At 33.3% G+C, this 71,501-nt stretch overlaps 3 protein-coding genes and 1 non-coding gene across 4 annotated transcripts; 3 read left to right on the top strand and 1 right to left on the bottom strand.

The window, feature by feature from the left end:
• Window positions 1-7,803: 7,803 nt before the first annotated feature.
• LOC149421207 (odorant receptor Or1-like) lies at window positions 7,804-15,199 on the top strand. Its single transcript, XM_089635174.1, has 8 exons — window positions 7,804-8,153; window positions 8,372-8,512; window positions 8,974-9,142; window positions 10,509-10,717; window positions 11,058-11,157; window positions 13,323-13,427; window positions 14,170-14,325; window positions 15,140-15,199. Exons 1-8 carry the CDS (start codon window positions 7,804-7,806, stop codon window positions 15,197-15,199), a joined length of 1,290 nt encoding a protein of 429 aa, XP_089491300.1.
• A 6,253-nt stretch (window positions 15,200-21,452) lies between these two features.
• LOC149421206 (odorant receptor Or1-like) lies at window positions 21,453-33,690 on the top strand. The gene is made up of 8 exons (XM_089635173.1): window positions 21,453-21,766; window positions 22,277-22,417; window positions 28,866-29,034; window positions 30,121-30,320; window positions 30,411-30,510; window positions 31,142-31,246; window positions 32,179-32,334; window positions 33,631-33,690. Exons 1-8 carry the CDS (start codon window positions 21,471-21,473, stop codon window positions 33,688-33,690), a joined length of 1,227 nt encoding a protein of 408 aa, XP_089491299.1. The 5' UTR covers window positions 21,453-21,470.
• Window positions 33,691-35,617: 1,927 nt separating this feature from the next.
• LOC149421205 (U4 spliceosomal RNA) lies at window positions 35,618-35,753 on the top strand. Its single transcript, XR_016302652.1, has one exon. It is a non-coding gene; the product is annotated as a U4 spliceosomal RNA (small nuclear RNA).
• A 6,234-nt stretch (window positions 35,754-41,987) lies between these two features.
• LOC149421204 (uncharacterized) lies at window positions 41,988-55,501 on the bottom strand. The gene is made up of 2 exons (XM_089635895.1): window positions 48,094-55,501; window positions 41,988-42,383 (listed from the first exon to the last, which is right to left on the bottom strand). The coding sequence occupies exon 1, from the start codon at window positions 55,473-55,475 to the stop codon at window positions 48,375-48,377; it is 7,101 nt and encodes a 2,366-aa protein (XP_089492021.1). The 5' UTR covers window positions 55,476-55,501; the 3' UTR covers window positions 41,988-42,383; window positions 48,094-48,374.
• Between the last annotated feature and the right edge of the window lie 16,000 nt (window positions 55,502-71,501).

The following is a 71,501-nucleotide window of genomic DNA, read 5'->3' as shown; positions in this document are numbered from 1 at the left end:
GCCGAACGTTCCCACTACGTTTAGGCACGATTCTAACAATCGTGCCCGAATTAAATGTCATTATGATGTTATTTCCCCAGCTCTCACACTCTATACTTCTCTGCCCGTATTCCTCTAGCCAAGCTCCGACGTTTCATTTATTATATCATTTACATTTACTACATTTTCATTTACATATTTCTACATTTTATTCAACTTTAAAACAGATTTAAATAGGGGGCGACCGCGGCTGAGCCCGGAGCAGTACGTCCGTTACAGTAAGTTCGCTTTCGACTCTCCTTAAGTCCAGAAGCCAATTGTTAACCAATTTACGCAGAATCTACATATATATCTGCATATACTATATCTATATACAGTATGAATAGTCTCGTGTATATATCAATATTTCAACAACATGCGTCTAAAATAGTATTTATTCCGGCCCTTTTAAATTAAATTGAAACAAAACAGCAATCGACAGTTTGTCAGCTAACCTCCCCCGGTCCACCAGCTTAAATTACAATTGTAATTTATATATATTTAACTATTTTTTTTTTACTTAAAAATGTATCTGACATACTGCGAAAGTAAATCGTTATGAATGTTTCTTGTTTTTGACCCGATGCACTCACCAAAAGTGCTCGCGGGCCGCACCAAAGAGCCACGCGTGCCGCAGTTTCCCCACCCCTGAACTAAAGAGTGCAAACACATAATCAGCAATTAATTTATTTATGGATTCTTAGGAAAAATATTTCGGTGTATTTTAATTTATTTCATTTAGTGATATCGTCATTAACAATGCGTTGGTTTTCCCGCAACTTGCTCTATACACATTACTGATAAAGGAAGCAGCACGCGTAATTTTCCCTGTTCACATACTTTCAGAATAAAAGTATTTGATTGTGTGTAATTTCAATTACTATAGGCTCCTTATCTCGGGCCCAGAGGTCAGAGAGATCGCTGATATTAAACCGTACTTAGGAAAAAACAATTAAATGGAATTTGTTGATAAATAGAAATCGAAATTTCCTCCGAAAAATTTTGTAAGTAAGTGCTTAATTTTGAATTTCAAAAAAGGAATTATACAATTTGTCCTTAGAAATAACATCTCTCAAAGACAGGTAGGTATCATAATATTTAAAAATGCGAATAAGAAAGTCACAATGAACCTTTACTTTACCAGTCGAACGGCAACCACCTCGAAACGGAAACGGAACATACAAACAAATTTACAGGCAGACGGAATGCAAAACGGTCGAGTTAAAACAGAACTTCATATCATGAATTTAATGTGGTATTTTTTACTGGGATTTTCAGTCTAGTAACCACGTACATCATGCCTTCTTTGATTTTTGGTGAGTTGTTTATGATGTTGATCCAATGAATTATCCAAGTTTCGCCCGAACATTGCCAAAAATCCAAAAACTCTCGAAATTCTACCTTTCTTAATTTTTGACGATTTTAACCGTGAATGGCTAGTTTTCGACTATAACTACGTCGAAAAGTAGTCCTTCGACATAGTTATAGTCGAAAATGTATACCCTGCTTTGTGCATGACAAGCAAGAAAATATTCTTCCAGCGTTGCAATGTTCATGCGTTTAACCTTTAATAATTTAAAGTTATCTAAATGTGTCTAGAATGAATTTAAAAGTGTACTGTGTAAGGTAAAAAAAATTATAATTTTTCTAGCATGAGACTAAAAATTAAATAGATAAAGATAATCTCAGAGCATGACTAATCTCTACGAAGAATTAGTGGGTTGGTATTTTTTTAATTAAAAGGAAACCAGTCATGGTGATTTTATGTAAAGCTAAGTTGTAGGTAATCATACATGATGTTTAGTATTGCAAATTATTTTGAAAATACTAAATGGGCGCCAGTTTAATACAGATTAACGATGGTTATAATTGAATACTTTTAAAATTGTCAGCATAGGTAAAAACTATGTATAATGATTCAACTGGTGATTTTTTATTTTTTCATTTATACTGAGTTTTACAGATGATTTAAATTATACAGTTATGAAAACTCAGAGAATACACAAATAGGTAGGTGAAATCTACTCAGAAGTAGGATACGTTCATTAGCATATATCTAAAAAGATTAAAAAACTGACACAAAACAAATAAAATAATAAATATAAAATTATATACAAATAGCTCAATCAAATGACAAATAATACAAAGAGAGGCAAGAGACAAACGATACTCAAATATAGACATAAGACACACAAATACTACAAAACAAATTACTTACTATATAGTCGACACATTTGGGTCAGAGGGCTAAAAAAGGCGAAATTATTTTTAAATATATTCTGGTGAAACATTGGCGTCTCTTAAACAGTGGAAATTGGGAATATTTATTTCAATATTGCCAGACATAATGCAGTATCAAGAAAGCCGAGAATTATTTTGTGTAAACATAATATTAGATCATGTCACGAATAATCATGTGATATAGAAAAATATCAAATATAACGAGAGCATGAAGCAAATTAAACTCAGCATTCGTGGATCAAGTCGATACTGTTTTCAGTCAGAAGGGCGAGGATTTCATTTTCTTGATTAATGAATTCTAAAAATTAGAACAAATAATAATATATAAAATTCTAAACTACCAATATATTTGGCATATAAAACCAGGGCGAGAGAAAATTAAAAGAATTTACAAACGCATGTTCTTCTGGTTGAATTTAGCATTCTCTTCCAGGCGTGTTCTTCTGGAACAAGGTCCATTCCTCGTTTCCGGGAATCAAGCGGCAATCTGTTTCCGATCTTTTCTCAGCCAACATATAAGCGTGATGATGATAGCGTGGCTCTCGGCATGATTTCAAGGGCTTGTTTTCATCTCCGATCGGGCACTAAACAAAGAAGACGCCCGCACCAACCATGGCAGCCATTTTCATCATTTCGGTAGAAAACGAACGCAGCAGATCACACCGTCAATGGGAGGAACGAAGAACTCGTTTGAAAACTCCTCTAATTACCAATTACTAGGTAGAAATAACACACTAATTTTAAAATTCGGTGATATTCAATGCGAAATCTGGTCTCCGTGTAGCAAAAAGCAAGAGCCATCTCCGACAAACAAATCCACGTCCCCCGCAGTGGCGTAGCTAGGTAACCAAGGGCCCTGGGGCAAATTAAAAAAAGGGGCCCCACTGCTATGTAAACTGACTAGGTTTTATCAAATAAAAATATGAAATATACAAACACTTTAAAAATGCTAACTACTTAGCTCTTTTTTGTGCACTGCAGACTGCAGGGCAGGTAATAAAAATATTAAACAGTAACAACATAAATTACAATTAATACTAGGTGTAGGTTTGGCTAATAAAACGAAATAGAGAAGATTCAAGGGTTTATTATATGAAGGTCGGGCCTACCAACTGACTAAATAACAATTATATTTACAATTTTTTCCTAGCTTTAGTTTTCGCAAAAGTATCAATGACGTTTAAATAAAATGATTTTTTCATTTCATTTTCAAGTTCCTTGTAATATCGTTTTTTTTTCAATAATTCATACACAGCACATGCTTCCGAATGGCCACTCGAACAACTGTGTTGTTTTCTTTCTGATAAATGCTTCCAATCTCGAATTCCCGTACACCAAACATTATTCCTATGTGAAGCAAATAACCAGCAGAGTTGACAATAGGCAGCGTCTAGTATTTTGGAATAACACAACCAAAAACGATTAACTGGCCCATATTTAGAACACGAAAAGTAGTACGATTTTGAAAAACACCTATTGTTCTGGTTGATGTCTGTTGGAAAAGGTCCTGAAGGCTGTAAAGGCCCCATATTAAGAATTTGACGTTTTTTGTTATCACTTAATATTTTGTTCGTGAAGTTTCCCAAGTCATAAGAAGATTTGTCGTACACATTTTCGAAAAATGTAGAGGTCTGTGGTTCCTCCAAACCCTCCGCTCTTATGTGTGTCATGCAAACATCATCCACGTTCACATGATCGGCGATCATGTGAACAGGATGGAACATCCACGTTCACAGATGTACTTGCAGAAGGCTGACTAAAAAACTTGTCAATTTTAGGCATTTTTGTTTACTATCTTCTCTTTCTTGGCGTTGTTTGCGTTTAAATGCACCACTGGGTTTCTTCTTTTTAAAATTACAACACTGCCAACCTACAGAAAGAATTTATGGGAATTCCCTAGGCATAACTTTTGAATTTCTCTCAACTGAGTTGTCATGATTAAAGTGGGGTTGCAAGTTGCAATCTGTCAAATTTATTTTGAAAATGGGAGAAATTTCCAAAAGTTCAGTTCGATCGAGATTTCTGGTAAGGATTCGAGGGCCCCCTGAGCTTGAGGGCCCCGGGGCACTGCCCCGCGTAGCCCCTAGGTAGCTACGCCGCTGGTCCCCCGCCATGTTACTTCTCTAGCCACCTCTCGCTTCCGCTGTCACCACTTTCGCCAGGCTCACATTGTCCACCCACATTTCTTTATAATCAGTCAATTGCCTTCTAATTTTAAGTTTATTAATGTTGAAAGAAAGATGAAGAAAACAGTAAAGAAAGCTATTTCTGCTAATAAATACATTTAAATACTAAAAAACAAGTTGCTCTAGCCGTCAAATCTGCAGCTTGCCCAGGCGCCATTGAATCACAAATGTTCAAATATACAAGCTGACGAATGATGTACCATATAGATATATGGTTTGGAGCAGAGATCTTTTATCTCTTTGGATTCATTTGAGATTAAAAAAAATAAATAAATGGAGTTGAATATTCCAATCTCGTAGAATTTCTATTCATTGAAATCTGTCAATATCTTGGAATTTGATTATTTAAAAATGTCATATTATTAATATAATAATAAACATTTAGGTTCTTGATTCACATTAGAAGAGTCCGAAAGAATTTTTAGTAATTTAAAAATTATCAACACTAGAAGATAACATTACAAATAAATATGTGAATTTAATAAAATTGTCGCATCCCTGTTACGCTTTCTCCCCTTTCAATTTTATCGAAAGAATAAATTATTGAATGTAGAAAATAGAATTGATTTGGTCAGATATTATTTTAGTTTTGAAATTGATATTATTTGTTTACTTAGTACCTAATTTAAATGTTTTTATAGTAAAAAAAATCGGTCATTTCCAAATGAACAAATATTTATGTACACTTAATTCTGTTTTTACCCGGTGATATGTTGCACAGAACCCCGTGTAAGATATAGGAAAATGGGAGATAGGTTTTGTTGCTATTGTGTGAAATTGTCTTTAGGAGGTTAAAAATAAAACACATCATTGTTTATCCCTTTACTTTTTTGGGTAATGTGTGCACCGGAATGGGAAAAATGAATAATTCTAATAATAACGTAGATTACCAATTCGCCTTGTTGGCCGTTATTTTATAAACGTAAAAAAATATCACGTTAAAACAGATTTCACTGTTTCACAAAAGGTATCGAATTATTTAAAGATTTCTAAAAAATCATTAATTATTGAATTCATCAGTGGTCAAATTACGATTAATTGAGTTTTGATATAATTGACTCAAATCTACCTAAACAACTGTAATTTGGTCGATGTTTGATGGAATTCTTAGTCCAAATAGACTTTTAATTATACCGTTGATAAATTAATTGAGAATAAACAAAATATTTGTGCCGCCTGATTTTCATCTAGGGCGGCGAACGAATATTGTGATTTACAATAAAATATAGAAAAAAAAACTATTCAGATTTTTTACCATTGTTATCAGCAACCCTTGGTGACTTTGAGTCATATTCACTCGATTTCCTGCTGCCCCCTTTTAGTCCCGTTTCCCAAGGATGCGGCAATGGCCTCCGATATGACCAGATTGTCCAGCTATCTAACTTTTATTGACATACTTTTACCCAAAAACGCCCTCGTCTACTTGTAGTTGGGCTCTGTGTTTAAATTGATATACCTATCCTAGGTACGACTAATAACCAAGAAGTTCACATTAAAAAAAAACCACATAAATCTGCAAAGTATAACATGCATAAATAATGATGAATGAACATTTAACAAAATTATTATAATGTCGGCTTATTTTTAAACGCTAAATAATTTAATAAATACTAGTATTTTATTAAACAAATGTTGCTTATTTGCTTTTTAACCTGAAAAAACCAACTTTATTTTTGTAGGAAAGGCATTGTTGAATACAAAATTTATTAGTTCACCTGACTGGTGCAATATAAGTAGTAATCCAGCGTTGCAGCGACAGTGCAGTATTACAGGCCCCGTGTCCGTGCAATACACGATGGGTGGCAGTGCAATAATACAGTGTGATGTACGTAGGATTTAGAATGTAGTCGATCGACATAGTTGTCATCAGGGTCTATGTCCTTGATGCATTACCTCGAACTAGCTCTACAAAGGCATGATGTCGATTCTTACTCAAAGCGTGGGGTCATCTATCATCTTCTGGTACATCATTCAGAGCGAGACAGGGGTTCAGTAAAGACAAAAGAGTCGGGGTTTCAACGTTGCATTATAGCAAGGACTACGTTATACGAATAGGGGTCATTACAAGGAATACATATGGTACATGGTTAACATTACAAGCACAAATTATAATCATATCTAATTTTGATCTATCTCTCTGAATTTAAGTTACGAAATCGGCACTGAGTTTACGAAAGCACATGAATAGGGAGGTAAAAAGGTCAAGCTTACATAGTTTTTCTATTGGTGATGAAATGTGAGGCGGCCATTGCCCACGCACAAGCTTCGCGTCGGAACATGAATGAACAAGGTTAGGTTCGCTGAGAAATCCTTTCAGGAGTTTATACTATATTCCTTGTCCAAAGGTATTGATTTTAGGGTGATTATCCAGACGTTATCCAGAGTCACGAGAGCGGGAGGGAACGGCTGCCGGCGAGCGTTAGCCGACACCGTGGGCCGTTGTTTTGCCGCGAAGATGCTGATGGCAGGAATTTATTTATATTCGACGGCCGGCATAGTCCAGTGGTAACGCATTGGACTGCCATTCCGAAGGTCGCGGGTTCGAACCCGGCGTGCGCAAATAAATTTTATTTGATTAATTTGTGTTATTTCACAATTAATTAATTAAAATAATATATAGTATATTTGCGGCACGTTCCAGAGTGGAAGATACTACCAGTATCGCCCTGGTGTAAGACCACCATTCAGAATTGAAACGTTGCTCCAAATGGCTTTAGCCGTGTTTAGTGACTAGATCTGAATAGCCAGGTACTTCCCCACCTTCCTCTTTCCCTTCCCCACTTACCTTCAGCCTCACAACATCCCCCAATTGGGGATGCCATAGTCTCACTGGCTCCAGACGGGAGCAGTTGGGACTCTTGTGAGGTATTCACTATAAAAAAAAAAAAAAATTTATGGCCAGCGGGTGCTGCTCTTTCACGACGATCGCAAGAACTAGTATGTGGCAGCTTTGATTGTAATTATTATTTCCTACGATTCAAACCGCTACTAACACCGGCAGTCAGAAGTGTATTTGTATCGGCGGCATTTTTTTTTCAGAAGTATTTTTAAATTTATATTTGATAATAATAATTTGTTATCCTTTGTGCTTTGCATAAAAACCTTGTCTTGTTAACAAAAGTTTATCTTAAAAAAAAACTAATTTTAAACTTGGAAATTAATAATTGGTAGGCTAAAATATAATTCAGCAAGTATGGCTAAGCAAATTTTTACAAAAAAAAATTACCGCCTCACGTACCCTCCATGAGCGGGACTCACCAAATGATTGAGGTAATTAGGGTGACTTAGTTGTCGATTAGCCGAAGATATTAACCAATTACCAATAGATCACTAGGCATTGCTTTTAAACCAACGAAGGATGGAGCACCTCAAGCCAGTAAACCTGGTTGAAAAGTTCCTAAGATTTCCTTTAATTGTATTGAATATATTTGGTCTTTGGAGAAAGGAAAACAACCCCATAATATATTTCATTTATTCGTTCATCTTATTAATTTCTACGCAATACTTGTATGCCATTTTTCAAGTAATCTACATGGTCAATGTTTGGGGGGACATAGAAAAAATCGCAGAGGCCTCTTTTCTTCTCTTGACGCAAGCAACTCTTTGCGTCAAAATGATATTTTTCATAGCAAAGAAAGACAAAGCTATTTTTCTGACCAAAGCTATGAATTCTGATGTGTTTGCGCCGATTCGAGCAGAACACTTGCGGTATGAAAATATGTTTTTGTAATAAGAATGATTATTCATATCATTCAATATCTAATAAATAAATAATATTCTAAGTGAATTAATGGAAACGCATAATAAAATTATGTAAGACACTGTAGATTGTAGAAAAGTTTATGAAAGCCTCACTAATATTGTAATAGTATTACTGTTTTTGGATGATAACTTACTAATGAGATGTTTTTTCAAACGTTTTTTAGGATTATCAACGACACTGCTGCAATACAAGTCGCGGAGTTTTTTATTTTTATTTTTATTACTTCGTCTACGATCTCTCTTTGGGCTTTTATCCCGCTGATTGATGCAGCGCCAGGAGAAACAGTTCTCCCCTTCAAAGCTTGGTAATTAGACATACTAATTTCGGTCGTACCTCTGTATGTAACTCCTGCTCAATGAACTCTAGAACTTTCGTTTTGAATTTAAGTTACATTTAAAACATGGAAAGTGTTTGTTTGGAGAATTCAGACAAGCGATGAAATACTGATCTCTCACACAATATTTTTCAAAGCCATTTTTGGACTATCCCATTGGTGTATAATATTGAGGATGATACACGAAGCGAAAAAATTGGTTCCACTTTTTTAGCTCCAACGCTCTAACGAAATCCGGTACCCGCGCACTGTGGAACACGATCTGACAGGATATTAGTACGCAATAGCGCCTCTATGTCTAACTACAAAATTGAATTAAAAAGTTATCATTCAGTGTTAAAGTTGCAATAGTATTATTCATTTTTTGTAATGGTGAATTTATGCCCTATTTCAGCGAATATTATTATTTTTACTAAAACAGTATTTTCCAGGTATCCCTTGCCAAATGAGGTTACGCCCTACTATGAGCTGTTATATTTCTACCAGATAGCCGGGATCTGGTTTAGTGCATTAATTAACGTCAGCATAGATAGACTCTCAACCAGCATGACAGCTCTTGGATGCGCCCAGCTTCAGATACTGAAGGACAACCTCGTCAATGTAAGTAAGATCATTTATATCAATAAATACGTCATGGAAGGGTGGAACCCTCGCTACTCTTTATAAAAAAGGTTGTAGGTGACGTTTTGACATTGGATTTCCTCAAAATAAAATGTCAAATTATCAAACGCACACCCGAAATTTACAATATCCAACAGTAATATATATTCACTACCAGTAATGAATACATATTGTAGTTAATACTATGAATTGAATAAAATCCAAGATTTTCACGTAATACAGTTATGTAAAACAGTGATAGGTGGCAGACGTCAAATAATGTCCGCCATCTTAAAATTTACGAAAATCAGTAATACCAACACACGTCTCTCAGGGTACCAACTACCAAAACAGAACACATCCCTTTTTTCATACCGATTAGACAAACTGGATAAAAAAGGTGTCATGTAAAATGGCCAATACACATACAAGATACTGGTGGAAATTTCAGAGGCAAGACGTAAGGCATCTGGCCGGCCCAGACTAAGCTGGAAAAAACAGCTGCAGCTACAGAAGTGCGAGGAGAGACTGGGCATGCAAGGAATATGGTCGCTGAAGTAACGCAGGACAGGAATGTCCGAAGGCGCCTCGTTGAAAAGATTAATCCCCGACACACCCAGAGCCGGCCCTGTGCGGGCACAATTGGAGCAGTCCGTTTTGCCAAGGCGCCAAGGATCCAAGGCGCTGATAATACCTAATACAGCGCCTTTGAGGTTTTTACTAGCGCCGTTTGATTCAAGGACGGTCCTGGATATACCAGCTAACACCCAAAAAATTCTCGTATTTATTCAAAATGCTTCATTGCTGCTTTTATGTTCCAAACTTGTTGTCGTCGTGCAATTGTTTTCAGATTTAAATAAAATTATGTCTTTTACGTTATGGGAGAAAAGTAGGAGATTCTGAATCACTGCATATTGTAATTATTGTAGGATTTATGAAGCTGAAAGTATTTCTAGAGTATTTGCGCTGGGATCATTGCCTTTCGAAAATAAATATTTTCAATTTTCTTTACAGAGAATTACTGAGACGAACAGAAATTTACCTTTCGAATGAACACTGTTGGTTTAAACTTGAAAAATTACGAAAATAAACAGAAATACCTACACGTTTCAAACATGGACTAATGAATTGATTAATTAATACAATAAAAATAAAATTTGTGATTTATAAGTAAATTTGAGTTCATTGTAGTTATTTTCTTTGGAATTAGTATGGTTGATGATATTTTTAATAATTAAAAACCTTGTTATGACACAATCTCTTTATTAAAAAGTTAATAAGTGTAGTTTTTCACATTGTCTAAAAATGTTTTATTGTTTACGATAGTAAGAAGTAAAAGAGTAATATGAATTGTATATTTTATCAGATTGAAGTCTACGCACAAGAAAATTTAAAAATTATCGAAAAAATACGCTCCGGGGAAAAGGGCAATTCGCTGATCGGAGGAAAATTGAGTTTTGCAAGAGAGATGAATTTGTTCCAAGAAAAAGACTTTTCGCGTAGGAACCCTGATATTGACGATCTGATCCAAATTGGTCTCGTCAAAAGCATTTTGCATCACCAAAATATTGTCAAGTAGGAAAAAATCTATAGTATTTTTAATATACTTCACGGTGTCTGGAAACTTGTAGTATAAGCGGAAAACTAATTAATCTACATGTAGTAAACCAAAATATATTTTTTCAGATTTTTTAATATATTTTTTTCAGCAGCTAAAGGGTTAAATAAACTTTTGGAGCCCGATCTATGCTTCAAAGCATTAAAAAGCTGATAGTAACTCCCTAGCGATGAACAATGACCTAAAAAACAACACCACAAAATTGTCTTCAAATGTGATGTAGATTCATCAGTATCCCGCTTGTACTATGAGTTTCCAGATACCGTGTATAACAGGACCTAATTTTATTATTTTTAGGTTTATTTACCAAATGGAAGAATGTTTCCACTGGGGAATATTGGCGCAGTTCGCTGCCAGCGTAGGGGTAATTTGCATCACTGGATTACAAATAACGCTGGTAAGATATTGAATAAAATTAAGAAAGGTGCACTTTAATGGGTTGGACGTACAGAGCGGATGGACGAATAAAGTAATGGGAGTATGCGAGAATTTATGATGCAAAATTAATATAAGATGAAGACGGAACGCCCGAAATGATATGGCATGATCAAGCAAACAGGGTACAAAACAGAGAACACTGTAACAGCAGAGTATGAATAAGTATTAATGTGGCAGTCAATCCACTCAGTGAATAAAGAGCATTTAAAAGAAGCTAAACTAAATTTTGATTTTGAGGTTATCATCCCACCAGACTGAATAATATTTTTATCAAATAGCAAATATCAAGGGCTGTTTTATTCATTTGTGTTTAAAATCTCTAAATATTATAAAACAAAATCACTTTATGCGTCTGTCTGTTTGTGCGCTTAGTTCTTCTAAATTACGCAACGAATTTTGATATGGTTTTTACTATCATTTAGAGAATTTCTCCCGGAATGGTTGTTTTTTTAATCAAGTTATAAAAAATATATCTGACGCTGGCTAAACCTTACGAGATACATCAAAAGAATGTACTACGGAATTGTATGTCTAAACACTATAATATGGTCGGGCATTTTCCGCAAAATATTCATATCTTATGATCTATTTGATATTTTTCGATGAAACTTTCAGTGATTTACTTTTAAAAGATGTCTCTATTTATTTATTTAGCAACGTATGTGTAATTCCTTTTTTAATTAACAAAAACTTTCTACTTTCTTGGGAATCATAGAAAAAACAGTATTTCACAATCGAAATAATATATCGTAATTTATTCATACAAAATTACAAGATTATTTAGAAATTATCAATACATATAAAAAAAACTTTAACCTAATAGTGATTCAATGTGTGATAGCGTTCGAAACACTTTCCTTTATGCAGGGGCACATTGCAAAACTTGCACATGTACCTACCGCGTTTCACTGCGTAGTTTGTGAGCGGAACATACACGACAACGATTTTATTATTTTTATTTTTTTGTTGTGTTTCAAACTCATTGTATTGACAGGTAGATAGATCGGGTACCGCCTACAATAGGAAACACATGACCCCGCACCCATTTAGAACCCCTTGTAAGTTTCCCGCTCCTTACCTCTTTGCGCAACAAAACGAGTAAACTCGTCTCCCGCGTCTTACTGTAAAAAGCCGTATGACGAGTTTTCTCGTCCCGCAAAGAATGTGTTAAAAAGGTCTACAGAAAAGCCCAAGATGCTATATGTCAATCTCCTAGGGATAACCCCTAACAACGTCCGGTACACATTAGCTAGTTATAAAGTATACGCCATTAAAAAATTCATTTTTCATGATTTTAGAGTAAACTTAATTAATGTGATTTGTTTTTGGGGTGTTAGAACACATCTGCCCTGATGATGGACACTGCAATGCTGTCCGAAACGTTGGCTAAAGAAGGAGTTAGCGCAACACGGCATAACACCCCAAAAACAAATCACAAAAATACTTTTGGCCGTGAAAATCTTAAATTAAACTTAATTAAAGCTATTTTACTAATAATACTTTGTTTTAAAAAAAATTGCTTTATCTACGATGTAAATATGATGAAATATAAAATAAAAAAAAAATGATTTAAAAAGAGCATTTTGAGGAACGTAAAATTTAAATTACGAACGACCTATATATGTTGGAATTGGAACGCAACGTCGTCGTAGGTATATATATTCAAATATGTACCTAAAAAAAGCTCCTTTTACGATGTTTTATTCTATATTTCATTATGTGAACAGAGCAGGTAAGGCAAGATTTTTTTAAATGCCGAAGTTGCATCTAAAATCAGGAAAAAAGAGTTATTTAACAGCCTTTATTTTAAAATTTGAAACACAAATAAACAAAATAGCTCACATCTGTGCTAGATGTTATACCTTTTGGTTAAAAAAATACTATTCAGTTTGGTTGGGTATTTTGGCTTCAAATCCAAAATTAAGTTGTGTATCAAAAATGGTTCCATGGTAACTCAACCCAGTGACTATTCTACATACCTTTAAAAAGTGATATAAAGTCATTAAAAAAGGTGAAAAAAAAATTAAACCTAACCTAACCTACTTAACCCAGTTAATAAAGTTTTTGTTTCATCACTTTCCAAACTTGTCTTGTATTACGCTATAAAACATGTATTTTTTCTAGATAAACCCGTCAAGTTTAAAATTTGTGACAAAGTTGACGTACTTGACGGCGATGTTGGCACAAATATTTTTTATTTGCAGGATTGGTAACGACATTTCAGTTATAGTAAGTAAAAACTTTTATTTAAAATATCTACCTACATGTTACCATAATAACATAAAAAAAGTAGGACACGGTCGGGGCCCTATGCGGGCGCAATTGGAGAAGTCCGCTCCTGGCGCCGAAGTGCCAAGGCGTGAAAAATACAAATCATCCGAATATTATTGACTACAGTACACCTACCTAGGAATCTACTGGTTTTTAAAAGGGGCGCCATAATTTTATTCGCGCCCGGCGCCGTTTAGCTCAGTGCCTGCCATGGACACGCTTAATGCACATTTTATTAGTAAAAAACTATTTGTCCCCGGTAGGTAATAATGAGAAACAACTATTTATCTATCTAAAAATACTGATAATTTCACGTTTTTCTTCACGCCATGTTTTGACATAATGTTAGACTACTTACTAAAAGTTATTTTTTTAATTAAACCCAAAATAAGAACATTTTTTACGTTCTTAGTTTGGGTTAAATAAGAGAAGAAAAAAACAAAACCCAAAACATTCACATCAATAAAAATGGCCGCCAAGTCAACAATCAATTTTAATTTTACCGGAATAATTACTTTATTAACTGAAACATTTGTTTATCATTATTATCAAACCGATTCTAATTGTTTTTAAAATAATATGTGCAACAATGTCTTATATTATACATATACCACGTATTTTACTCTGTTTGTTATTATAAATTTGAATAAAAATCTCTCTACCTTTTCACAAATTAAAAATAATTCTTTTATTTAAATAGAGTGGCGAAGTAATTGAGGCTGCTTACCATTCCCCATGGATTGAACGTAAAAAAAGATTCAACACGACCCTTCTAATTTTCATGGAGAGACTGAAACAGCCAATCGTCACCAGAGCAGGCTACTTTTTCCCACTGTCTTTGCATACTTTTGTATCGGTGAGAAAATATTAATACTAATATTCAGGGCCATATTAAGGTTCCGCAGACCCTAAGTCTCAACCCGTGGTGCGGTCCTGCCGGGCAGGGGAGGGGGGTCTGAAAATATTTTTGCACCCCTTTGTGGTGCGGGCCCACGAGCTGCAGCCTTTGCAACCTGTGCTTAAATACGACCCTGAGAATATCAATTTGCTTGGATTCACTTGAAACATTTAAAAATGTTTAAAGTCGGATTCTGAATATTATGTTGACAAATTACAAGTATACCCGTGCCCGGGATGATGGAATATGATATTTAAGATAGTTAAAATACTATCTTTTAGGGAGGTACCTACTTTATCACTTGTCTGAATTCTTCACATAATCAATTCCAATTTTGAAAATTCAAGGCAAACTGAGATAATTTAACCAGATTTCACGCACATCAAAGACAACAGAAATTAGTACCTTATTATGGTGCAGACCCGTGAACAATCACTGGATACACTGAATTCATGAAATTTCATTTAAAATACTTTTCTGATGAAAATATCATATCATCCATTTTATCTAAAATTTGAAAATTACTCTTAAATTCAAGTTCGAGTAATTAACTAACGCAAAGTACAGACAATCGAAATTAGTACATGTGTTTGAATGAAACTGTATCTCCTGCTACACTGTTTTTACAAAAATGGAACCAAATATAAAAAATGGGGGCCTGGCTTTACGCATATTTGTACCCAGACGCAATGTTTGTGAAAACTGTGTTGCAGGAGACACGGCTGAATGCACGGCCTTCACAGGTGGCGTTAATATTTTGTTCATTTTTCAGATTCTTCGATCGTCATATTCGTATTTTGCTGTTCTCCAACAGTTGAACACCAAAAAATGAAAACTTTCCTCGAAATAAAAGTAATTTCAATTGTATTGTGACTATCGTAGTTGGATCTTGCTTCACTTGATGTTATGTTATTTTATAAAAGTTTGAAGATAATGTGCCTTCAAACAGTAGTAGAACCAGAGATGTGCAAAATGGGTACCCAAAACCATTTGAAATGCAAAATGGAAATGGGTCATAACTTTTCCATTTGAAAATGCAAAATGCAAAATGGTTTTTAGAAAAGCATTTCAAATGCAAAATGCAAAATACCTATTTTCAAAATGCATTGAAAATGCAAAATGGTTTCTCAGGTTCAAAATAATTATTGAATTTTTAAACAACTTTGTCATTTAATAATGGACATCAATGTAGAACAACTTGTGGAATAACAAATCATACATACTGATATGTCCTGTGTAAAAAACAATTGTATTTGAGTGGAATATAATAGAATCTATTATTAACTAAATATTGTCATTTTTAATGATTTTTTCTTAAGGCCATCATCATTTGTGTAGTAACTCTCTAGTGAGGGGACATCCACCAGTGAACAATAAAGAAATACAGGACAGTGAGACAATCAGACAATATAAAATGTTGTTTTCTAGTGCGCACCCATTATTTGACCATAGATTGTCACAAAAAACTCCAAGCAGGCGCACTAGAAAACCCACAGATAAAATAATACAACTTTGAGAAAACCAATATATAGTCTATATTATGTAGGTATTATGTAGCCTTAGCCATTATTAGATTTAAGAAGAACGAGCTTCTCAAAAACATCATCACTCATCTTTCTTCTATGAGGTCTCATGATTATACCTCCATTTGAAAAGAGACATTCAACTGGTGCTGAACTCGGAAGACAAGTATTGCATTTGATGAACATGTGCCTAACAATAGAGTAAAAAATTTGCTCGGGACTAATATTGGCAACGTAAAAAATAGAAACTGCTATCTAAAATTTTATATTACAGCATCATGGCCCCGTGTTCACTATTTGAATCTGTATTTTTTTAATGGTATCACTTAATTGCCAGGGCTCCTACCAAGTAGCAACTTGACAGACGTAAATTATCTCTCATAGCGAGGTTGAGGACCGACTGATATACGGGGCCTATGATAAAAAGATGAGTGGAGATAACAGGAAGAATGTTGCTAAAAAGCATTTAAAATGGAAAATGCATTGAGAAAAGCATTTAAAATGCAAAATGCAAAATGGTTTTTAGAAAAGCATTTAAAATGCAAAATGCAAAATACCCATTTTGCATTTTGCATTTCCATTTGAAATGGATTTATTTGAAATAAAGCACATCTCTGAGTAGAACTAATAAGAATTTTAATTATTCATTAAATTGACATAAAAGGGTGTTTTTATTTCTTCATGGTTTATACGTATACCTAATTATATGTGTGGTTGGGTCAATATATGTATAATTCCTATATTCCAAGCCTTTAGTTGCTATTCAATAGGCATTTGATAAAGTAAACCACAAAATATTATTACGTAAACTAAAATTGTTGGGAATAAGAGGGAGTATGTTGGAATGGTTTAAGAGTTATCTATTAGGAAGGTACTTAGCAGTCAAGATAGATTCGTTTACTTCTTATACATTTGCTGCCTCGAGCGGAGTACCACAGGGATCTCACTTGGGCCCAATATTATTTTGTTTGTTTATCAATGATATTGTTAATATTTTTACTAATGTTAAAGTCCTGTTATTTGCCGACGATCTGAAGATATACAGAATAATCAAAGACGATGACGATCGCGCAATTTTGCAGTTGAACCTTAATAAACTATGTGCGTGGTGTTCTGTCAATGATTTGCAACTAAATTTAGGTAAATGCCAGATTATCAGTTTTTACAAAGGCAAAAATCCACTTAATTTTTCCTATTTTATGAATGGTGCTAATCTTCTTCGTGTATCACAGATTCGTGATCTTGGTGTTATATTCCACGAGAGTCTACAGTTTATCGTACACATCGATGAAATAACAAGCGATGCGATGAGAATACTAGGTTTTATTTTGAGAATGGGAGCAAATTTTAAAAGTATGTCAACATTAAAACATCTGTATTGCTCGTTAGTACGAAGCAAATTAGAATACAATTCCACCGTATGGTCACCGTACTACAAGGTCCATTCTCAATCATTAGAAAAGGTACAAAATAAATTCCTTCGTTACATTAATTTTAAAATGAAAATTCCAATCGAATTTATAAATTACAATAACTTGCTTGCTGAAACTAAACTTCTTAAATTATCTGATAGAAGAGTGTTAATTGATTTGCTATTTTTATTCAAAATTATTAAATCTTTAATTGACAGCCCTAATTTGTTGGAACTTATTTGTATTAATGTTCCTGCTAGGCAAACTCGCAGTAAAGATACTTTTAAATTTAACAAGAACCTCAACACTAATTATTCTATTTTTTCACCAATTCCTAGAATTCACAACCTTGCGAATAAATACTGTGAACTTATAGATATATTTGGTTTTGACAATTTTGTGAGCTTTAAAAGGCAACTTATTTCGATTCTATCGGCTAATAATTAACTTTTATAGCTTTAATAATTTTATTACATCTTCTCCCATTCGAAACCTTTCAAGTAAATTATATCCATATTTGTTTGTTTTTTATTTGCTCTACTATACACTTATAATTGTATGCATATACCTACTAACTACTTTTTATACATAACACTATGTTCCATCTCAGATCTTATTATTTCTTATTCATGTCGATATTGCTAAATTCTATTAGTTTTTGCTTTTTACAGGTGCAACTCTTATTTTGTTATTTTTTTTTTTTTAAATCTCTGTTATAATGTTCTTTACCTCACGAGTAAGTTACACTCTAATTTATATTGGTTTATCGATTTGTTAAACACACAATTAATACTGGGTTTAAACACACCCACTTACTTACTTTTTATGTTGAACTTTCTTTTACTTACTATTTCATGCTTGGGTATATTTTATATTGAATCCATCTTATTAGTGTTTTGCTAATTTGCACAAAATTTTATTATATGTGTTGCTTTCTTACAATTAACTCCATTTATCTTCTTATGTTCAATTATTGTAATCATTGTAAATGTATATTTTCATGTAAATGCCCATTAGGGCGTAAATAAAATAATAAATAAATAAATAAATAAATAAATAAGGAAAAAAATATTTTATAAAAATATGAGGAGTTTAAAATGATGCAGTAAAGAGATTATCGAACATTTTGATCGAAAATTTATGAGATAAGATTTGAACTAGAAGCAAAATGCAGATGGCAAGACCAGTCATTAGATGTAGGTATTGTAATAAGCTTTGGCACCACCCACCACCTAAGCAGGGCCGGCCCTTCAACGCCCGGAGTTGACTGCTCTAATTGCGCTTGCACACAGCCGGCCCTACACCTAATTTCTAGCGTAGTTGGATTTGAACTATAAGCAGAATGCAGATGGCAAGACCGGTCATCAGATGTAAGTATTGTAATAAACTTATGAGCCACCACCACCTAATCAGAGCGGTCCTTCGGGGTCCGAAGCGGACTACTCCAATGGCGCACCGCACACTACACCTAATCATGAAAATAATGAAGTTCATCAAGACATTTAACAGCAATATAAAGTATAAGTATAACAAAAATATAATCAAAACAGAATTCCTAACATTATAAGAATGGATTGGAAAGCTTTGCTTGGTGGTACATAATCAGAAACCAAATGCAAGACACGGCAATTGGCGCTCCGTGCCGTTTCTCTTTATAAGGTTTATTTAATAATATTTGGCTGATTTGTATAGCACTGTTTGGGAAAAATCATCTCAAGGGCGCTATGGTTCTCTTCTAACAGGGAAAATACTGAGCAAGTAAAAAAACCCCATCACTGATTTCTATTTTTTTTATTTTTTTTATTTATTTTATTATTTAACATTATAAATGATTACAATATGCAGACTTATAAATAATTTTTTCGTTACTATTCTATTTCTCCATAAGTTGAGCCCCAGGAGCTCGTGTTTATGGGAGGAGTCTTTACATTTAGTTCTAATGATTTTTTAAACAATAATCAAAAACTTTTGAAATAAATACCTACAAACATAATATTAACATAGGTACACAAATTAGAAAATTGTTTTTTTAAAGATAATTAAAATAATACATCTTTTTACAGATTAAGTAAGCGTGAGGAAATTAAGTTTCCTTTTTAAATTAATTAATTTAAAAAGGAAACTCGATAACTTTCGTGAATATGAATAGGAAATTTTATTAATTACTTATATTTTTTAATGTTCACGAAAAAGCTTTCATACTATGTCGGTGGAAGGTTTGGGAAATTGCACATAAAACAATCAAACCGTCTCGGAGAGATTTGCAAAAAAAACATTTCTTTAGGATTTGTCACATCCCACATCACCAACGCCTGGTTAAGCTGGCCATTGGGATTTATCACATCCCACATCACCAACGCCTGGTTAAGCTGGCTATTGGGATTTATCACATCCCACATCACCAACGCCTGGTTAACCTGGTCATTGGGATTTATCACATCCCACATCACCAACGCCTGGTTAAGCTGGCTATTGGGATTTATCACATCCCACATCACCAACGCCTGGTTAAGCTGGCCATTGGGAGTTATCACATCCCACATCACCAACGCCTGGTTAAGCTGGCCATTGGGATTTATAACATCCCACATCACCAACGCCTGGTTAACCTGGCCATTGGGATTTATCAAATCCCACATCACCAACGCCTGGTTAACCTGGCCATTGGGATTTATCACATCCCACATCACCAACGCCTTGTTAAACTGGCTATTAAATTGGAAATTACCTTCATGACAACTGGCAATGGGAGTGTCATAAAGTGATTTTATTTTAAAGATAAAGGTAAGTATAATTTTCATTTGACTGATAATTAGCACCTACGTTGGGAAATAATTGACAGGTAACTAAATCAAAAGTATTCAAAACAAATGTTACGAAATAATCAAATATTCCCCACACGCCCACTGTATTTTAAAACAAAGCTAAGAAATCATAGGGTTCTTAGATAAATTAAATTTGATAATTTGAGGTTTGAGATAACTGACAGAAAACTTTAAACTACTGTAATTAACCAATAAATGTAAAATTGTATCATCGACAAATAATTTTGATTTTCATCTGTGGTGGCGGAAAAATGTTTCTTCCGAATAATTTTTTAACACTAAATATATGTATACCTATATATTTCTTTCAAAAATTTTAAGAATCTTTGCATATCTGTATAATTCTCGCTACCACTCAGAAATTACTCCCTTCTTCTTCGTGAATACAATGACGATTCGAAAATTCGGTTCCATGATAACTCAACACAGTGACAATTCAACACACTCTTAAAAAATGATATAAAAACATTAAAAACAATGAAAAAAATTTTTTTTTTAACCTAACCTAACCTAACCTACTTAACCCAGTTAATAAAGTTTTTGTTTCATAACTTTCCATGACTTTATATAACTTTTTAAAGATGTGATGAATTATCATTGTGATGATTTATCCGGTCACCGAAAATACATATCAAATTAGTTGGTTTCTGTAGTTGTACTCACACGTATTGTTATTTTTTAATGATAAAATAATGTTTATAAGACAAGGTTTTTATACATAGCACAAAGGATAACAAATTATTATAAGCATTAATTACTCGCCTGAAATATCCATACAAACTGAAAATATCTCCCTATTAAAATAAATACTTTCGGTTGAATTGTGTAACTGTTTTTTTAAAGATATTTCCAGACAGAGAAAAATATAGAAATACATTTTATAAATAGTTTGGTGCCATTTTTATTGTAAGGAACATAATTGTTTATCGAAATATATACTTTTTTTTGGATTTTGTATCATTGAAATATACTTATACACATAGTAGCTACTCGTATATCAAAGCCGCGAGTTTGATCACCATGTTTTTTTTTTAATTTGACTTCCCATACACAATTTTCACGAAGTTCCAAAGTTTAAAATTGACAAAGTCAACCCATTTTACATTGGCCTTTGAATTAATGTAGGTAGTGGTAGTACCTCACGCGCCTTCCTTGAATTTTAGTCTCCCCATTTAGTAATTAAGGTGATTCAGACCAATCATCTGAATATGTCCACCAATTTCAATTTCCTTTTCATTTCATTTTACACCAAATTGGATTTCTGGGCAGTGATAGGACATCTCCGAAAGATGGAGCATCCCAAGTCGGTAAACCTGGCAGAGAAATATATTAGGTTGCCTTTAATGCTGCTGCATGTTTGTGGTCTTTGGAGAAAAGAAAGCAACCCTATTATTTATTTTATATATTCTGCCATATTATTGCTCTCAACGCAATATCTGTACGCCGTTTTCCAAATAATTTACATGGTCAATGTTTGGGGGGACATTGAAAAAATTGCTGAGGCTTCGTTTCTTCTCCTGACGCAAGCGACTCTTTGTATAAAGATGATATTTTTCATAGCGAAGAAAGACAAAGCTATTCACTTGACCAAAGCTATGAATTCCGATGCGTTTGCGCCAAGTCGGGAAGCACACTTGCCGTAAGAAAATTATAATTTATATTTAACTGAGTTTGTTTTTTATGTCAATTCAGTACCAACGAAACATTTAAAACTAATCAAAATGAAAAACAAACTTAAAATTATTATATGATGTACTCGTACCTTTCTACATTTTAAGATACCAGCAAAAGAGAAACTAACAAATTATTCTCCAAGAGGCCCTGAGATTTCCCTTGGTTTAGGTGTATGTTTCTCTCAGGACCTATGTATACCATCTTTATGAATGTTGCGCGGTGGGCCGGTTGTAAGATACATGATGTTCAGATTTGATTACTTAGATTAAAGATTTTTTATTTGTTAATGTTTTCGCAGTTTGGTTTTCACTAAAACGACGCTTTTATATGTTTACTGCTTCATTAAATATTCTCCTAGAAGTAATTTTTATTATGGGTAAAACGATTTTCTATTTTCTCACTTTCCAGGATGCTCTTTTTCTCTGCGGAGTAATTTACACTATTGAACCTTTTCTTATATTTTGTTACTTTCCAGGATTCTCAATACAATTGCTGCATTTCAAGTTGCGGAGTATTTCCTATTTCTCTTTATGTCTGCATTTACAATCTTTCTTTGGGCTGTTTTCCCCTTGATCGATGCAGCGCCTGAAGAGAAGGTTCTCCCCTTCAAAGCCTGGTAAATATAATTTAAGGACTAAATCACATTATAGTGTAATGTTATGGGCTTGTCGCCAACCAATTGAATTGAAAGTTGCACTTTGAAATTAATCCCTAGTTTTAATTAGTTAGTCCCATTTTTTGAAATTTAATATATATAAAGTGAGTACAGGATATAAAATGAGTACATAAAGAATATATTTACATTACAAAATATATTTATGTTCGCAATCTCACCAATGAAGAAACTGGTTCTTGTGCTTGGTGAGAGAGTTACACTAATTATAAGAAAAATAGAATCATTATGCTATAAGTAAGTATATATATGATAGGAACAATATATAAAGAGACAAAATCTAAATACAGTGGAGATGAGTATAGACTGATAATAAATATCAATGAATACCAATGAAGGGAAAAACAGGCAATTATTTAGTTAGGTAATTATTTCTGAAAGAGTAATACAATATACAATCATTACCCATACAATCCTTTAATAAAAGTAAGCACCACACATATCCACATATATATTTAATTACTGAATTAAACACTATAACAAATTGAAATTTTAATGGTGTTTTGCTGTTTACCATTCCGTACAGTGCCTTTCCTTTTTAGCGTCTTTCTTCATACACGGTGTCACGAAACTCATAGTACAACTGGAAAAAACTGGTGAATCTACTTACAGAGAGAACGCAAGAATAAATTTTTTCAGACATGAGTATTTCGATTTTTTTTGCAACTAAAGGGTTAAGAACGTTTTATAGCCGGGTCTATGCTTCGAAGCATTTTAAAAGACATCAAATAGCTGATATAGACATAAGCAACATTAAAAATGATATTTATCTGTAAATTCTATATGGGTTTACAAAATGTCTGAAATGGGTGCAGTTTAAAAAACCAGTAGAGGCATTTTCGAACATTTCTCCTAAAATACCTACATAACTGAATATACCTCATAACCGAAAACCTTCATTTTCCTAAATATCCGTACAGTAATCAAAGATACATCATTCGTAGTATTTCTTGTTTTAGCAGATTAGAAACGAAATGTCATTAAACTTATTAATTTATTTATTTACGGGAAATCGACAGTTTACATTTAATCAGTTTGTACATAAGTATTATATAATAAAATAAAACCAATTATGGATTTCCTCACTTTACCTCTAGTGAGACAGCATAATATTATTTATTTATTTATTATTATTACACGCCCTAATGGGATTTTACACACCACAAAGTTTAATAGTAGAGTATCACAGTTATTATAGATTCTACAAAATTAAAACAATAAAGGAAACATAATACAACGAAAAAAGAACAAATATTAAATGTTACAACAAAAGCATATAATAAAATAAGATACATTAGTAAAAATGATAAGAAGTCTCACATAAATAGATATTCAAAATAAAAATAAAAATATATATATTGCGGAAATTATAAATGTCTATTTGTGTCTCGATCTATAAAAGAATTGAAATAAACAATATTTATATTGATTATTTTTAAGATGAAATATATCTCCCAGATCAGAGTATTTATTTCCAAGACTGTGAAGTCTTGGAATTGGGGAATTTTGATAAGACAGTGTCCTTGTGCTGTAAAAATAAAAGGGTAGTAAATTTCGGCAAGATCTTTTGGGTATGTGGATGCTGATTAATTGGAGTAACTCAGGACAGTCAATTTTGTAATGAAGTATTTTATGTAGTACTATTAAATCTGTGTTTATTCTTCTTTCAGAAAGTTTTAATAAGGACATTTTATCTAGTAAGTAGTTATAATCAATGTTTTCTACAGGAATATGCAATTTATAGTTTATATACTTCAAGAACTTATGTTGAATCTTTTCAATATTATCGGAATGAATATTGTAAAAGGGAGACCATAATGTAGAGTTATACTCTAGTTGGCATCTAACAAGGGTTTTGTACAACATGATAAATGTGCCTAAATTATTGAAGTCTTTTGAAATTCTCAAAACAAATCCAAGAGTCTTAAGAGCCTTATTGATAATGTTATTAATATGATACACAAAAGTTAGTTTCCTATCGAACAATATACCTAGGTCAATAATTTCACTGACGCAATTTAAGTTTTTATCATTTAATGTATATTGAAAAAATATTGGATTATTTATTCTGTAAAAATTAATGAACTGACATTTCTTTATGTTCAATGCAAGTTTGTTGATAGAGCACCATTCAAAAAGATTTCTCAAATTAGTTTGTAATATAATGCAATCATTTATGTTATTAATCTCTTTATAAAGTTTCAAATCATCAGCAAAAAGTAATACTTTTATGTTAGTAAATATATCAACAATGTCATTTATGAATATGATAAACAAAATGGGCCCTAAATGAGAGCCTTGTGGCACTCCACTTGTGGCTATAAATGTGTATGAATTTGTGCCATTTATTTTCACACTAAGACTTCTATTGGACAAATAACTAATAAACCAATTTAATAAACTACCATAAACTCCAAGTGTGGCTAATTTATTAATTAATATTTTGTGACACACCTTATCAAAGGCCTTGCTAAAATCAGTGTATATTGAGTCAACCTGGCATCTGTTTGCTAAAGAATTGGATATGAAGTTTTCGTATATTAGTAAATTAGTTAAAGTAGATTTATTTGAACAAAAGCCATGTTGGTAGGAAGTTATAATTTTTTGTATGTTGGAAGTTATCTTAGAGAGTACAATTTTTTCAAAAAGTTTGGGTATCGCTGATTGGATACATATCGGTCTATAATTTGTAATGTCCGTTTTGTCCCCTTTTTTAAAAATAGGGGTAAGAAAACTGTGTTTCCATGTATCAGGGAAACAACCTGTTTCTAGAGACTGATTAAAAATTAGGAAAAGAGGAACAGCTAGGCCGTTTAAACATTCCTTAATTAACACCGGTGGAATATTATCAGGTCCAGCATTTTTTCTAACATCTAACAAATTTACATGCTTTTTGATATCATTAATTTCTATGCGTATTTCAGATATATCCAGACTAAGATTTGATGAGAATTGGGGAATTTCGTTGCTAGGTATATCCTCTTCATATACAGACTTAAAATAATCGGCGAATAAGTTTACAATGTTTTCATCATTACAACCAATTTTCCCATTGAAGTTCATACAAGGAGGAATACCCAAGTTATTATTTTTTTGAGAATTAGTGTAATTCCAAAAATGTTTTATGTTTACACGAATATCATTTTCAATTTTATGAATATAATTTTTATAGCACAATTTTGAGATTTTACAACACTCCTTTCTTAACAATTGAAATTTATTGTAATCATTTGACATTCTGGATCGCTTGTAATTTATATGAGCAATTTTCTTTTTATATGTTAATGTGATCAATTCGGGGCTAAACCAGTTTGGAAAATGAGAAACTTTATTATGTCGAATGGGCACAAAATTTGCAATGGCATCATTAAGAATAGAATAAAATGTATTGACATTATTGTTAATATCTGTGTTTTCCAGAAAAGACCAGTCTGTTGAATTTAAGAAATCAGAAATTTTAGGAAAATTTGCTTTATAAAAATTATAATGCGACTTGACATTTTTAAGATAAGTGTTGTTAATAAATGGAATAGTTATATCAAGAGGAGGATGGTAGAGGTCTACAGGCAATAGTTCATCCAAGGATTTACATACGGTAGCAGTGGGCTCACTGCAAAACACTAGATCAAGAAGACGACTATTTATATTAGTGATAGTGTTTAATTGTGGGATTGATAAGTAATTCGACATACCCAGAATCTCTCTTTCGCTGAGATTTGTAGTTGACAAATTAACACCAGATAATTCGGGGTCGTCATGGTTCCAACATATATTTGGCAAGTTATAATCACCTATTATTACAAGTTTAGCACTAGGATATTTAAACCTTAAAATTTCTACATCTTCCACGTGATTCTTATAAAGCTGTGAATTAGAAGATGGCGGGAAATATACACATCCTAATATTAACTTGCCAGCATTTTTATTTTCGAGCAACACGAATATTTGTTCAACATCACTATTTTTAATTTTAAGCACTTTCGAAGTAACCCTTTTGTGGACAGCTATCAGGACTCCTCCGCCTCTTGTATTGGAGCTGGTTTTTAGACTCCGGTCTACTCGATAGATGTTGTGATTTTGAAATCCAAGTTCAGCCGAGAAGATTGATGGGATTAACCAAGTTTCCGTTAACATGATGACGTCGTGTGAGAAAGTCGGAACATTTATTCTGAAATCATTTAATTTAGTTCTGATGCCTCTGATATTCTGATAGTATAGGTTACATTTATTTAGTTGGAGTTTTTTGGCAAAACATTGATAATTTTGGGGAGGTTATTAATATATTTTATAGTTAAATTTGGTTCGCCATTTTTCTTTCTAGTTTCTAGTTCGTCCCGAAGTATCATAAGTTGTTTTCTTTGTTGACTCGTCTGATCGTTGCCGGCTTTAACACCATCTTTGAAATTTTTGTTATTAATTAAGATTGTCCGGACTAAATGCTCCTCATTGAGTTCTATCTTGATTGGTCTACATCAATATGGAATAAGTAAATTAAATTTGTGAGAAAGGAATATGAATTTAAAAATTTATACAAAACAAAAGATTAAATAAAACGAAAAATTTACAAAACAATACATTTATAGCCATGGAGAGAGATTGTAGATATAAAACAAATCATAATAGAGATATAAACAATAGAGGCATAAACATTATTCTCAAACCATCAGAGAAATATTCTTTTATGGACCTCTTGTATTTGGTAAGTTCGCAACTGAAAATATCAACCTTGGATAATACGCTATTGTAATTATTGCATAGTCTGTTCAGGCAAGAATTCTGCTAAGAGTTCGTTTTGCTTTGATCAACCCTGAACAGGACACAAGAGCGTGTTGAACGTGCAGGTACATTGAATGGAATCTTGTTTAGCAACTCTGGGCATTGAATATTACTGTTAACTACTTTATACGGGAATAGTGCATCCTTATGATGCCTCCGTACACTCAGTGAATCAACTTTAAAGTATGAAGCTGCCTCTGCATAATTATTAAATCTTAAAAATGACTTGTAACAAAGATATTTTAGGAATTTGTTTTGAATTGCTTCGATTTTATTTTTGTGGATTTTGTAAAATGGAGACCAAACAACTGATGCAAACTCGAAATGACTTCGTACATATGCAAAGTAGAGTTGCTTAATGATATCGATGATATTAAAAAGTTTTGTGTTTCTTATGATGAAGCCTAACATTTTAGCAGCTTTATTTGTAATTTGATTTATATGAAGGTTATATTGTAGTTTATTATCAAGGGTTATTCCAATATCACGAATATCTGAGACTGTTGCAATGTTGCTGGTGTTTAAAGAATAATTAAATAATATTTTATTTTTATTTCACGTAAAGACATTTTGAAACATTTAGATATGGTTGATTCTGTTAGCAATAGGTGGATATATTGTTTAAATCATGTTGTAAATTGACAAAATTATTTAGACTTTTTATTGGCTTGTATAGCTTAGCATTATCAGCAAATAATTCTATTTCAGAGTATTTTACAACATTGATCAAATCATTAATATATAAAATGAAAAACAATGGTCCGAGATGAGAACCCTGTTGGATCCCAGAGGAAATTTCATTCAAATCTGATTCGAAGCCCTTTATTGCTACTGCTTGTGATCTGTTGAGTATATAAGATGAACCCCAACGAAATAAATTACCACGTATACCTAATGACCAAAGTTTTCTTAGTAATAATTTTTGATTAATTTTATTAAATGCTTTGGCAAAATCTGTATATATGATATCTACTTGAGTGCGGTTGTCTATGTGATCGACGATGAATTTAGTAAGAAGAACGAGATTACTTTCCACAATTCTGCCTTTTGTAAAACCATGTTGCTTTGTTGTTATGATGTGATTGAGTTGTGGACTGAGATATTTGTAATAATTTTGAAATCGGACGATAGTTTTTAACACGCTTACCAATTTTAATAGTCGATTAAAATTCGTAAGCTTCTTTCTATCCATTTCTCCACACACTTTCTTCCTATTTAGTATGTTTTTGTTATGATTACGCATACCTAACGGTATATTCTTTAGTAAGAATTAAGAACAAGAATTTCCATACCGCACGAATGACCAAGACATTTTTAGAAACTACGAAATAGGTAAATTAATTTTGTATAATTTAATATACCGAACCTCATAACTTGTAGTAAAATGTACTGTAAATGTCCAAATAAATAAATGTGTATTTTGGGGCGCGACCTTTAATGCTCTCAGAGAAGTATATCTGCATAATTTTATTGCATTACTGTGTTTTACAGTTGATCCTCAGAAATTATGTAGACTTTGAAAATGTTTTGATCAATTTTACCAGAAGAAAGTAAGGATTGAGCTTACTTCAGATACTATTTATGATGATTATTTAACTATCTCACATATTTGCAGGTATCCTATCCCAGCCAACCAGACGCCCTACTACGAGCTGTTGTATTTCTACCAGATAGGAGGGATCTGGTGCAGTGCGATGATTAACGTCAGCATCGATCGGCTCTCCACCAGCATGACGGCTTTTGGCTGCGCACAGCTCGAGATATTGAAAGACAACCTTGTCAATGTCATTATTTTCATCTGATCAAAATATTTTTCACCCCAAAATGACCTTGTCTTATAATCCCATTTCATTTCAATGCATCTGTCAGTAAAGCAAAATTGATAGCATGCATATACCTACATCAGAATCATGTCTATTAGCGGGTTCAGACGTTTCGATTTTAGTTGATTAACTCGACACTTGAAAGCATATCGACAAGTTAGTGTGAACTTCTTTCAACAAAGTTGCTTAAGTTTTTACTTAGAAATCCTGTCATTCAATAAAAGTTGATCAACTAAAATTGAAACGTCTGAACCCGAAATATGATGGCATGTTGTTTATAATTATTTCTCCGTTTTTGTCATGTTTACTAGATTCTTACAACTTATCGAAAAATCTCCTTAAAAAATGATGTAAAAATTTGTATGTATTCTTCGAAATGCTTTATTTCGTGTTAACAAACTAAAATTTTATATTTTTTATTACTTTGGGGGTATATCATGATCTTCTCGATAAGCGCTAAAAATAAATACTTGTAAAAGGCAGAAAACTTGGTTAAAGTATCCAATATATATAGCCACTACTCATTGCTTCGAGTACGGAATAGTAAGCTCGGACTTCATAAATAAATAAATCACAAATCTAAAATATACCACCTTTTACAGCTATGAAGAAGATGTTGCGCTACTGCATACTAATATCTCGTTCAAACTTCTTCCACCATTATGGTAGATTTAGTTAGAGCGTTGGGAGAGTTTGAGGTTAGTTGGAGGTAAAAAAGTGGAACCAATTTTTTCGCTTCATGTCTCATCTACATATAATCATGTGAAATACCTACCCCTTATTCTTTTACCTTGGATGAAACTGAGCACTAAAAGCAAAACATATTTCGGATCATTGATGTTAGTATATTTAGATGCGACATGAAGCGATAGAATATGTTAAACTTTTTTACCAACAATTGACCTTCAACTGCCTCCAAAGCTCTAACGCCAAATGATCCGGAACCCCCAAGTCTGGTCTAAGAGCAGTGGAACATGTTTTGACGAGATATTAGTAAGCAATAGTGCCTCTAATTATATAGCTGTTACAAAATATTTTTTTCACCAGATTAAAGACTACGCACAAGAAGACTTAAGAATCATACGCTCCAAGGAAAAAGGAAAATCGCAGGTCGATGGAAAATTAAGTTTTGCAAAAGAAATGAACTTATACGAAAAACATGATTTGTTGCAAAGGAAATCCGATATTGACGATCTGATTCAACTAGGTCTTGTCAAGAGCATTTTACATCACCAACAAATTGTCAAGTAGGAGATATCTGCAATATTACACTTTCCTAAAATAAAAATTAATTAAGATTTATGATTTCGTTTGATAAAGGTTTTTAATTTTGTTAGGTTTATTCACGAAATGGAAGAATGCTTCCACTGGGGAATTTTGGCGCAGTTTGCTGCCAGCGTTGTAATAATTTGCATCACTGGATTACAAATAACGTTGGTAAGTAAAGTAGAAAAGTCGTGTTGAAAATGAATAGTATGAAATTTGTATGTTATTCTCCTTGCCCTGTATGTACCTAGGGGTTAAACGAAACACAAGTTGTATTTTTCGCATGCATATATGGCACTAATTAATTTTTTTAAGAAAAAAACACTTTTTAGCATGTTATGCTTTTGGCGGGTGTACATATGTAATATGAATGTATAGTCCGTATAAAAACTAAATTATTTCAAGAAACGAATACAAATACATGTATTGGTGATTCAATACAATATTGTATCTGTATTAGTTTCTTGAAAGATTTCAATTTTTTACGGAAAAACTATTTATTCATTTAAATATGAAGCACAACAAGCAAAAAGTGTTTTTTTATGAAATATTTTAATGAGTGACATCCATGAAAGCGGATATTATAACTTGTGTTTCGTTTAAACTTCAGGTAAGTTTGGCACGCACTATGAAGAAAGTGTAAATTAATTAGAAAGGTTGGTAGGTATTTAAAAGGTTCTTTTATAACTTGCGAAGAGATAGTGAAAACACACCGCAGGCATAAAGCGTGGAAAGTACCAAATTGAAAGGAGTGAAACTAAATAGATTAATGAAAATTATGTTTTAATTTTTTTCTTTTTAGATAAACCCTTCAAGCCTAAAATTTGTCACAAAGATACTTTACTTGATAGCAATGTTGGCACAAATATTTTTTATTTGCAGAACTGGCAATGATATTTCAGTTATAGTAAGTAAAAAAACTTTTATATTTCTACTTTTTTTATTTGATTATATAATATATAACAGCCGTTGTTCCCAATCCTACTGATCAACTGTTGAGCCAAAATTTTGGCTCAATACTGCTCAAACGCACAACTACGCTATATCCAACGGAAAGGTGATCACTGTTGACGACACTGACGACTGAGCGATCAATCAATTTAAGGAAGCCAAAATACTACATTAAGCTTGTCTCAGTAAATGACTAGTTATAAAAAGTGTCGACAGAGTGAAAAATATTCCCGACGCCAAGACACGGTGGCATTAATGTCAAGCTTAGACTTTATTTTTAACATATAATAAATAAATATAATTATTATTTCGTCAATATTAATTTAACATTGAAAGTTTTTACGCTGATGTCATTTTATTGTCCATGAAAATGGGCGGGGCCACTTAAGACAGTCAACGGTAAAGATGTTTGGAAACAGGCGAATCGAACGTTACTGAACAAATCACTTGACTGATCGGAGCCAGAGATCGATCGTTCCAAAAGTTGGGAGTAATGGAGTGTTAAATTGTTACTCCTATCAAACTTATGATTTTACTCCTTGTAAATAGTTTCTAATCTGCCTCCATAAACCAAACCAAACGATACAAGGTGTCTGGGGGTGAAGTGCGCTAACTTTGGTAGGTGATTCTTTTTACGATAGTACACATAAGTAAAAACTATAAATTACCTTTTTAGAAATTCCTATGTTTTAAGGTAAAAAACTCGAATTGTTTGTATTTAAAAAACTTATTCTTATTTGTAAAAAATATGTAATGTGAAAAAAAGTTTTTTTTTACTTCCACCGTCATCTCACCTCTTAAAATTGGTGCACTTTACCCCGGACACCCTGTATTAAAACAATAACATATTATTATGGTATTACAGTATTTTATTATGTATTTTAAAAGAGTGGACAAGTAATAGAAGCAGCTTACCATTCTCCATGGATTCAAGGCAAAAAATCTTTCAACACTTCACTCTTAATTTTCATGGAAAGATTGAAGAAACCGATTGTTACGAGAGCAGGATATTTCTTTCCACTATCTTTGCATACTTTTGTATCGGTAAGATTTTATTGCTGTTATAATCCCCTGATTTATCAATTTAAATCATAGATAGAATGTCTATAATACTAGTATTAGTAGTTATGTGACTTTCAAAAAATTAAGATTCTAATTTTCTCTTATTTAATAAATCATAACCAAAATTTCCTCTGAAATCATAAGATTTGTAAGTGGGTACTTAAATACTTACCTACTAAATTGTAAATCATATTATATTTCATGTCACATTTTTTTCATTTCAAATAAAGAATTTTACGATTTGTCCAAAGAAACTATAAAAAATACTATCGCACTATTTTAAAGACAATAATTCTTTTTTCAAACTTTCTTCAGGCAGGTAGCTACCAGTGTTGCCAACGAAGGCGATTTATCGCCATTTAGGCTACTCAGAACGAGGATCGGCGACGAAAAAATCTAAAAGGCGACTGGTCGCCGATTAGGCTACCTTAGAGAAAAGTTATTTAAATCAGCCAAATCACAAATAATAAATAATTGAAATTGAAATTTCAATGGAAAAATGTGAGGATTTCCCCCCCCCCATGGATTTCAAAATTGTTGTGGGGAGTACTCATTTTGAATCATTTTTGTGGGGAATTAGGTTTTACAGATATTCTCTAACAACCCCCCCCCATGGATTTCGAATAATAAAAGGGGGAACCAAGCTCACGTAGAATATTTGTGGGGAATATGTGGGCAGAATTTATGCGAGTTCATTAGAATTACTGCAACTGAAATTCGGCTACATTAGGCTACTAAATGGTTTGAAAAACGGCGACATTAGGCCAAGATCTGTTGGCAACACTGGTAGCTACAATATTGTAAATATGTGATTAAGAAAGTCTAAGGACGGGTTGTTTCGGAGAATTTGAACAATTCATCAAATTTCAACGTTCATTTTCAAGTTCTGTGAAAGATTTTTTTAAGTTCTGTTTTTATTTCAGTTCTGTCAAGCAACTAGCCTATAATGATATAATAACAGAACTTGAATAGGACTTTCACAGAACCTGAAAATGAACGTTGAAATTTGATGAATTGTTCAAATTCTCCGAAACAACCCGTCCTAAATAAACTTGATTTCACGTTTGACGGCCACCATCTTGAACCGCAAACAGAATGTAAAAATAAATTGACAGACGAAATGAAAAACGGTTGAGTTAAAACAGTACTTCGCTGTACTCAGTCAACAATAGGTATGTTTATTGAATGAGAGCTTGTTTATTGTTTGAGATAGAAGCAGTTTGTAAATAATTTACCTAACCTAACATAGTTTGTGACACTTTTATTATAATATTTCAGATTCTTCGATCATCATACTCTTATTTTGCTCTTCTCCAGCAGTTGAACAATAAAAAATGAATACAACGGAGCTCTCAGCGGCTGAACGACATAGTATTTTACTGAGCTTTAATTTTGCTCCAAGGAATCTTTCTACTCTAAAATATCAAAATCCTTGCGTTCAATTACAATATAAATTAATTACAGTCCCTTTTACTGGATTATTGTTCCGAGGTGAATTTATTAATATTGTTGTGCTATTTTTAGAAGTTTAAGTTGTTATCTAGGAGGTATGGGTTAAACCAATACCTCCTAGATCTAGGAGGTATTGGTTAAACGCGACGCTCATTATATCTACGTGTTCATAGATGGCGTTAATTAATTAATTTTATTAAAATAAGCTTTTTGCAGGGTATTGCTTTACAATATTAAAACAAATTATTTTTTTGCACCCATAGACACACAAAATTAATATGAATAAACTGTTTTGTTCATTTAAAAACTTAATTCTTCCGAGAAAGGCATACAAATATAATATTGTACCGATGATAATATCTACAATAAATATTTTTTAATCTTAAAGATCGTTTGTTTTATTCTTTCTATGTATGGAACATGGAACGAGATTACCAATGCAGCCAATGAAGACATGAAGGTTCTCAAAGAATGGTTCGATAACAATACATTATAACTCAACACAGAAAAAAACTTATCATATTCCCTTCTCTATACAAGTGTCAAAAAATTTAATTGACATAACCGTTCATTAAAAAAATTGTATAAATGACATTACATGTAATACGGACTGCACTAAACTAAATTATAAATCTAATGTTAAATTTCTCAGAAAAATTTTAAATGGAAAGACCATATCAACCTCAGAGTGGAAAGAATAAAGAAACTTATCTATGTCTTATTTTAAATTCAATTATATGCGTGAGGATTCTTAGTTCCTGTTCACATTTTTAACTATTAATTTTGTTCTTTGTTTTTTGCAACCTTTTTTGTCATTATTGTGTTATGTTTTTCATTGTTCATTTTTTTTGTTGCATCCTTTTTTGTAATTATCTTTACAGTTTTCTTTATTGTATTAATTTTTATTATTAATTTAATGTACCAATTATTTTTTTTTACTTTGATACAAATAGCTTGTAATTTTTTTTAAGAAAAGCCCACTAGGGCGTGTAATAAATAAATAAATGTCTTCTATAACATACGTAACATATTAAACAAGAAAACTATCAAAATTGTCTATTATGCATTAATACATTCCATATTGCAGTATGTCATTATTGAGCGGGAGAGGGCATTTAAAGCTACCTTACCTTACCTTAGTTACAATACAAAAAATAATTTTAAAATAATCCTAGAAACCATACGACTTCCCAAATTTAAAAATATTTCTGGAATTTAATGTACCAATTAATACAGAATTGTATATAAGAAACGCCTTATTTCAAATTTATAAAGAATATTTCATCAATAAAATTCAACCATTAGATAACATAAGCAATAGATTCAAAACAAAGGGCTTAATAGCCATCCCAATGCTAAGAACCACCACTACTTGTTGTTAGGTGTGAAATGGTACAGTATATTGTAAAAGCAACAACCGACCCCGGACACACTGGGAAGATTCATAGTATGCTGCGGGTGACCACACTGGACCGGCTGGAAGGGTAGCTAGGTTCTCTACCCTTGGTTGGCGGTCTCTTCTCGACGCAATCTCTGACAAATACGGATCTCTTGATATCACCCGCTATTTCCAAAGTGTAAAACATAAATAATATACAAACTTCCAAAAGTGTCCAAGACTTTAATTTACCCCTTTATAATATTATTGTCCAAAAACAAACATTGAAATTTGAACAGTTCAAAAAGAAAATTGACTCCCTGAAATTGGATAATGTTATATTATACCCTTAATATACGCATACAATTATATTGTATCTTTAGGGTGAATTGCCTAATACAAAAAAAAATAAAAATTATATTGTAATAATATGTTATAAAATCGCAGTGGTGATATCGTAACCAATGAGGTTTATCCGAGGTGCAATTATTGCTAGTTGAAAACTTTTTGCTATAATTATGTTTATAGTTAATTTGAAGATTGAATTATGTATATCGAACTATGCTTGTAGCTAATTTGAAGATTGAATTATGTTAATTTGTATGAGGAATTACGTTTGTAGTTATTTTAATAATTTCAGTTAACTTAAAATTTTTATTTATCTGTGTTCTTACATCTTCTATTATTTTTTATTTATTATTTACAATATTGTATTTTTTGTAAATCTCTCAGGGCACGGGTACAGAACCCTTAGTTGTTTTTTTTAATATTTTTTATTATTATTATAATTTTAAGTCAAAATCTGTTATTGGATTTTATCTTTATTATTTAGTTTATTCTTATATATGTAAATAATCTGTTGATTTTCCCAAATAAAATAAAGACTTTGAATACTGTTCACACATCACCTTCCAACATTATTTTCTGTTTGTATATACTTACTCCTCCCATAAACACAAGCTCCTGGAGATCACCTTATGGAGTAGTAGAATAATTAGAAAAAAATATTTATTTTGCATACTGTTATAATCTGAAACCTTGTATTATTTTGTTATAAATAAATAAAAAAAAGTATCTATAATATAAATACTAGGGAAATCAAATATTCCTTACAACGGTTCGATAGCCACCTCTGGGCTGGAGCCCCAAAAGATATATTGATCATCCTGCTCAGCTCAGATAATCATAATTCACTGTTTCAAATAAAGTGTAGGTCTTGGGACATTTTTTTAATGAATTATATAATATTTGAAACTTGAGACACAAAATGGAGTGAGAAGCGATTAGAGGAATATGAATACATGGAAGAACTGTCTTATTTTTAAAATTTATTAAATAATAAAACACAGGTAAAAAATGTGTGAAAATATATTGTTTAATCAAAACTTTCTATAATATTGTATAAAAATATATATATCACTACCTACATAATAAAATATTCATTTATTTATAATCTATTTATTTATAAGACCTTTTTACTCCTAGGTATTTTGATATTTTATTTTTTTTTAGCAATTTCAGCAAAATGGAGGAAAAATTGAGCTTATTTTGTGCATACGGACACGCTCATAACACACTTCTATCCATATTCACATAGTATATTGGTTCCATGATATTTCATCAAAATGACAATTAAACAAACCTTTAAAAAGTCATGTAGAGTCATTAAAAGTAATGAAACAAAAACTAGTAAGTAATGAAAAAAAAAAACTGTTTGTTTCATGACTTTATATCACTTTTTGTAGGTGTGTTAAACTGTCATTTTGATAAGATACGCGGCCGGTCACCAGTATATCATACTGTGACCACTGAGAGGGAATGTCAGATATTAAATTTAACAGTATCACAATTATGCGAGTAATTTTTATTTTTTACTTTTTCCCCACAAATGCATCTTGCATTTTGTGTAGACAATTTAATATAAAATATCATATTATCAAGTAACTAACTGACCATAACACAATTCTGTATAGGTAGGCAGAGAGGATGGACTGCCACACAACTCTTTCTTGGCACTAACTAAATGCATTATACTTCTACCATGCAACATTATAATTTTACAAAGATAATATTCTAAATAAGACAGCACCACTTAAAAAAAATAGAAAATTCAGAGAAACATCAATTCTCCCACCTCAAAATGTAAAAAAAAGGGGCAGTTGAACTATAAATATCTTGGAATAAAGTTTTCTAATACATTACTAGAATTATACATTATCGCCACCCTGACAAATCGGCAATTGCCGAGCATTTAATTGAAACTCTTCATTACTTTTGATTTGTTCCTGAACTTCTGGGAAAACCTAAAACACATAGAACACGCCTTATTACGGAGGCAATTGATATTCACAAAAATCCCATAAATTTCAATAAAGGCGACGGAGTCAAGCTCAATAGTTCTTGGTATCCGATAATTGACGGTTACACCAAAACTAAAAGCAAAAAAACATCTTAAATATAATGTGTTACCAGCTCTTAGAGGATTGGAGTTGGCGACACGGTATCACATATACATACATAAGCACACCCTTCACAATTTTTTACACATCTTCCCTGATGATGGACACTGTAATGTTGTCCGAAACATTAGCTAAAGAAGGAGCAAGCGCAACACGGCATAATACCCCAAAAATAAATAACTAAAATATTTTAGGCCGTAAAAATCTCAAATCATATCTAACATTGTAAGGGTGTATCAGAATTATAAATAACAATAAAGATTACAATTTATTGTAAAAAACATACTGAAAATATAAAAAAGAAATATAAGAAAAAATATAAACTGAATACTTTAACATTTAGAAATAATAACACATGCCTAGCTTTATTACGGTGGTACATTTTAAATATAACATTATATGAAATGATTACTACGTGTACCTATTGTAACATATTTTCTGTAAATGAAGTAACATTATTTTTTTTACAAATATATAAAAAATAAAATAAAAACTTGTTCATTAGCTTTGTCCGAGAGGCATACGATGCATGAACTAGATAAGTTAGTAACAAGTATCAATCAATAGAAGAATACTAATGGAAATGTACGAATCATAGACATATGAATATTAGTAGACCTGCCCTAAGTGATTAAAATCGTATTATCCCCACTCCCCATACCGGTTCCATTGAGCCGGCTGGGCTCGCGTATGGCTTCCCATGAATCAAAAGAATGTGACGTCATCATTCTTGTTCGAACTAGCGTCGAGCTACGGTCGAGTTCGTTTTACGAAATAACGCGGCAAAATGGTCGGTTGCGCTATGAAAAGTTGTAAAAATAGAAGTGAAAAAGAGAATAAACCCAATTGTCGTATTACATTCCATAGGTAAGCATTATTTTAATTTGTTTTAAGCTTATCACATCGTATAATATAGATCAGTTTTAGAAACATATACTATCACGCGATGGACGCGAACAACAAAGCCGTGTCCACAAGAATCAGGGATGTGCCTTCGCCTTTTGCGCTTTGATAAAATATATATACCTATATATATATATAGCTATATATATATATGTAGTTATATATATATATATATATATAGTTCTTAAAAGTTAAATCTGCTTTTGAATGAATAGACATTTTTACATGGGAGCGCAAATTACTCGCCACGTTATGAACTAATTTGCGAAGTCCAAATTCGGCAAAGTAAATTTCTTCTGTTTGCAGAGTCGTAGTTAGTTTCAGAGTATTTAGTTAAGACACTTTTACAAATGTTTCATAATTTACTTACCCCAGTAAACAACGATGAGCACACTTGAGAATCGCTACATTGTGATGTGATAGTATATGTTTCTAAAACTGATCCATATAATACGGTGTGAATAAGCTTAAAATAAAGTAAAATAATGCTTACTTATGGAATGTAATACGACAATTGGGTTTATTCTCTTTTTCACATCTATTTTTACAAGTTTTCATATCACAAGTCAACATTTTGCCGTGTTATTTCGTAAAATGAACCGATGATGCCTCGACCATAGTTCGCACAAGAATGATGACGTCACGTTTTCAAATTTCACTTGAGGCCATACGTGAGCCCAGCCGGCTCCAATGGAACCGGTATGGGGAGTGGGGATAATACGCTTTTAATCACTTAGGGCAGGTCTACTAATATTCATATGTCTATGGTATTACGTTGTTTTCGATCATATTCAATTATTAACCTATCAACTGTGGGAGGGACTCCGGAGTCCTCCAAACTAAAATCGAAGAATTTTTTTAAAGCAATTTTAACCCGTGTTTACAAAGGAACTGTTCCACTGAATCTTCCACTTTAGAACGTGCCGCAAACATCCTTTAAATTATTTTTAATTAGTAAATCGTGAAATAATTCAAATTAATCAAATAAAAATTTTATTTGCACGCTGGGTTTCGAACCCGAAACCTCCCGCTTGCTAGTTGAGAGCGTTACCCCTCGACTACGGAGACCTTCATATCTATGATTTGTAATTTTTCTCACGGTCACGGGCGTCATCACAGTCAACAGATTAATACCTTCTTTCTATGTTGGTTCATCTTTAAAATATATTTTTATTCAGCTGTTATTATTTATCTAGCATCGATAATATAACTACTGTACATGTTGTTTTCTCTTAAACTGTGCTTTTATTTTTGTACATTATTTAAACCCCTGTAAGTTGTTTATTGGATGCTGTTCTCGCAAATATACTTTAATTATTAACCCTTTTGTCTTTTTCTTTTGATTTCTTCCATTGTCCGTATATATTTATATATACATAATTTATATGTATAACTCGTATATTTTTTAATAATATTATGCATAGTCTTAGAATACTGTTATTATGTCGGTGTATATAATACTGTTTTACTAATTTCTTGCAGACATATTATGATGCTTAAATGTACCTAAAAAAATGTTTATGCAAATATTATACCCAAAAAATAAATAAAAAGCACCTTCATCGACAAAATACTCCCAAATAATACCCCACACCTGGCTATGTGGTGGTGAGAAGTACCTAGCTATGTAAATCTGGTCACTGAACACGCCTAAAGCCATTTCAAGTAGTTGGGGCGATACTGAGAGTATCTACAAAAACAAGGAGCAAATAATAATGTAAATGCTACGTATTATTGTGATCAAATAATGTTTGAAATAATCAGAGATGTGCAAAATGGGTACCCAAAACCATTTGAAATGCAAAATGGAAATGGGTCAAAACTTTTCCATTTGAAAATGCAAAATGCAAAATGGTTTTTAGAAAAGAATTTCAAATGCAAAATGCAAAATACCTATTTTCAAAATGCATTGAAAATGCAAAATGGTTTCTCAGGTCAAACAATTAAAATAATTATCGAATTTTGTCATTTAATAATGGACATCAATGTAGAACAAACATATTACATGATGGTAAATCCAAAAACACCACGACTACAGATTATGAAACCACAAAAAATTTGCACGGGACTAATGTTGCCAACGTAAAAACATAGAAACTGCTATCTAACATTTAATATTACAGCGTCATGGCCATGTTCAGTATTTAAATCAGTATTTTTTGTAATGGTATCACTCAATTGCCAGGGCTCCTACCAGGGAGCAACGTGACAAATGTAAATTATCTCTCATAGCGAGGTTGAGGACCGACTGATATTTGGGGCTTATGAAAAAAAGATGAGTGGAGAAAGTAGGAAGAATGTTGCAAAAAAGCATTTAAAATGGAAAATGCATTGAGAAAAGCGTTTAAAATGCAAAATGCAAAATGGTTTTTAGAAAAGCATTTAAAATGCAAAATGGAAAATACCCATTTTGCATTTCCATTTGAAATGGATTTATTTGAAATAAAGCACATCTCTGGAAATAATTCGCGTAAATTAATTTTAATTAAAAGTGATAATTACATTATTTTATTATTAATAGGAAAAAAAGCGGTTGTGACAACCCTAGATCATTGTTCGAATGTGGCCGTTGCTTAGAGTAATAATATAGCCGTTGTCAAGTGTGCTTGTCGCTGTTTACTGGGGTAAGTAAATTATGAACATTCGTAAAAGTGTCTTAACTAAATACTCTGAAACTAACTACGACTCTGCAAACAGAAGAAATTTACTTTGCCGAATTTGGACTTCGCAAATTAGTTCATAACGTGGCGAGTAATTTGCGCTCCCATATAAAAATGTCTATTCATTCAAAAGCAGATTTTACTTTTAAGAAGTAAATGGTGATATTATAATGCGAGATGCCTATTTACTGTCAGATTGATTTATTGACGAATCACAGTCAGCCTTACTCCCTTCGTTCTTCAACAGTTGATTTTACCCCTCGCCATTAGCTTCTCGTCTATTAATTCCTATGTCTGTGGTACGAATACATTAATATGGTCACAAATGATTTGATACACTTGGGACGGGTTGTCTCAAAGAATTTAAACAATTCTTCAAATTTCAAAGTTAATTTTCAAGTTGTTATTATTTCAGTTCTGTCAAGCTACTAGCCTATAATGATATAACAACAGAACTTGAATAGGACTTTCAGAGAACCCGAAAATTAATGTTGAAATTTGATGAATTGTTCAAATTCTCCAAAACAACCAGTCCTAATACTCTTTTGTAATTCTGAATCTTGACATGACCTAACTCACTTTTTACAGTATTTGATTCACTTGGTCGTTCCAAGATCTTTAATTATATTGTATAATATTTAAACATTGGATTATGTCCTAAAAATTGTGCCTAAAATATACAAAACAAAACTAGGAGTATGGGTTTAAAATGTATTGAAATCTGGGAAATTTTAGAATTTCTAGGCTTTTTTAATGTGAATACCATACAAGAGTGAGAGCCAATGACACCACGGCATCTATAATTATTGGGGTTTGTTGGGAGGCTGAAGGAAATGGGGAGGTGAAAGAGTTGGGGAACAGAATGGTTGAGAAGTACCTGGCTATTCAAATTTGGCAACTAAACATAGCTAGAGCCTTTTAAAGCAATCTTTCGATTCTGAATGTTGGTCTTTCACCGAGGCGATACTGATAGTATCTATGATCATCAGTGCTGCAAATATATTTACATTTATTTACACACAGATTACATAAAATTGCAACTTTTGGATTTGTTAGCTACAAATCTTAGGGCCGGTATATGGGTGCTTTTTAAGCTCGGCTTTAGAAATACACATTTAGTTTGTCAAGTTGCACTCTGGTAGGAATCCTGATGAACCAATCCGATTTGTATTCTGAAAACTAATATAATATTAATAATACCTCTAACTTCTGACTTGCCCATACATTCTGATGGCAACCTGCTACACTAGCGCCTCCTAGAGGCATGAATTGTGCGCCTTGGTTTTCTCTCATACATTTTATCTGAAATTATATTCTTTATTTCAACATAATTACAAGTCAGAACCTACAAGTCGACTGTCAAACGCTCTACATAAAAATCTAAAAAAACATCACCAAAATCACTGTAATAAAACCAAATAAGTGTCAAACTCTACTCACAGTGTCATCGCTGCGTTTCGCGCTTCTAATATAAATGTGAAAAACAAATTGAGTATCAAATAATCGAAATAGTCAAGTGATAAAATAGTGAAAGTAAAACTGCAATCGTGTGTAATACAGTGAAACCTAACGGTCTAAAAATTACTCTGTGGCTACCCATATTGATAAGTGAAAAGTGAACACCTATTTAAGTTTTAAGATTGTATCTAAGTGAAATTTAGGAGCATCTTATCAGTGTCCATAATTACTTTGACATTAAACAAAATTCAAAACAATATACCTATTTCGCTATTGGTCAAAAGTGAGGTCGCTTCGTGCTAAAATTTTGCGGAAAACTATTATTTAGGCGTTGAGGATTATTTCACAATGTTTAACTGTGAAGGTTGCCTCAACCCAATAAATAAAGATGAGTATATGTTCACGTGTACCAAGTGCAAAATAACATTTCACAATAATTGCCTCAATATCTCTGATTCCAAATACAAAAAAATGGCAGAAAAAAATAAAACTTCTTGGAAATGCCCAAAATGCCTAATCAGACCAGGATCACCGTCTACATCCTCGGCTGCAAATACCGATGATGATGATATGCTCTTTATTCGTCTGACCAAACATTTTGACCAAAAGGTCACTGAACTTAAAAAAATGTTCGAAGACGAAATTAAGGAACTGAAGAGAAGCAACGAATTTATAAGTAATCAATGTGAAGATCTGTTATCAAATTTTAAAGTACTACAAGATCTACAAAAAGATACACAATCCTTACGTGAAATAAATACAAAGAATGACTTAAGAATTTCAAGCCTGGAAACCAGACTAGCCACTATGGAACAAAATAATCTCTGCGACTGTGTGGAAATGGCGGGTGTTGAACTGCGGCCGGGAGAACAACCAGCTGAAGCCGTTCTTCGGGTAGCCAATTCCCTTGGTATGCCATTGTTGCAGCAGGATCTACGCCTTGTGACCAGGACCCAGGACCGCAGAACTAACGCCCCCGATAAACTGCAAGTTAATTTCTACAACCAGAAAACGAGAGATATTATCATATATGATCTTATCTTTCAAAAATACAGCCAAAATACTTAACCCAAAATCACCTATTTATGTTAATGAAATGCTTACGCTTTATTACAAGGAATTGCTGTGGAAAGCAAAACAAAAGGCTAAAGAAACAAAATTCGAATTTGTGTGGTTTAAAGCCAATAAATTACTTGTTCGTAAGGGTCCGGGGGAAAAAATCATTCAAATCAAACATGAAAGTGACATTAAAAAAATGGTATTGTAGATTTTTAATTCTAGAGAAAACCCTTATTGTAATGGATATTATTAAAAATGGACTGTATTACCAATTATAGCACGTCAAATCCTAAATTCTGTAAAAATGTACTACAAACACACTCATCCTCTCTTCAAATCTTACAGCAAAATATTAGATCAATTTCCAAGAATTTTGACGAATTCTTGTTACAACTTGATAATATTGGAACCTCTTTTCATATAATTATTCTTACTGAATGCTGGATACCAAAAAATTATGCTCCTAAAATTTTGAAAGGGTATGATCACTACAGCACTTCAATACATACTAAACAAAATGATGGAGTTGTTGTCTATACCAGAACTGACCTGATTGGTTTATCTGTCAAGGAAATCCAAGTCAGCGGTGCAAACTGTTTGCAAATAACTCTCAATAATGACACATGTATCTTAGCAATATACCGTTCTCCATCCTCTTATAATATTTCACCATTCCTAAAATCAATTAATAACTGTTTAACTGAATTATGTAATATTAAAAATTGTATTATTGCTGGTGACCTCAACATAAATATTCTGCCCACAAACGAACATTCTCAGTGCCAAGAATACTTAAATACGCTCACATACCATGGATTCCAAAGCACCATAAACACTCCCACACGTGCTACATTAGACTCCATTTCATGCATTGACCACATCATGGTCAAATCCAACTGCCCAGTAATTTCTATTGTATATGAATCTACACTTACCGACCACTACACCACTATTCTTTCCATACAAACATGCAACAGAAAAGACAAACATAAAAACAAAACAAATAAGAAAAAAAATCATTCAAATCAATTATGATTGTGTTCGTCAATCTCTGATGAGTAAATCATGGTCAGAATTACATAACATCATAAATCCAGAAGACGCCTGGACGTACTTTATCAATTACTTACAGACTACCATTAACGAACATACAAACATAATTATAAAACATATACCAAATAATATTTTACCAATTAAGCCATGGATTAACTGTACTATTATTAAATCTATCCGTAAACGTAACAAACTCCACAAAAACGTTATTAACAATCCTTATGATATACAACTTCGAAACTTTTATAAAAGATATAGAAACATTTGTACCCAAATAATAAGAAAGGCTAAAGAGATATATTACAAACAGAAAATAGAAAACTGTAATAATGATCCTAAAAAACTTTGGAAAACACTTAAAGAAGCCACCCACTCTCAACCTAATCCTACGAATGACTTAAAACAACTAAAAGTAAATGATAAAATATTTAGTTTTTCTAGTAATCCTGATATTATTGTTAATCATGCAAATAAATACTTCTCAAAAATAGGTGAACAACTCGCAAAAAATATCGATGTAAACCATACCAACTCCAGTTCACTAAGCTGTAATACAAATTTGCCCAACAACTTACATTTTAGTCTAAAACAAATTTCAAATGAAGATACTAGATTGATCATAAACTCATTAAAAGACTCGTCTTTAACTGGCTTGGACGATATATCAAATATTGCCTTAAAAAAACTTGTATCAGAAATAACCACTCCCTTAACAAATCTTATTAACCTAAGCATCCTAAAAGGCCGATTCCCCGACAAACTAAAACACGGAATCATAATCCCAATACATAAAGGAGGCTCTAGAGCGGACATAACTAACTATCGTCCAATTACATTATTAAATTCACTATTTAAAGTCTTTGAAAAAACTATTAATAATCAACTAATTGAATACCTTGAACAAAATAACATACTATCACTCAACCAGTTTGGATTTAGGAAAAATAAAGGCACCTCCGAAGCCCTGGCAACAGTTACCGATTTTCTAAATGAAAACTTAGACAAGGGATCAAAATGCATATCAATATTCTTAGACCTGTGCAAAGCATTCAATACTATCTCTCACTCTAAACTTTTACAAAAACTATCTAATATTGGTATAAATGGTGATGAACTTACTATTATTAGAGATTACCTGTCAAACCGAAAGCAAAGTGTGAAAATCAACAACTGCAATAGCAATCAATTACCAATTAGCTACGGCGTGCCTCAAGGAAGTGTTTTAGGTCCTACCCTGTTCTTAATATACATAAATGAATTATGTAATCTTCAAATAGATGCCAAAATTGTAAGTTTCGCTGATGATACGATTCTCCTCTTCAAATCAAGCAATTGGAATGATGTATACATAAAAGCTAACAGGGGCATAACTGTGGTTAAACAATAATACACTAACAATGAATGTGACCAAAACTAAATACATTGAATTTAGTATTAATCCTTCCTTAAGAAACCCAGAAAATCAAATTAAAATATGTGCTTGCAACCTGACAAATACGATAATATGTGATTGCCCTTATTTAGAACAGGTAACTAAAATTAAATACTTAGGTATTATTTTTGACAGCAATTTAAAGTGGAAACAACATATAACCACTACAGCAAACAAACTTAGAAAATTCATTTACTTTTTTAGACAAACTCGCAACTTTCTCAACCTAAGCCAGCTCAAAACAATCTACTATGCACTTTGTCAATCTTTAATAGAGTATGGTATCATAGCATGGGGAGGAGCAAACGCTGCCGCCATTGATCCAATATCTAAAGCTCAGAAACTTATAATAAAGATTATCCTCAAACTACCAATCACAAGCAGTTCGGATGAAATCTTTAGGAAAATCTGTGTTATGGACATTAGGCAACTTTATGCCAAAAACATACTAACATACCTCTTCAAACACAAAACTACTTTTGACAATATCCAAACTGCTCGTGATACTAGAACCAAAGGACATAATTTCTTACAAATCCCTTTCGCTAAAACAACTTTTGGCCAGAGAAATTTTAGATATTTTGCAACAAGACTATATAATGCTCTCCCACTAGCCATTAGACTGAACGAAGTTTTTTTGAAATATAAAACAGACATCAAGTCTTGGATCATCAGCCAAGACAGATCTATGATCAAAAATTTTATAAAAATCCCTACGTAAATATGCACTCCAACTAGATGCTGATTAACAAATTGATCATTTATTATTATTATTTTTTTTTATCTTTTTCACAATGTCATTCAATGTATTGAAATATTTTATGTATCAAAAAAAATGTAAAAATTAATTCATGTAACAAATACGTCTGTCTCGACACAGGTTTATCCTAGTGAGACAGACATCGATAAAAAAAACCTGTAAAAAAAAACTTTATATTGATAATAAAAAAAAAATAAAAAAAAATTCACGTTAATAAATTATAGAAGTCTAAAATATAAAAAAAATATTAAAGCGGCTATTAACTCTGTCTTTGATGGTTTAGAGGTAATAAAATACTTATATTATTGTGAGAAATTTTACAAAAATAAATCAATACATTTAAAAATATTAAGGTATAAATTTTTTAATATAATAACAAAATTATCTTTTTCCTCCTTCTTCTTCAAGACCCGCATTAATAAAACCTTTCATACAGCCCCTACCTTAACCCGCCTCACAAGGCTGCCCAACCGGGTGGCGACATAGCTCCTGCCTTTACAGTATACAGACAGGGTCGCTCCTGTGAGGTGTCACATAAAAAAATACAAAAATGTGTTTTGAACATCAACATTGACGATGATTTATAACATCAACTTGAATACATGAATGCTACATTGACCTAACACAGAATTGCTGAATTAAACACGCGCCCAACACTGTTGACATTTGTCACATGAGAACGGGTCGCTTCTACGACTCGTTCTTGAGTTCAACAGCTCGGCTGTGGAACTATTTTCCCGTCTCTGTGTTTCCTCTCTCCTACGACATGGGTCTCTTCAAGATATTTTTTGGCATCTTGAAAAACGACTTGGGAGTGTTTTTGCCATTTATTCGTAAATTGAACCATGGAACCCACTTTTTTAATATATTTTTAAAATTAAAATTGATTAAAATACAAATTAGAAGTGCCAAATAAATACAAACACTGCCACGAAATACCAAATAAATTCAATTTGCCGCCATTGAACAGCGTCCCTCTAGCGACTAGAGTTGTTGATATTGCCACTATTTCACTGGAGTTGAGCATATTATTAATATTATAGGGTATTTGCTAATAGTAATTAATGAGAATAAATAAAAGATTGTTTATTTTGATTGAGTGCTTGCCACGGGATGTCAATGATTACCTGATATAAATTGATGACGCTCAGTTAGTTTGTGGGGTGGTCTAAATCAATGGATTCCCACCATGGCATTGCGAGTTCAATTCTCTGCAAGCTATGTCCTCTATCATTGCACAAGCACATTTACCCACTATAATGATGACAATAGGAGAAATTCAAATATTGTCATGTTATTCAGTACCTGGGAATGGTTGCATTTCTTTAAAAAATCATTCTTAATTATAGTTGGACATAAATAAATATATCCCATTAGTCGTACTTAGTTTCCCCAGCCCGGTCCTAGATCAATGGAATGTTTTTAAAAGCCCAGAGAGAAGTCTGGCAGAAGTGGTGTGGTGATGAACTGCGGCCAGCTGCAGGGGAGTCCTGTGTTCTGTGTCTCTCGAGTTCATCACCGCCGCCAAGTGTCTCTCGTTTCCTTGAGGAAGCACAGTGCCTCCGCGCCTCGCCATCTCAAACACTTCCTCCGCTAAACACAGCAGTCGGGTGACAGAGTCACTGAGTGAACATTGCAAAGGCGTGCGATTGCCGCTCCGGTCTCGACTGTTGTAGCATGCACCGTATTCTAGCAAACAACTCACAATATCAGCGGCGCCTTTTTCAGCGGCGACGTGCAGAGCTGTGGAACCTCCCATAAAAGTTTTAGCATTGATAAACTTGCAGTAAGCTCTGGGTTTGGTCTTCTTTACATTCTGCAACAAGAGACGGACCCTTTGTATGCAAGATCTGGATGCAGCGAGATGCAGGGGGGTGTTCCCTTTCTGCGATACTGCAGTAGGGTCAGCTCCGCTGTCGAGCAGTAGCGACATAACCTCCGTTGTGGTGGCAAAGTGAAGCACCGTTCTACCAGCGTCATCCGCGGTGTTCACGTCCGATCCGTTCTCTAATAATCTACAAACCTCGCCCCTATCCCCTTCACTGGCTGCTTTTAGCAAGTTAAAATCACAATGAGGCGTACAACCCATATCAAATCTTGATTTTATTTCTTTATCAAAATTATCTAGAAGTTCATCAATCTCAATGAAATTTGGGTGGTTGGAGCCGTAGATGGTATTCCTCGCACCCAACCCTTCCTTGTGAACTGTCAGGGCATTATAAAAACTCTCCTGGCGTAAATAAAGTTCTGTCATAAGACTTAGAGTATAAACAGTTTCCTCGTGTTTGGGTCCCAACACATTCTTCTGAATTGCTAATATTTCTTGACAGACTTGCAAAGCTTTGTCAAATTTGTCTTGTTCCATAAGAACAGTTGCCATATTGCGCCTGACTCTGAGAGTCTCGGAGTGATTTATTCCTAAAATATTTTTTCTGGCTTCATAAACGGTTCGATACAGAGCAAAGGCTTCATGGTGCTTGCCTTGACTATTCAACACCATGGCAATATTATTTTGAAGACACAGAGTTGCAGGGTGATATACACCTAATATGCTTTTCTGTCTTTTGTAAACTTGCATGTTTAAGCGCAAGGCCTCTTCATGCTTCCCCAGGATATGAAGCACAAGCCCTGCATAGTTTTTAGTTCGCATTACTTGCTTATGCCCTTTGCCCAGCAATTCCTGTTGCCTCGGCATAACTTCCTGGAATATATCCCACGCCTCTTTGTTCTTTCCGAGCCGGTGTAATATTAAAGCCAGGCTACTCCTGGCCTCCAGGGAGACTGGGTGGTGAGGACCAAATGCTTCCACTCTTTTCCTGTAGATATCTTCGAACATAGGCATGGCTTCAGAATACCTGCTCTGTTTGTACAATGCACTCGCTATTTGGTCTTGGATGTCTAGAGTTCCTGGATTATCCTCTCCAAATATTTCGATTCTTTCATTCAGCAGCTGTTTTAAAATACCCAGGGCTTCCGTAAATTTTTCACGGTAACACATCAAGTCCACAGTGGATAAAATGTGTGGAACATTGTCCTGTGAAACCTGCTTTAACTCGTCTGTCCCAGGGAAACCATTTTTCATGGCAACAACCACAAGCGTGTTGCCATCGGTATCGCAAGCCTTCATCACTGCCTTTATGATCTCTATGTCCCTTATTTTGTTAATATCTTTAATAACCTGAACATCTAGGTTTCGTACTTTTCTGAAACAGAGTGCAACTGTTTGCAGTAAAGATTTGATATTACTTTGTGTAGCAAAATCCAAAGGACTCTTTGTATTGTGAGATTTCAGGTTGTGTGCTGCGCCGTTTTTCAACAAAGATTTAACTATTCCGTGATGAGAATATTTGGATGCATAATGCAGAGGACCATTGCCACCCTTTCCAACAATGTTGGGATTGGCTTTGCTCTTTAGCAAAATGTCACAAACCTCCTGAAAGCCCTTCCAGGAGGCGATATGTAAAAGTGTTGCATTGTCAGAACTCTTCACATCTACATATTTGGCAAAGTTTTTAACCAACGTGCCAACCATAAGAGCATCATTCTTTTTTACCACCTTAAATAGTTTTCTAATTGACTCTAACACTTCTCCAATATCTTGTCTTTCAGTTAAATCTGATGGGGTTCTACCGAATTCGTCAGTGGCATCATACACTGCACCGCTTTGCAACAACAATTTTACCATCTCAGTGTGTCCGTTTTGGGCAGACCAGTGAATAGGCATGTAGCCACCTAAATCAGCGGAGTTAATATCGACATGTTTGTCTATCAAGTATTGAGCCACAGGTAGCTGCCCACCCGCCGCAGCGAAATGCAACAGGGTCCAGCCATCATCTCTCGGATCATCGATGCTCATCCCAAGCTCCAGTAAGAAGGCAACTATATTGCGGTGTCCCTCTGTAGCAGCAATGTGAATTGGTTTGGATCCTTGTTTGTTTTTAGCACTAACGTCAGCACCTCGGTCTACCAAGAGCCTCGCTACTTCAAGATTACCCCAATGAGCCGCCATATGCAGCAACGTCCAGTTTTCATTATATCTCTCGTTAATCCTAACGCCTGCTTGTTGCAAAAGTATTAAGATACTTGGCAATTGGGCTTTAATCACAGCAAGTACCAACGGCGTCACATTATCTGAATCTCTGATATTTGAATCTGCTCCCCGATGCAACAACCTTTCTATGATATCTGGCATGTTGTTGAGGACTGCGTGATGCAGTAGCGAGTATTTAGTGTCCTCTGGATTGACATTGGCTCCATTTTCCAGCAAAACATTAACAAATTCTGTATGACCAAGCGTCATTGCAATGTGTAAAGGCGAAGGATTTTTTATGCAATCTGCAACATTAATACCTTTCTTTATCAGCGCCTTGGCTATTAGCCAATCGCCGCTTATAGCAGCCGTATATAAGAGGTTTGATCCATTTTCATTTTTAATATTGATGTCTATGTCTTTATTCTTCAACAAAGTCTCAACTACAAGTCTATGCCCTTTGACAATTGCAGACAACAGAAGTTTACCTCCACCAATATTAACATCCGCTCCTTTGGCAATCAACGTGTCCAATAGTTTTTTATTGTTATTGCGTGCTGCACAGCATAATACGGAAGAACCTGCGGTATTTAAGTGGTTGACAACCGCTCCGTACTTTAACAAGATCTCAACAGCCGCCTTGTGATTCCCACTGGCAGCCAGGTGCAATGCAGTGTTACCGTCATTGTCCTCGGCATCAACATCGGCCTTTCCCTGGAGCAATGCTTCTACCATTGGACCGTCTCCAGCAAACGACGCAATATGCAAAGCGGTTCTGCAATGCTTCCCTTTCTTATTAACACCGGCTCCATACTTTAGCAGCATTTGAATAGTTTTTTCATTGTCAGTTTTAGTAGCAGCTACGTGCAATGGTGTATAAATAAGATTGTTAATACAGTTTACTTTAGCTCCTTTTTTTATCAAAGCCTCTGAAATTGCTTTATGACCTTTATCAGCGCTGAGATGCAGAGCCGTGGCACCATCATCGTCTACAGAATGCACGTCAGCTCCTGCAGCTAACAAAATTTCTACCACCTGTTGGTGACCGGCATATGCAGCGAGGTGCAATGGCGGGGCTTGATATTTATTTTGGGTTTCAATGTTGATCCCCCTTTGGATTAAAATCTCCAAAACGGAAGTACAGCCATGAAGAGCAGCAATGTGCAAAGCCGTTGAGCCATTGACATCTATGCTATCTGCCTGAGCGCCATTCTGCAGAAGGAGGTCGACTATATCCGGATGTCCACCCTTAGCCGCAGAGAGAAGTGGTGTGAAGCCATTGTCATTTCTTTTAGCGTTGGCATTGGCATTGTGTAGTAGCAGTAGGCCTGTGATGAATGCATTGCCATAGAAAGCAGCCATGTGCAAGGGGGTTTCATTGTTTGTTATGTCTCCGTTATTGACGAAAGCACCCTTTTCCACAAGGATTTTGGCAACTTCTTGGTGGCTGTTTTCCACTGCAAAATATAATGAAGAGTAACCCGCGCAGTTTCTCAGATTAACATGAGCTCCCTTCTCCAGCAGAGTTTTGACAACCTCCTGGTGACCATTGGATGCTGCCAGGTGCAATGGAAAGGTTCCATCCTCAGTCTTAGCATTGACATCTGCTTCATTTAGCAGTAAGTATTGTACTATTTCTAGATGACCCACTTCAGCGGCAATGTGAAGGGAAGTATAGTTACCCATAGCAACATCCATAGCATCGAAAGAAGAATCTTTCTCCCAGAGGATTTTAACCACTTCTAAGTAATTGCTCATCACGGCATAATGCAGAGGAGAATATCTCCAGAAATCCCTGGCTGTTTTATCGGCTCCAAGTGAAAGTAATATCTCCACAGTGTTCTTGTGGCCATTTAGAGAAGCCAGGTGTAACGGTGTCTTTCTAAAACTATCTAATTGATTAATAGCATTGCCCATTTCTGTCACTAAGAATTTCACAGTGGCATCTCTTCCGAAGGTAGCGGCTACATGGAGCGCAGTTTGATGATTGCTATCTTTTGCTTTGGTGCTAATCATTTTCTGTTTAGTCAAGAATTTTATAGCCTCAATGTTGGGTCCCCGTGCAGCATAGTGCAGAGTAGTTGACAGATCTTCCTTCCTTGAACATATATCGGCTCCTCCCGCGATTCCTAGTACAAAGTTCTCGAAGTTTCCATCCAGCAAAGACTTCCACATTTCCTTCTGTTTGTCAAGAATAAATAAGCCCCGCTCGTATCTCCATCTCAATTGTTTCATGTCATGTTTTAAAATGTTCCCTATTTTACGGTTCAGTAAAAGGCTTTTGCTTTCGGTAAGTTTCACGGCACTTAGAAGTATGGTGGACCAAGCATCAATTGGCAGAATGTCCACCAAGGCATTCCCGTGAGCCAAGTGGTTGCGCAAGCACTTGCCGCTCAACAGAGGCATGTCCCCATCTAGATACAGCATGTTGTTAGGGACACGCTTGGAAACATCTAAGAGGGACATGGTATCCAGCACCAGGGTTTCTACCGTAGATTTATTTGTATTCCTATCTTTATAGAGTAATAAAAGATGTTCATGTAGTTGACCAAACATTCTATCAGTTCCAATGATGTTCCCCAGTTCAGTCAATTTCAGGGTGAGTTGTTCACCAATTATCTCGTTGCTATTTTTAACAATCTTCACGTTGCATTCGTTTCTGTTATCATTTTTATTAAACTTATCCAATAATAATTGCCTACTATATTCAACAATACAATTAATATTATTAGCCTTGTTATATAATAGAAAACAATTAATTTTAGCCATCGCTAAATTTATTTCAATAGCAATCTCTGGGTTAATTCTCGTAGATACGCTGTTATAAAATTTGGATAAGAGGCTTCGTAAAACATAGCATCTTTCAAATGCTAAACGGTTTTTTGGGGACGAAAAGACTTCTAAGGCTTTATTAGCGTCATATTTGATCGTCCTAATGAAGACGTCAACATTTTTGGTAGTGGGGTAGTAATATGCCAAATGGAAATATTGTAAGCATGGTAATGGATGTTGTAAATTTGTTTTTTCGAGGATATCTATTATTTCAGCGAACAATTTCTTCTCATATGGAGTTTGATCAACAATTTTTCTATTGATGTCTGTAAGGAGATCTTCAATCTTTCGGTGTTCTTTTGTAACTGTATCTGTTTTTTGGTCATTCACAAAGTCAACATTTAGAAAAATATTCAAGATTTCGTGAATTTCATCTGCGCTATCACTATTAACGATAGTGGTAAGCAAACGCTTTATTATGTAAGCTTTGTTGGAGTTTTTTATTTCGATAATAACAGATGCAATCTTTTTTATGTCATTTTGGATGTTAGAATAAAGTACAGGGTCTTTTAACTCTAGGTGTGGATGGGAGAGAGAGATGCGTAAACCTTGCAAAACTTTTTGGGTTTCTTTTGGCGCAGAAATAAGGAGAAGATCAATCACGGCTGGGGAGAGTTTGGGACTGTCCAAAGTGTTCTTCAGGTGCTCTCCCGTTACCTGGAGGGCTCTCTTGATAGACAACTGGCCCGCTCTAGTAGCAGAGTCCGCCAGCAAGGCCACGTCGAGGTATGTCTTCATGATGTGGAGCGATGTAACGTCTCTCACCTCCTGATAGTCAGCATACAGGTCTGGATATCTGCTGATGATGGCAACGGTAACGTCCTCGCGGCTTAATTTCACCGGTTCCTGAAGGGTCTTGACATTTGTGGACGCTATGTGTTCTTCTAACTCGCGCAGGGCGGAGGCAAACTTGTTCAATTGAATCAGCAACTTCTCCTTCCTCAGTACGGACAGATAAAATATATTTAATTCATCTTTCCGAAAGAGGGTGGACAAAAAGCTCACCAAGCAGAACTCTATTTCTTCCCAGGGCAAAATATTGTACGTTGACTTCAATTGTTGTTTCAGTATATGGATATTATGAGCTATAAATCTGCCCGTGTATAAAAAGTGACTGTCCACTTCAACATAAGTATTAATATGCACAATATTGTCCAGAAGCAGTTGGATGCGTTCTTGGATATTAGCGGACGAAGTGGCGGGAAGCACTCTGTTGCCTTTAGAAAAGAAACGAAGATCGACCAACTTGTATTGGACATACAGGTGCATTTCCGAAGACACAAAGACATTGTTCAAGAATAATTCCTCGTAAGATTCGGAGACAAGTCGCTCCAAGAGTTTAGGGTGTACTGACTCGAGGAGTATGCGGAGGAGCTCCACATTGCCAGAGCGGATGGCATAATACACAGCACCATGTCCATCATCTTCCTGCTCAACTGAACACCAACGGGGAACAACCACTGCCACATCAGAGGGGGAGGATGTGTCATCCTCCAATAAGAACTTCAATAAGTCAGCCCTGTTGTGCTTGCAAGCCGAGGTGATGAAGGAGAAGTAGGGTGAGTCTACTCCCTGCAGCCGCCTCAGGTCTGAGCGGGACCGGCAGGCCAGGAGAGCAGACAGTCTACTCGTCTTATCTGATTCCATTGTCCATCACATCATGCAAGACTGGCACTGCCACTGAACAAAATCTTTACTAATTTGAAAGAAAACTGATATGTCCAATTCACTTTAGGCACACAGACAAGCCCACAACACATTTCAATCAGTTTGTCCATTCTGTTGTGTATACTTGTACTACATAATAATGCAATGTGTGAGTTTGTCTAACCTGTGTGGGATTGACTAACCTTTTTAAAAAGCTTTTTTTCTTCTCCATATTCAATAATATTATTTAATTATTGAAGACAATATTAGCGCTAAATGAAAATCTGAAACAGAAAAATCAGAAAAAGATACGGTCACACCTAGGACTTTCAGAAAATAAATAAATAATATTATTATTCAGTTTACAAAAAAAGCAGGTTATTTATGACCAAGTTCAGCTGTGTAATTATTATTACACATGACAGCTGTTTCACCTTCTGAAGGCATTATCAAACTATGCCTTCAGAGGGCGAAACAGCTGTCACACGTAATAATAACTACACAGCAGAACTTGTTAATAAATAAACTATTTTTTTTTTAAATTGAATTCTAATATTATTGAGTATATTAAAAAAAACTTTAAAAGAAATTGGAGTTCTACAAATTAAACTTGATAATGAACTAACTTTCCCACATCCAGGAATAAAGAAATTATTAGGATTATGTATTGATAATAATATCGAAATATTGACTATTTAGACCTGCTCTTACATCATTAACACAAACAACACTTCGTTTCAACTAAATTATTGAACCTAAGAAATAAAAAAATATTATAATTACCAGAAATGGAAAATAATGCATTCAAATAACAATTTTCAAATTTATTTGGATAATTTTCAGTATTCTAGTTTGCAACCATCTTAAATTATGATTGAATCATAAATAAACCGCTCACAATAGAACTATTACCAAATACCCCATAATTTCAATATTATGTCCAACTCATATACATGACTGTCGCGGTCCGGAAGGGAAAAGTCTAAACCCCCCCCCCGGCTTAACAATTGAAATAATAAAGTGTACTATGAACAAATAGTTTTATGAGAAAAATGACATACTTTGCTTTGGACTATCCGTCTGAAGACTAAAGACTAAAGTTTGTGCAGACTATTGTCATTAAATGTTCATCGGTAAGTCTGCTCCGGAATTTATTTTTAATGAAGTTCATCTTGAAAATTGCTGCTTCACAAACATACGTTGACCCAAACAAAGTGAGAAGTTTCAAGGCTATTTATTTTAATTCTGGGTGTATTTATAACCACCAACAAATTTTATCCAAATCTCTTGACAAGAAACTTAATGTTTTTGGTGTTTTACAACTGCATTTTCTTGGAAATCGATCATTTCCATCTGGAGAGCAGTTTTATTACTCCCGAAAATATTTCCAGCTTCATTACTCCATTCATCACCGGGATGCAGTGAGTAAATGTTACTGAGGATTTCGCTGACATTCTCAATTTTCTTAAAATCTGTGAATCTGTTTTCAAATTCTGATTTAAGATCTTTAATGAACGTCTTGTATTGGCCGACGTCAAGCTCGGTGTCACTGCTGTACAGGCGTTCATTATCAAGATCAATGTTGAAAAGATTGAGTATTCGCAAAAAGATTTTTGCATCTCTCAAGAGCTCCCATACAAGCTTTCCTTGGTCTTGAAGTTTAAGGTTCAAATCATTGATCTGTTTAAAAATATTTGATAAAAAAAGCAATGGAAGTTACATTTTCTTTATCGCTAAGAAAACTTAAGTAGGAATTTGCGGACGTCTGATCAATGTTGAAAAGAAAGTCTTCTAAAATGGTGAAGAATCGTTGTGAAACGCAGTCTTTGCTTAACCATCTCACATTATGATCCAACAACAGATCGTCATATTGAGCATCCACTTCATCAAGAAATATTTTCAATTCACTATGTTTGAGGGCTGATTTTGCACGAAGAAAGTTTATTATTTTCATCACTTCTTGCATTATTCTCTCGAGATTAGGATTGAGTTTGTAAAGTTTGATGAATGATACGGTGGTAAGACATTAAATTTTGCATTGGTTCTCAATAGGTGAACTAGTCCTTTTTTGGCCCCAACCATCGCTTGTGTACCGTCGGTAGTTACTGATAAAAGCTTTTTTAAGTCTAATTCATTTTTAACGAAATAATGGTTCGATCATGTCTTCTCCTCAGGTTTTTCCTATTAACGGCAAAATACGTACTCAAGTTAGATGTGTAAAATATTTTGTATTGTTAACACAAGGTCCGCGCAAAATAGGTTGGCGGTCCGGATCCAGACCGCGGTTCGCCATTTGGTGACCCCTGTTATAGGGTATTTGATATTACCCACTTTCAATGTGACATTTTTTCATGGTTTCCATAAAACAGTTATATACTCAAGGGTGTAGCTATAGCATTCATATGGGGGGGTTCGATCCCTGAGGATGGGAGAAAGAGGGGGGTGGGTGGAAAATTTAAGTTTTTAGACTTTCAATTACACACAACTTATTATTTACACCGGTTCCATGATATTTCATTAAAATGACAATTAAACACACCTTTAAAAAGTGATATAGTCATTAAAAGTGATGAAACAAAAACTAGGTTAAATAGTTACCTATGTAATCTAGTTTTTGTTTCATCACTTTTAATGACTTTATATCACTCTTTGTAAATGTGTTGAACTGTCATTTTGATAAGATACCCGGTCACCATATTTTTCGACGGGCTTCTAAGGTGTTGAGGAACAAGGATGGATACAGGAATGGATAATATGCATTCTCTCATATACAAGTAACACTAATTTCTAGGTAGAATTAGAAAAAGTGCCAAGGTACTGCCAATTAGAACGAAATTGGAACTCAAAGCTCAAACTAATTAATTGAAGCATTATTTTCTATTTCCAGTAATTTCAATAATTTTTTTCTTACAGTAAAAGTTGAAACGAAGTAGGTACCTATTATTTTGGTAAAATACAGAAAATAGGGACACGCTTAACGCGCACATTTTAAAAACACTTTTAATCAGTAAAGCAGGAGTCACAAGGTTCACTTTTCATTCATTCTTGTCTTTCATTTTGCCTCTTTCACTCGAAGTGAAACGTCTGAACACAAAACGAAAGAAGAGCTGAATGTATACATTAGTTTACCAAGAACACTCGTTCATTTCTCTCAGTACAATTTGCAGATATACTCTGTCTCATCAAAGTATCTTCGATAAACTTGTTGAATTCCGCTTCACGTTTATTACGCAAAAAAAAAATTATACATTGCACTTGGTTTCAACTTAATTACTTACTACAAGAAACAATTATTTATGTCGGAGGAGATTGTAAAAGATGCAAAAGTTCAATTTTTTCCAACCTAAGTTATGTTTGAAGATTAGGAAATTATTATAATAACTCAAACTTACAAACTATTTTGTGCATATTTACGTAAACCCCAGACTTAAATAGTTGTCTCCATTAGATGTTAATATTGAAATGAAGTTGATTTTTTAAAGAGTCTGCATTAAGTAAAATTCAACCATTTTACCATATCTTCTTTCTTTATTGACGGAGCAACAAGTGGTAGCAGTTCTTCAAATTTATTTTAATCCATTCGAAGATTATTAAAGTATGATTCAGGATCATTTTCCGCTAATTCTCTCAGTAATGCATTTGAAGATCCCAACATAGTTCTCCTTAATATCCATGGTGGCACCCACCACCGTCGACATTTTCTTTGCTTGTTTTTAGTCAAATTCTATGATGAGATGGTCACAAATCAAACGTATTCCAAGGCGCACGACTTCGTTCGACAGCATCATAGTGGGAAAGGACGGATGAACGGATGACCCGAGTGAACCGTCCGATGCCTGCTTTAGACAATACTGAGAATAAAGTATTTTAGTTTCCGGAAATGGAAAACAATGGCTATTTTGTTGAGAAAAATACGATGTCTTTTCTTTTTCGCCATGTTTTGTTATAAAAATAAAAGAGTTTTTTTTAAAATATATATTATTTTAACTAAACCCAAACTAAGGACCTATTTTAGGAGCATAGGTTCATATTTTTGGATAAATAAGAGAAGAAAATAAACTAACCTTAAAACAATCAGGTAAACAACAATGACCGTCAAGTGAACAAAATAACAATTAAAATGCATTCAGTTTCCGGATTATTAAATATTAAATTTTCATTATTATCCAACTACTGGTTATAAAGTGGTTTTTTAAAGAGCGTATTAAGCATGTCCCTATTTTCTGTATATTTACCGTTTGTTTGGTAATTATGCGTATGGGTGTGTCTAAACAGTAAATATTTACCTTTAGTTTTCATATTCCCACTGGGAATGTATGGCAATAACTCAATGATAATGATAGGCCAATCCCACATATATTATGAGGTTATATTTCTCGTTTGCGACTGGCTTAAATGCATTTAACATCAGTACGTACAAAGCTTAACCCGCTTAACCGAAATGCGAACACATTGCGAACTTGCGAACATTACGAAAATTTGCGAAAACTTTTGATTTGATCGTAAATAACCCACTCACTAGATCGATATCTTTGGACTTTTTGTATGGAAAAAGTTTGGAAAGTTTGTACACTACTTAACCATAGATGCAGCCGACTGAGCGGTGACGATAGACAAGGTAAAGAAAACTCAAGGCCATTTAAAAAAGGTGCGACCATAGACAACATAATTGTACTCGGCAATTCATTATTTAGTCCAAAAAACTGTTTTAAGGCAAAGCAATGCCAAATCACTATTTTGATTTATCTTTATGACGAATTGGTGTACATTATGAATACCAAAAAATATGCTTTAGATAAATTGAAGGTTTTCCTATCGTTTCGCTTGAGTAGAATACAAATAAAAATAATAAATTACTCAATAAAAAATATAAATGTAAACTACTAAAAAATATTTTTTTTCAATAGAAATGTATGTTCGCGTACTTTACAACTTTTTTAAATACAGTATTATAGCTAAGATTATCTGTGACAGTTTCACTTGATTAACTACATATTTTGTTTTCCTATAAAATTATATTTTACACTAGACTCATATGCCCAAAAATATGAATCGATCGTCAAAAAATCAAGAAATTATTAAATCCATACAATTCATATCGGAACAACACGATGAATTAAAAAAACGCATAATTGACATTGAACAATCACAGAAAACAGTCAATACTGATATGATGGAATTAAATAAGCGTAATTCTATCCTACAAAATACCATATCCCAACAAGAAGACAAAATTGACCGACTGGAGTACCTTAACCAAATATGCAATATCGATATAAGAGGTATTCCAGAATCAAACACTGAAAATCATATTGAAACACTAAAAAAAATATCAAAAATTATTAACTATGGAGATACCGCACTACCCTTACAATCTGAAATTACGAAAATATATAGGCTAGGACCGAAACTGTCCGAGAAGAATCCCAGATCATTAATAGTGTCTTTCAATAATATTAAATCACGTGATGATTTTCTAAACAAAATTAAAGCATATAAAAAATCCACTGCGACCACCACAAATAAACTAAACACAGCGGACCTAGGACTGTCACAAGAAGCCAAACGTATTTACGTGTCCGAACACCTGACACAAAAAGGAAAATATCTACTTTCGCAAACAAAAAAATTTTCCAAAGAAAACGATTATAAACACTCCTGGACGGCTTCGGGGCGTATTCTGCTGAGAAAAACAGACACCTCCAAAATCATCACAATAAAAAATGTCCTTGATCTCGATCGACAAAAACGTCAATCACTGTGACGGTTGATAAAAGGTATTTCATTCTTTACTGTGCTGCATAATAATAATAATCATTCGGCTGATATCTTTTTTTTTGTAAGTTTTTATATGTGCCGGATCTTTAGTAACAAAGTATATACCCAAAATAATGCCTTTTTACTGTCTTTAGTATTTTTATCTTGTAACAGAACGATTATTGTAATAATTGCTAATCTTGCTACTTACTATTCTTACTATATTTTATCTCCTTTGTTTGAAACTCGAGTTTTTTCAGTACCCTTTAAGCAAAAATTTGTTCATTCCGTAAATATTATTTTCCTTGCAAGTTTCTATTTGTCTCGTATCACTCTTAACAATTTAAATACTCAAAATAATGTATTCTTACCTTCTTTAGTAGATTTCTCTTGTACGAACATAATTTTTGTAATAACTGCTAATATTGTTGTTAAACATTTTTACCATATTTTACTTCTTATCATCCAAACACATTATTTTTTAACATTATTTAAGAAAAAAAATAGATCATTCTGTAAATATTTTTCTCCTAGCATGTTTTTGTATGATCCATACAACTATTTTCCATTTATTAACCATTCAAATTAACATATTCGTACTTTCTTGTAACAGCATAACTATTGCAAAAATTGCTAATCTATCTTGTAATTACTCTTACCATAGTTTATTAATTTTGGTAAAATCTAAAGCCTCTTTATTATGTATTTACCCAAAATAATGTGTTCATACCTTCCTTAACAGATTCCTCTAGTTTTGACATAACTACTGTCACAAATTCTAATGTTTTACCCTATTTTTCGATATTCTCACCATATAAACAAATAATACCACTTTTATTAACACGAATATTTCTCACCAGTATTAATATTTGCGGTTGTTTCTTGACAACACTTAATACATTTACCTCAATACTATTTAAATCTTGGAAAGAAAGTTACTGGAAATGCTCTAACTCTGTTCTAATTACATCTTTGTTCACTAACCTTGTTCTTATCTATTTATCACACTTACTCATACTCTTCATACATGCTCGTGATACAATTAGCTGGTACTAGTCAAACGAAATGATTGATATTAATCTACAAATAGAAAACCACGGTAACGTGATTTCTACTGAAACCAATGATGCCTCAAAGTGCATAAATATTCTAAAACCCTATAAACGATTAAAAATATTCTCAACAAATATTCGAAGCATTGATAAGAACTATAATGACCTACTTGTAACACTTGCCGATTTGAATAATATTTTTGACATAATTATTTTAACTGAATGTTGGATCAAATCAAATTACACTCACAAAAGCATTACAGGATTTACAGTTTTCAATACACAAAATAATAAGACACAGTCAGATGGAGTAATTGTCTATGTAAAATCTGAGCTGGACCCGATTATCTCTGAATTATTCATTGATAATGCCAACTGCCTTAAAATAAAAACCATCCAAACCACAATTCTTGCACTATACAGGTCACCTAAACACCAAAATATTTCATCCTTCCTTAAATCCTTAGACTTGGCCTTATTTAACTGTACACCAAATGAAGAGCTAATGGTGATCGGTGACATTAACATAGATTTACTTAAACCAAAAGCATCACAAACACTCGACTATAAAAATCTCATGACTCAACACGGGCTTATTTCTTATATTAATGCTCCTACTAGAGTAACTGATACTAGTAACTCATGTATTGATCACATATTTCTAAGATCAAAAAAAATGCAAAGGGAATTATATATCAATCAACCATAACGGACCATTTCTCAATAGCAATTGGTTTTATGCATAATAAACCCACTACCGAAACGTCACGTAGTAATATAAAAAAGAAACACATTAATCTCGAGAAACTAACTTCTAAAATTATTTTAGAAAATTGGCTCTCCACTCTAAACTCCACAGACGTAGACATTGCTTTTAATACCTTCTCTGAAACTCTCCTGCAACATATTGAGGATGTCACTGAAGAATCCCATGTGAATAATTCAAAAAATAAAAAACTGAAACCATGGATAACAGATGGCCTAATTTTTTGTATTAAAAAACGGGACAAGCTTCACAAAAACTTACTCAATAATCCAGGCATTCAAGCCCAAATATTTTATAAAAAGTACAGAAATATATGTAATAATATCATTAAAACCACAAAAGAAAACTACTACAAAGAAAAACTGTCCAGAGTCGGTAATAATAACAAACAAATTTGGAATATCGTCAAAGAAATATCTAACACTGATCACCCAGTACAACCAATCAATAAATTAAACATCAACGGCCAAGACACCTCCCTAAATGACCATCCAGACACTGTGACCAATCACATAAATGAATACTTTTGCAATATCGGTAAAAATCTAGCATCAAAGATTTTAAATAAGACATCAACCGATGAAAATGCCCTTGCCGACATTATCAATCAATGTGCCAGTGAAACAGATAATATACTCACCTTAAACCCGACCAACTACGATGAAATTTCTCAAACTATTAGACAATTAAAGCCCTCTCATTCGTGCAATCATGACAAAATTTCCTCAACTATACTAAAAACAGTTGAACCCTTTATAATCCATCCATTAGTACATATCATTAACCTCAGTCTCACTAAAGGTGAATTCCCAAACAAACTCAAACTTGCCCTAGTTCAACCAATTTTTAAGTCCGGAAATCCTACTGACATAACAAACTACAGACCGATTTCTATATTATCATCACTATCAAAAATTATTGAAAAAATAGTAAAAAAAAGACTTATCGACCATCTCACAAAATATAACATACTCTCGTCAAACCAGTATGGCTTTAGAGAAGGACTAAATACAGATTCAGCTATTTTAGAACTAACATCACATATAACACAAGCCTTAGACAAAGGTGATAAATGTTTGGCAGTATTTCTGGATTTAGCTAAGGCATTTGATACAGTATCTCATTCAATCCTTCTAGCCAAGCTCAAAAAAATCGGAATAAAGAATAAGGCATTTGATTGGTTCAAATCGTACCTCACAGACAGAAAGCAATGTGTTAAGCTACCATCGCATAAACCATCCCACTCAACTAGCATTAACTTTGGTGTGCCACAGGGCAGTGTACTCGGTCCCACACTTTTTCTCATTTATATCAATGACTTATGTAAACTATCTATTATTGATGGCAATATAATCACTTTCGCCGATGACACTGCCCTAGTACTAAAAAGTAAGACATGGGAAGAAACATTTCATAGAGCGGATCTAACATTGCAAATTATCAAACAGTGGTTGGATGATAATCTACTCACCCTAAACATAACTAAAACGAAATATATAACGTTTAGTCTTAATATTCCGAGTCAGCCTTCAATCAATCGTACACTAAAAATACATTCTTGTAGAGATAACTCTAGTTGTCTGTGCAATCCACTAGAACGAGTAGATTCCATTAAATATTTGGGTGTAATAATTGACAATAAACTACGATGGGAAGATCACGTAATAAATGTTACAAACCGTATACGGAAACTGGCATATATCTTCAGGTCATTACGAAATATTCTAAATAAAAATACACTAAAAACGGTATACTTTTCTTTATGCCAATCAATTATATCTTACGGTATAGTAGTCTGGGGAGGATGCTCTAACACGATATTAGATCCATTAATTAAAGCTCAAAAATTGATAATGCGGACTATTTACAAAGTACACTATATTCACCCCACGAAGGACTTATTTAACGACTTCAAAGTACTCAACATAAAATCCTTATACGTCAAAAACATATCCTCCTACTATAAATTCAAACATACGAAAAAAAATATTTTTGAATCGACCCATAATACAAGATATTCCAACAAATCCAATTATAATATTCCCCCAATAAAAACCTCAATGGCACAAAGACAATTTAACTTTCTTGCTCCAAAACTATTCAATAATTTAACGTTAGAAATAAAATCAATAGCCAAATACGACAGTTTCAGGAAAGCGCTCGGGGATTTTTTGATGTGTGATTGTTATAGTGTTAGTAGCCTATTCCAAGTACTCAGATAGAGGTGTATATATTGTTTATATGCGTGAGGATGCGTCATATGGGTGTATGTATACATGTGTTGTTATATGTATATAGGTATGTCTGCTGCTATATACACATGTGTGCTTGCATGCACACATATTAAAAATTATATATATAATTATGTACATTTTTACAATCTAATGCTAATTTACTTCTTTCTCCTTTCTAATTTCTATCTTCTACTTTTTATTACAATTTTTCCAAAATTTTAGCTTCATCTATAATTACTAATTTCATGTGTTTACACTAGATTTCATTTTCATACAAAGTAATTACACTCAATTGGTCACCATGAAACAGGCAGCCGCCTAGTATGGTGATTCATTATATCTACTTTATGTAAATTTTAAAACAATGTAACATGTATTAAATAAATAAATAAAAAAAAAAACATTTTGTTATAAGTAACAAAAAAAAAGTAAATTATAATAACATTTTGAAAATATAACAGGAAAGCTCATACTCCAGGACAAAACTAAAGTCAATATAATAGCTATCTATAGACCTCCTAATTTCAGTAAATCTTCATTTCTGACAGAATTATCACCATATCTTGAGACAATTAATAGTAAGGAAAATATAATCTTACTTGGAGATATAAATCTAATTTGCTTAATGAACAAGGCAATATTGTAACTTCATATGAAAACTTACTTACTAACAATTATTTAACTAAATGCATCAATGTAGTAACTAGAGAAGCTGTATTAAATGGACAAATTACTCGCACGTGTATTGACCATATATTTGTCAAATTTAGAGGCAAGAAAATAACTGATTGCGTCTATAAAAATAATATTGCCGATCATTTTATCACTGATATTAGTATAAAATCTCATAAACGTCAGGTAGTCCTTGCAAATAAGTATATTCAAATCATCTAATAAAAGGATATCTCTGATATATATTAAAGATATATATCAGAGATTATAACTGGAGTAAACTTATAGACGAGAAGAATTGTATTTCATTTAACAAATTTTGCAAGAGTAGTTCTAAAACGATAGTGCAAAAACCGAAAACACAACCTTATGCAATAAATTAATGGGTAAGCAGTGAATTATTATATCATATAAATAAAAGGGATAAACTATAGAAAAAAATAGAAAAGTACACCAACAAACAAAACATGTGAAACAGAATACAAAAAATCACGAAACATTGTCAATAAACTTATAAATAAAGATAAAACTAACAACTATAATAATAAATTTAAAAACCTGGGACGAGACAAATAACATTTCAGGACGTAAACCCAAAAATGACTGTGATGAAGCCATAACACGAAATATGTTAAAAGATAGAACTGAGGATTCTGTGTCAAATGATTTTGTGAATTATTTCTCGGATAGCATCAGCAACATGTTACATACATGCAATCACAAAGCTACTAATATAGTACTGGAAGAACTACCTCACAGTTTATTTAAACCAAGAGATATTGAAAACATTGTTAAAAAAATGAAAAACTCTAAAAGCACAGGTATTGACAATATAAGAATGTTTGATTTAAAAAGAAATATAAAAACTCTTGGGCCAATAATTACTCATTTCAATAAGATAATAAAACAAGCAAATATTCCATTAGAATTTAAATGTAGCATCACTAGACCAATATTTAAAGGTGGAAAATACATTGAACTGGGAAATTATAGGCCTATTAGTATACTACCTGCATTAGAAAAAAATCTCGAATATTTTTAATGAAATAAATTAAATAATTACATTTATAAATTCGCTATCATAGATCCAAATAAATATGGCTTGTAAGAAAAAAAAATACTGAAAAATTACTGCAAGATTTTTCCAATTACATAAATAATCAATTAAATAATAAATTACATGTTATTGTTTTATTTATTTAACTCTAAAGCTTTTGACACAATTAACTCTAAAAAACTGCTAGAAACTTTAGAAAAAATTGGAATAAGAGGAAATGTGTTTTCCTAAATTTATTTGAAGATTATCTTAGAAAAAAATTGTACCAAAATAAATAATACTTTCAGTAAAACAAAAAATGTATCTGCAGGAGTTCCCCAAGATTCCATATTGAGATCTACACTGTATATAATTTATGTAACTATTATGAAAAAACTTTTCTCTTTTGTTAAACATTTTGTATTCGCAGATGATATGGCATTGGTCGTATCACATAAAGATCTAAAATTGCAATTTAACTCACGCACATTGACTTTAATCAACTTTGTAAATGGTCACACGATGCAGGACTATTAATAAATGCTTCTCCGGAAGAGTAGTATTAAATATTGTCATTGTAAATTGTTAACCTTATTACTTATATGTACTTTTCCTTTAATAAATAAAAAAAATTGCTAAAAAAACCAAAGTAATGCATATAAGATCACCTAATGCCAAATTTCAATTTAATCCTAATATTATTTCTCATAATTTTAATTGCATCCATAAAAATATCTCAACTAATTGTAAATGTGAAAGCTTAGAATTAGTTATGGAATATGTCTATCTTGGTTTTACAGTAGATTATTTTTTTCAAATGGGACAAACTTATTAAAAATAAACCTATAAAAGACTCAGATCAATTGCTGGCAGAATGTACACATTTTTCCTATCAATTGAAACACTTAAAATAATTTATATGTCAATTACAGAATCTATTATAAGATATGGATTAACAACATGGGGAAATACTACTATAACCAATCTGAAACAAGTCCAAGTTGTACAAAACGCAATTGTAAAATTACTAGTCGTCCCTAATATTTTCAAACAGAGACATAATACACCGTTGCTGTTTCAGAGTGCCAAAATTTTACTTGTTTTAAGGCTATACTATGACAAAAATTATAATTCAGCATATATTTACCCTGCAGCATAAAGAGAAATTAGAACATAAATACAGCACTAGATTCACGCGCAATGACGGGTTAATATTTCGGAAATTTAATAATAAGTAGGTACGGACAGAGAACGTTTGAATACAACATACCGAAGATATTAAATTTATTACCTTACACTATAAAGCAGTCTATGAATAAGGTGAAAAATTGGCTTTCGGAAAAAAATATTTACTTTAATATGTGTGAAAAATTGTATGAAAATGTTGATTCTGTAGATATAAGATGTAAATTATAACTTCTAAAATGTATATGTAACTAAACTTTAAGCACCTGTTGACAAGCCAATTCAATTGGCTTAGCAGGACATTTTACAGGTATTTTTTCAAGAGGAAACATTGTCAGTGAAATTGTTAATCTGATACGAAAAAACCCAAAATGACTAGAAATTTGAATTTATTTATAAAAGGAACAAGAAATTTGAATTAACATGAATAAGTTGAGCAATGTAATAAATAACATGTGTATGTTGTGGAGAAAGACATTTGCCAAGGAGTTGGTATGAAGCACTTTTAAAAGAGACGTCGTTTTTTGCGATTGCAAAATAACAAACCTAAAATCTGTAAATTCACTTTAAACTTGAACTTACATAGGCAGTACATTTAGGTCAAGTTAAATATATGTTTGTAGCTCAATAAAACTGCACTGGCTTTATATTTTTATAACGAATAACTTTAACAAGCAATATTTTAAACACGGAATGATGTATTTCCATAGACATATGAATATTAGTAGACCTGCCCTAAGTGATTAAAAGCGTATTATTCCCCACTCCCCATACCGGTTCCATTGGAGCCGGCTGGGCTCGCGTATGGCCTCCCGTGAATCTAGAAAATGTGACGTCATCATTCTTGTGCGAACTAGCGTCGAGCTATGGTCGAGGCATCATCGGTTCATTTTACGAAATAACACGGCAAAGTGGTGGCTTGTGCTATGAAAACTTGTAAAAATAGATTTGAAAAAGAGAATAAACCCAATTGTCGTATTAAATTCCATATGTAAGCATTATTTTTACATTATTTTAAGCTTATTCACATCGTATAATATGGATCAGTTGTAGAAACTTATACTATCACATCTTGATACATCTGGACGCAAAACACAAAGCCGTTTGCATAAGAATCGGGGATGTGCCTTCGCCTTTTGCGCTTTGATAAAATACATAATCGTATCACTGTATTTTTTCATCTGTTATATCTTGCTGGAACTCCGTCGTATTAATAAAGGATAATAAGCCAATCATTTTTAAATTTATTCCACTTTAGTGGCGTTATTACTAAACGAGTTTTGAATTTTACACAACTCATAAACAACACTTAATATAGGATAAATGGTTGGTTATCAATTGTGAAAAATTAGTATGTTTGGAAGTAAAATGTAGATACAGTGAGCATGTTTGGAATGAAAAATGTATGTGTCATTTTGCTGTCCGATGATATTTTTTTATCTATTAAAATTAAAAATATTATATTTTTCTATCGCACGTCGCCACCGATCATATATTATTTATTTATTTATTTATTGACGCCCTATTGGGCTTTTAAGTACATAAAAATTACAAATTTCATTTTTAGCAACAGTATAAAACAAACAATACAAAATCGAAATAAAATATAATGATTTCTCATACATTATTTACATTTAAAAAGTGGTGGACTAATTTGGCTTTAAATGTATTGAAGTTTAAATTAAATATGTCAGCGACATCACTTAGTTCATTGCCCAACCTATTATCTTTGGATCATACTATCACACGTCGCAACAGACCACGTGTTAGGTACGCGCTTGTTTCATATGTACGGTACTGCTGGAACGAGAAGGAGTGCATATCATGTAATGCGCTAGGTCAGGTGTGGCGAACCTTTTTGGGCCCACGTGCCAAAAATCCTCAAACATTATTTCTAGATTGTGTGGCGTGCCCAAGCTGTAAAAAAAATAACCAAATAGATAATATAAAAATGTTTTTTTTTTTTTAATTTTATTCATAAGCTTAAAAATTACAGATTATAGAGTTTTGTAGAAAACAGTGCGGACGGCGAAAAATAAAAACCGGTAAAATTTGACAGGCAGCGAACTCCATAATAGAAGTGAGTCGTTCGCGAACGAGTCGGCTCAGTGAACCGGATCTTTACACCGATCCGTAAGATCCGGTTCCCAAATCATCCGCTCACTCGTTCGCGGATCGGTAGTGACTCACCCGTTCGGGAACGGTGAGCCGGTGACCCGGTGACCCGGTGATCCGCTTCACTCGTTCGCGAACGAAGAGCCGGTGAGCCGGTGAGCCGGTGACCCGGTGACCCGCTTCAGTCGTTCGCGAACGGTGAGCCGGTGAGCAGGTGACCCGCCAGACCCGCAGAGCCGACTCACCCGTTCGCGAACGAAGATCCGCATACATCGTTCAACGGATCTCACGGCTCGCGGGTCACTACTGACGTACTGACCGGATTGATCATATATATGACATAATAATACTGGTATTCCCGCTTGCATAACATTTTAGTTGTTGTGTCGGCACTTATTTAGTTTATTATAACAGGAACAAGGAAGAGTTATATTATGTTCATGGTTTATTTTCAGTTAATCATTGATATCGAAATAATCGTAAAAAAGTAATGTTGGCATTGAGTACTTACATGAACGACGTTTAGCTATCATTCTCACACCGAAGTATTTTGTCACAACACAATTTTTATATTATTATTGCACTTATTTGGGACAGAATTAATTTAAAATAGATTTAAGTTTATTTTCATTGTTCTATATTTTGATTCCATTCACCAATTGATTTTTTTAAACTTAATTTGAAGAAATTTTTTCAATATTATTGATATAGATTATAGATTTTAATTTAAAAATAACACATCTGACAATTTTTGTGGCCGCAGAAAAATGATTCCAAATTTCACTCTTTTTTCTTGTGGAAATCATGGTAAATTTAAATTAAAGCTATTAAAAAGTTCGTAATTATGTTTTCCGGGTAAAAAAAAACTAAAAAGCGATAAGAAACGTGATTCAACGATTACCGTACGATTGAAGTTTGACGTTTTGTACCAAAAACCTAACAAAACAAAAGATTTCTCGATTTCATTTTTTCATTCTAATAAAAGGGTATTCCAATAAAATTGGGAATCCCCCTTGAATGTAATCATAAATATACGATATGTTGATCGATTTTTCTGGGCAAAATTTTGTCTTCGAAATATATAATATTCCCAAAGAAGCAAAAATGTCGGAATGTTTCCTCACGATAGCAAGGTCCCATCTGACGAAGCGCAGTCCTGAGAAATGACCTTTAAAGCATTTATCTTTTCAGCTCATTCTTCCGGAGGGA

Source organism: Hesperophylax consimilis, chromosome 9 (genome assembly GCF_061612785.1).
Source record: "Hesperophylax consimilis isolate HC1 chromosome 9, BYU_Hcon_1.0, whole genome shotgun sequence".
NCBI lineage: Eukaryota > Metazoa > Arthropoda > Insecta > Trichoptera > Limnephilidae > Hesperophylax > Hesperophylax consimilis.
This window is presented reverse-complemented; position numbering and strand designations above follow the sequence as displayed.

Coding starts and splice junctions, on each gene's coding strand:
- LOC149421207 (XM_089635174.1), top strand. CDS start 7,804: ATGGAGCACCTCAAGCCAGTAAACCTGGTTGAAAAGTTCCTAAGATTT. Junction 9,143..10,508: donor TGAAGGACAACCTCGTCAAT/GTAAGTAAGATC, acceptor ATATTTTATCAG/ATTGAAGTCTACGCACAAGA. Junction 13,428..14,169: donor GTAACGACATTTCAGTTATA/GTAAGTAAAAAC, acceptor TTATTTAAATAG/AGTGGCGAAGTAATTGAGGC.
- LOC149421206 (XM_089635173.1), top strand. CDS start 21,471: ATGCTGCTGCATGTTTGTGGTCTTTGGAGAAAAGAAAGCAACCCTATT. Junction 21,767..22,276: donor AGTCGGGAAGCACACTTGCC/GTAAGAAAATTA, acceptor GTTACTTTCCAG/GATTCTCAATACAATTGCTG. Junction 30,511..31,141: donor CTGGATTACAAATAACGTTG/GTAAGTAAAGTA, acceptor TTTTCTTTTTAG/ATAAACCCTTCAAGCCTAAA.
- LOC149421204 (XM_089635895.1), bottom strand. CDS start 55,475: ATGGAATCAGATAAGACGAGTAGACTGTCTGCTCTCCTGGCCTGCCGG.